Here is a 72,089-nt window from a genome sequence, read left to right as displayed (position 1 = left end):
GATGAATTTACTAAGCTTAGTTTGTATTTTGTAGGCCCTTCATTAGAAATGTGCTACTGTTTTAGAATTCAAAGAAATATTTTATGGAAATACTTTATTTGGCATGGTGTTGACTATTTTAGACTGTTGTGGCAGTGGGTCATTTATCTTAGTTTTATTACTTTAACTAGTACAGTGTGTAAAGTAATGCCAAAAACTCTTAAAAATGACAGTTTTGTAATTGGGTAAAAGCTTTAAAGGGACACTGCAACCATAATGTTTAATTTAAAAACAAATTAATTTTTAATTTTCCTATATTACTGCAACATCACTGTAATAATAAAATAGGAAAATGCGCTTCTGATCTGTTTTGCTTGATGATCTAATGAGCTTTGTCTCTGCAGGAGCAATTCTAAAATATGTTGGCGCTCCAGACATTGAGCCAGAGGGATCTCCCAAACATCCTGACCAGGAAGCTCCAGGACCAACACGTTCCTCAGAACCTCCTTCTGTCCAGGTGAATAATGTGTGTTATTCTTAGTAGCTAAGCTGATAAGTGTGGGACGAAACTAAGGCAATTAAGCATTATTTTAATTGTTGGTTTGCTTTTTAGTGTTGCACTTGTTGGTTTGTTGGATTTTCTTATTTAAAGTAAGCATTTTTTTTTTATGAATACTCAATCTGTTGTATTTATTGACATATAGAGGATTCTTTTCCTAGTATTATAGTGTTTGTTTGTTTTTAAATCAGTTTAACTTGCCTGAGTTGCTCAACTGAAGATGTTTAATTTTACCTGTAGCCTGTTTTGCTTACGAGGTGTAATAGATTGTGGAATCTTAGTAGACCTTAGGAGACGCACGCTGCTGAGAGTGGCAGCGATCAGCTCCGATGACCGTGGTGCTTGTAAATAAGGCAAATGCGCCATCTAGTGGGATGCAGCATGTTTATTCGTGTTGGAGCAATGACAAGTACGACTAACAAAACAAAAGATGCACAGGGTAAAAAAAAAATAATCATAAAGTCAAGCCCAACAAAGATAACAGATGGGCATAACTGTAACATTACATAGTAATGATTACTAGTACTACCAAAATTTCTATATTTTACTTTTCAACTCGAACTTGAACTATTCATCCCCTTTTTTCAGCAGCCATTAAGACAAAAGGATGACACTTATGCATTGCATCAAACTGTGATGCACAAAATAAATTAAATTAAATCAAAACAATAAATAAAGTGTGCATTAAACAGGGGGCAGTGCAATACAGTACAGGACTCAACTGATATAGTGCAGTTAGGCAGTATAGCCTATAACAGCTGTTCAGCATCCATAGTAATCCACAGTCAGTGCCATAATCATCCAGTCAGTGTCATATTCATCCATAGTCAGTATAATATATATGATATCGCGCAGACCCTCGTCCTCCACCACATTAATTGGCCTGCAAGCCGTAGCCACACCCATTTAGCCCCCGCTGTTGAAAGTTGGCGTGTGGTGGACGCGGCCAGTGGTCTCCGTGCCACACCATCCAACGTGGTTTGCTTTACCTCAGAAGGGGGCGGAGGGCTCTCTGCGTCAGCTGTATGCTTCGCAGACAAGTGAAACGTAAGACTGCTCGTACTCCGGTGGAAACTAAATACAGCTTTACAGTAAATGCATATCACTTTTGTCCTGTCAAGACTGCCATCTGGCAGGGTTTTGAAGTGGAACTTTCCATTTACAATCGACGCCTTATCCATGTTAGTCCTTTCTAGTGCTCATTTACGCTCAGTGTCTTTTTCTTTTTTTTTGTTGTGCTTACAAGCCGGCTGCAAGCGTGTGACTGTGTGCTGTGAGTCAATTCATTTCCCGTTTCCACAATCTACGGAGCGGCCAAAGGTTCAAAAAGCACTTTAATGAATTAATTGAATTAATTAACTATATGGCAGGTGGGTTTGCCCCCACCTTCGCGTCATCAATCACACCTGCGCCGGAGTGCAATCTTTGCATCCCTCAGTGCGTTTACATGGTACTAGAGAAATTTGAATTATTGCCTTCGGCGCGAAACAACCTGGCAAACACGAATAAGAATGTTGACATTTGGAGAGAGGATGAGACCGGGGCGATGCTTTCTCTTCTAAAAGAGATGGACATATTAAAATAACGCGCAACGGAGACCTTTTTAAAAAGGGTTAGCGCAGCAAATGCAGGGCTCCGGCTTTGCGCAGCCCTGAACAAATACGTATTCCTTCGTATTTATATTTCTACCTTTTCGTTCACATTTTTTGTAAGTTAGAAGATTTTCAACTTTGTAAATAAAAGCACAGCAAAGAGATGTTTTTCTGATTTGTTTTCATTTCGATAATTTCGCTGTTATTCTGCTGGAAACAGCGTGCAGCGGCACAAGCTTCCTCCACGGTCGGCACTTTAATGAGCGTGTGTATAACTGAAGACACCGTTCCTTTGCAAAACCTGTACACAAACTCTCCCACCAGTCTGCGCAGAACCCGCATCCAACAAGAACGAGAGTTTGGGGTCCGTGGCGACGGCACAAAGCGTAGCATCGAAGACATTGTGTTGTTGTAGCCCTCCAACAGCAAACAACGTTCTTGTCTCATGGTTATCTTTTAAGATAACCATGAGCACAAGAAATAGGGTACAGCTTATCTGCAAAGTAAGTAACACGTACATTATGAACTATCATTCTATATCATAATGATGTAATATGTCAACCGAAAGCAGCTGACCAACTGAAAAGGCTCACTCCACCCCCTACTGTTGGGAGGAGGACACGTTCCCGTCAGTAATTCAAATTTCTCAGCTGCATGTATAGGGGGACAAGGTGAGAACTCCGATTGGACGAGAAAACCAAATTATTGCTTAGTCCGATTAAGCTCTGCATGTAAACGCACTGATTACACCTGCGCCAGAGTGCAGAGTGAAAGCAGCTCTTTTAAAAAGAAGCGCAGGCTGGAGTCGGCACTCTGTCCTCTGGCGTGTCCACGCTGAGAACTCTGTCCTTCGCAGTTCTTAGCATTTCGGCTAGCAATCCCAGAGCGGGCTGGGCCATAAGCGCAGCCGGAGGAGGAACCCTGGCGGGTGCCCGTTCATCGGGAGGTGGCGCTGTGTGTGCGTGATCGTTGTGCATTCACCGCAGGCCCCCCCGGCACCCCCTCCTCCTCTGGCGCTCGGCGGGGAGGCTGCCTTGCAGTTGAACACCGGTGCGCCGAGACGGGTACTGGAAGGACGCTGGTCTCAACCCCCTGCCTGGGTGCAGTCGCTCCGTCTTCCTCTGTTTTCTCCATTCCCCTCTGTTACTGTTGCGGCGGCGATGTCATCGCAATCAATTGCCGCACCAGTCTAGCCGGGTAACAGCGGAGTCACCACCACAACGCGGACACTTTTCCTTTGATTTTGGTTTATTTGGTTTAGACAATTCAGTTTGTCTGTTTCTTTTGTTAGCGTAACCACTTTCTTTGGTTGGTTTTCTTTTCTTTGTTTTGTTGTGAAATTTTGGTGAAACTTTGGGTTTTCTATTGAGTAGCGATTTTGTTATAGTTTGATTTCCTTTTTTAGTTCATTAATATCTTGTTCCCCAGTGATCGTTACCTTTTTGTTTTGGGTTTTGGTCCTGTGTGTGTGTGTGTGTGTGTGTGTGTGTGTGTGTGTGTGTGTGTGTGTGTGTGTGTGTGTGTGTGTGTGTGTGTGCGCGCGCGCGCGCGCGCGAAGAATAAATAAAAGTTTTCCTTTCGTTCTAACTGTTTAACGCTTGCCTGGGTGTCTCAAGGTATTAGTATGTTAATTTTGTTCTCTTTTCTTTAGGACAGGAGTTGGCGTAGCGTGAATTTTGGTTTGTAGTGATTCCCTTAGCTTTGTTTATTCTCTTTTTTGAGTTTTCTTTGGTTTCTTTGGCCCTGTTCCCCTTATTTTCTTATGTTGAACAGTCTTTTTGGTATGGTACTTATTTCCTTGACACTCAGGCAGCTCAACCTGGTCTATTTTAAATTGTTGTCAAATAAAGCTGTTTCATTGGAAGTCCGTCTCGTCCTCTTAAATTTCAAAGCGTAACAAACCTGTGTAGCCCGAGGAATTTTATTATAGTTTATTTCCTGGGGTGCAACTCCCCAGGTGGCATTGTCAGGCACCCCCCCCCCAATTTTCCTTTATACCCACCATCTGAATTGTCTCCACCTCCGCCAGACCCTCCCCCTCGCCACATCTAGTCTTTTTTTGATAGGCTGCCCTCGCTATTAACCTCCCTCTCATCACAGCTTTAATTGTGTCCCACAGTATGGTAGTGTCTACTGGACTATCTATGTTCTCCTCCATAGCGCATTTAATCTCTTTCTTAACCTCCTCCAGTGTTTTTGGATTATTTAGCATACCCACATTTAATCTCCAAAGTGTGTTTTTCTTCCTCTTATTTAGACAAATAATAAGGTAATTAATACTGTGTCAGTACAAGTCAGTCATTCCTATTTTACATTCCTCTATTCTGTATCTGTCTGTAATGTTAATAAAAAAAATAGTCCTCTGTAACGGGTGGAGGTCCCTCCAAACATCAAACATCCCGAGTTCGGCTAGAGAGACGTTGACAAGTTTCGACAGGCGGGTCTGACTTCTGTTGCCATTAGTTGTGTCGAGTTTAGCTTTTAAATCATGTTGAAATCCCCTGCACATATTAGGATTCCTTCACTTTCCACAGCTATGATCTCAAACAGTGATTTCAAAAAGCACTTGTCCAACCCTGGACCAAAGTAACTGAGTTATCATCCAATTTCCCTTTGACTATTACATATCTCCCTTCTTTGTCATTTATTTTTTTAACAACTTCAAAACTGATAGAATTAGAGATTAATATTGTGACACCTCTCTTTGGGCCTTTCCTGAACAAGCTAAAAAAAACATTTCTATATCCAAATCTTTTCAGTGTGTCGTGCTCTTGTTGAGAGAGATGTGTTTCCTGTAGATCAGGCATGGCCAAACTACGGCGTGTCTCTGTCCGGCCCGCGTGAAGGCAGTCAAAAATCTAACCTAACTTAGAAATGACACTTGAACCTGCAATGAGTATTTTAGTCGTTCTAAATGAGTCCAACGTTAGAAAAAAAGGAGCGACCCGGACTTCCCACAGTCTCTTTTCTATTAACATGGGAATTCAATTTGAATAATTTGTCAACTAAAAACACCGGTCATACTAGAACATCCCTACCAGCTTTCTTCCCTGTATTCTCTGAATTTAATCAAAGAATCTTTGAAACTCTTGTAGCTTTTCTCTGGCTCGTGTCGCTGCTGATGCGTAGCCCCTCCAGGATCCCTCCTTGCACTGCCACTCCGTCGTAGTGCGGGGCACCGAGTGCCGCAGGCCCCTCCGCACCCGTCGCCACCGCCGTCTTCTCCGCCAGGCCGCGTCTCGCCAATTCCTCCTTTACCTCCTCTGCGCTGTTGTACGTTCGAGTTCCCGTATCCCAGTGGGTCCTCATCTTGGTGAATGGCGTCTGGAACCGGATGCCCTTCTCCTTCAGGATTCTTTTAGCAGTGTTGTACTCCTTTCTGTTTTGGACCATCTCTGTCGCGTAATCGTGATGGAATGACGGTACTTTATTCCCCAGTTCTATTTTCTTTGTCCATAGCTCTCTCAGGACCCTCTCTTTGGTAGTAAATTCCAGAAAGTTAACAATGATGGGTCTCGGTTGGGCACCATCCGCTGGCTTCTTTGCAAATGAGCGATGTGCTCTCTGAATTGGAAATTAAAACCTGCTGGCAGGTGCAGTTTGCTTTTCAGCAGGTCTTCCACAAACTTGGCCACAGATTCTCCCTCCTCTCCTTCAGTGACTCCATAGATACGTAGGCTGTTTCTCTTCGGCCTGGACTCCAGGTCAGTTAACTTGTCCTGAAGAGCTTTTTGTTCTCTCAGTGATATGACCAGAGCATCATTAGCTTCCTGTGCCCAACGTTCTAGCTTTTCAATCCGCGACTCAGCCTCGTTGATCTTGCCGGTCTGGAGCTCCTGTTCGGTGATGACTTTCGCAAGTTGTTGATTTATTTCGTGTTTGAAGTCGTCCAAGTCTTTTTCCACGTCGTTCCTCAGTGTTTCTCCAAACATGCGAAGGACTTCTTTTGATTCCATTTTTAAATCCCGTATCTCCTTGCTAATAATTTTTATGTCCGAGCCCTTTTCCGCGTCGTTAGTCACGAGGAGTTCGTTTCGCCATCTCCCTCTGTTTCAGAGCAAGCTGGTAGTTCGGCCATATTGTCTGTTACTGTGTTTCTCTTTTGGTTGAATCAAGTTTTCCTTCCCATTCCAACGTTCCCCTGATCACTTTGTAGTTAATATGATATCTGCCAATAGTTATTCAAGTTTTCGGGGACTTTTTACCCTAGACGGTCGAGAGCCCTGGTGTCGCGCAGTCTACCGCTTTATGGCCAAACCAGAAGTCCCTTCCCTCTAGCCTTTTCAAGGGGGAGGTGGCTAGACTCGGCTCTTGTGGGACGAGAAGCAGAAGGCCTGTCCGATCGGGGGGGAAGATGAGATGACATTTTTGTGGGTCAACACAAACTCATCTGCGAGGACAGCCGCCTTGGACAATGACAACACTTTCTGTTCATTCAAGAACATTACCACCTTCTCTGGCAAAGAGTCTTTAAAATCTTCTAAAAGAACGAGCTCACGGAGTGACTCAAAGTCATTTTTGACATCATTAGCTGCACACCATTTATCAAAGAGGTTGCTTTTCTCCCATGCAAACTCGACAAAGGTTTGACCACTAGATTTTCTATGGTTCCTTAATTTTTTGCTGGTAGGGCACAGGAACAAGCTCATAAGCAGGAAAAATTGCTTCCTTTCCAACATCATATTGCAGGCTGTCTTCTAAGAAAAGAGCAGACACCAACTCCTGTGCTTTTCCCACCCGCTTGCATTGGAGAAGGACAGGCCACATGTCTCTTGGCCAGTTGAGTGGCGAAGCTATTCGCTCCAAGGCACTGAAGTATGAATCAACTTCTGCCTCACGAAATGCTGGCACCAGAAAAATGTTTTTACTGGGGCTGGGCAACGATTAAAAATTTTAATCGCAATTAATCGCATGATTTACCTGATCAATCACGATTAATCACGTCGTATACGCAAAAGCCAATAATGAATTTAAAAGAAGTCTTTCATACACTTTAATTTAAATGTTCTGCCATATAAACAAAAGCACCATAACATTTATCCTGCAAACACTTAACATCAGCACTTTACACAGAAACATTTTTAATGTAAATCTAAAGTTAAAAAAAATGCAAATACAAAATTAAAGCCTATTGCCAATGCCAGGGCATTACTGTTATCCTGTTCCTTATGAAAAATAAAATCCTGAGCCACAATAATAACAGGCAATTTCTGAGGTAACAGCAGAAACATTTTTCTTTTATCAGGGAGCAGCATAACCAGTCTGCGTTCCCTTGCAAATGTCCCAGTTAGAAAGGGTGAGGCACAAAAACGTTCACTTTTGGGTTTTTCTTCACAGGGGACTAGAATGTAAAGTCCACATTTATACTGGAGTTCCTTTGGAGAATCTCACTCAACTCAGTGCAGTTTGTCAGTTCCTGGAACTTGACGGCCAGTTATTTTAAATGTACTGCCATTTGAATTAAAGTGCCATAACATTTACTGTGCAAACACACTTTTAACATCAGCATTTTTGAACAATTAGCAGCTAAGAAAAAAAAATAGTGTAAATTTAAACTCAACTTAAACAATGTTATCAAAGCAATACAAAATTAAAGCTGTAAGCAGCGTTTGCGGGACTGAGCCCACCTGGCCACTGCCTGCCGTGATGTCCGCCACCTGGCCACGAGCCCCCGACACCCGCCGACGCTTCCCAACGCCTGGCGATTCCGCCCGAAACCCGCCGATGCCCCATTACTGACGCCGACGCCTGCTGATGACACATCAAGCACTGACTTGACATTACTGACTTGACATTTAGAAACCTTTGATTTCTAAATGTGATTTATTACTGTATCATTTTGGAGATAATAAGCCTTAAAGTTGGCTTTTTGTTTTGTTTTGCGACAGCTCCAATATTCCATTTTTACTGTACAATAACATCAAATTGCTCCATAAGCTCTGTCAATGGTTGGTACAGTTGACCTCAGGACAACCTTGAATATATCTTCTCTTAATATTCTTGAATATTCTCACTTAATGTACCAGCTCCTTCCTGTAGATATGATATGTACAGTTAGTTATGCTTTGTTCGACGCAAGTGTTATATTATATATTTACCGGTACTTCTTGTTAATTTGAAATAAATACTAACAAACATAATGTCAAAACAAAAACTGAACAAGTCAAACAGGAGCAGATCATAAAACAAGGAGGCTTTGTACTAAAATATGAATAAAATATAAACAGGGAGTTGTCTAATGTCGTCAAGGAAGCCAACATTACGTTACCTGTTGATCAGCATGTTGACTCAGAAAATCCTCAGGCTCCTGCTGCGACATTTCATTTGGGGCGGCGGTTGTGACTTCACTGCTGGTCCCGTGAGAAACTCAAATCGGTTCTTCACATTTGTGTTGCGTGGCATGGGTTAGGACATTGAGAGGCATTATAGTGTGGTTGTGTGCACCAAATCGGACTCGGCTTCTAGCTCGATAGCCGTGCATAATTTATGCAAACGCAATGCTCTGTTTATGTGAACTCACGGAGTCCGACTCCGTACACGTGCTCATCTCGACTCGATGGATTTATGAGCTTGATGACAAGTGTCACAAGTGTGTATTTTGTATTGGCTTGATGTACTGCAATTCTAGTCATGTGAACAAGCAATTATCATTCCTAGTTATATGTGGCATGACGAAATACTGTACTACCAAGTTTGTATTGCAGTATCTTCAGTTTATGGGGTAGAGGGTGCTCAAATTGGATTGATTGAAGATGTAGTTTAGGTACAATTTGCTTGTTTTTATCAAAAGTTAAGTTGATTGCAGTTCAAGGTGGCACAATCCTATCAGATGTTGTCATTTTGTCACAAAGAACACTGGTATTTGATGATTATTACCATAAGTACCACCATGTTGCAGGCATTGTGGTTACAAGTTTCACTCCAATTTTGATTGTTGTCTGTATGACTAGCAATCCGTTGAGCTGTCTAGGGTTATCATTCAGATAAGGTGTCACAACTTTTAATTGCATGGGAACTTTGGGATCCATGGCAGATGGGCATTGTAAAAAAACGGATCTTGAGTCGGAAGGCCAGCTTGTCCTAATTGTGACCTTAATATGATGATTTTTTTTCCCTGCAAGATTGAGGAGAAATTAAATGGACATCCAAACCGGGGCCAATAATGGATGAGCTGGATGATGTCACAGTATCAATTTTAAATGGTATGTCATGTGTAGGTATGAAAAAATTTCCATTACTGTGATTTGTCCGCTAAGTAATTAAAATAACTATATGCTGACACTGATTTCAAAAAGAAGTATTTTACAAATTTGAGACAAAATGTCTAAACTGAATTGCATTTACAATTAATTCTGATAACAGAAATTGGCACAAAACAAACTTGGTTTGACTTGTCAAGTTGAATTAAATTCATTAGTTAAAAAAATGTATGAGTTGTTAAGTGTAAAAGGTTTGTTAATGATTGGACTGTCTTTATAGCTGCCAACATCGATGAAGTCTTGCTCCACACCCTCCGTCGTGATGATTTGAGAGACCTTTTTCCTGGACCAGAACACTTTCTCAGGAGGAAACGGATTTGGGCCCTTATTAGTGTAGATGTGATTGGTTACCTACTTTGCTCTGAAAACATCAAGCATAACACTTTTTTTTTTTTTTTTTCCTAATTGGGTCTATTGTTTCTCTCTTGTTCATAATGTTTTGGATCTGGTTTCCTCTCGGCTGAGAATTCCACCGTACCAAGACTGCACCGAATGAAGCCAGGAACTGTGTCTTCATTCTGCATCCATTTGACTGATTTACTGATTTGTCTCCTCCATTTCATCAGCCAAAGATGGTCTGACAGCACAGGCCAGACATTATCAGACCCTGCAGGAGCTGTACAAGAAACCAAAACCCAATCAAGATGCTGTCTCCCAAATTCTTGACCTGCAGTTTCAAGCAAGAAGATCCTTCATTGATAGTGATGTTCTGAAAGAACAGGACAAGGCCAACAAAGATCCTGGATGCATATCCATGTGTCAAGGATCTTTATCGTGTAAGTGATTAACTTGTTCTGGTTTATGATGAAAAGCAAGCATTGTTGCAGATTTTAACACTGACTTGCATTAATAGGCGATGAATGAGCTGCGGCGCATTCTGGATAAGGGCAACAGAAAATTCATTGATGAACTAAAAAAAGAGATGGGAAGACTTCTGCACCAATGTGTAATTTTATGGTGTTTGGAAAAAAAATGAAGTGATGAAGCCACGCATAACGCTGGATGTAGGTGAGTCATTTTGCTGTGTCTCTAATTGACTGTGTAGCTGTTTCCTTGGACATAGGATGGTTTATGTTGCGCTGAATGAATAGATGCAGAATGGTATTACTCTTCATGCTGAAAAAATAAGATTTTATATATATATAAGACTCATTTTTAGGAAGACTAACTTTGAACTCAAAGTTGATTTGTTCTATTCCAGTGGAATATTCCATTGCGCTGCTCAGGCCACTCCCCACACTCTTTCCTTCACCAAGTCCACCACCGAAGAAGCTGGGACATGCCAGTGAGGCACTGCTTCATGTCATTCAGGTGAAAGTTTGTTCGTATTTTCTCACATTCAACACTTCATAGTTCCATGCATGGATGTGGCGTTTCCTTCTTCTTTTTCTTTAGCCAACAGAAGATCCCACAATGTACTCGCAGAATAGGTCTTTCTGCAGGCCTGTGTTGCTGTTTGATGGGACCCGCTGTCTCATCTGTCTTGGAGCCACTCCCGCCACCACGCTTGCCAAGGAAGACTTGAGTGACGGTCTGCTTCATCTGATGGATTACTACTATGCCCTGCACCTCACATATCCAAAAGTGTGTGGCAACCCTTCTCTCTGTCATTCAGACAGAAGTGCTACAGGACACTATCCATGAGTGAGACACCACAGCCTCATCCAAAAAAGACCATGGCAGAATGGAAAGATTTTATTGGGGAGTAGAGCTGTGTACTAGACATAGGTAGTGATAAACTCTCCTGGTAGTTGTAACTTGAGGGTGGGTGGAGTCTGTTGGAACAAACATGTTATCAGTATATATCAACACTATATGCTGTCCCCATGCTGTTTTTTTGTTTTTTTTTGTGTAACTGAGTGTCAGGGAATCTGAATCAATATTCAATAATGATGACGGTGAATATTGTAACAACACAACATCACTTGCATTCTAGAAATGATTGCTTGAGATTGTTTTAAGATGCAATGCCTTAGTGACGTTTTTATTACAAGGCAGTGAAGGCACTGTCAGCAATTTAAGTGAATAAATAGTTGTTGACAATATTAATTCTGTTTGCTGAATTATATTTTTTTTGGGGGGAATGGGCGTAGGGGGGGTGGATGCTTTGTCTCATTTTGAGAAAAAAAAAGCTAATATTATTATTAACACTTAAATTAAGAAGAATTGCACTGTTAGTAGGTCTGGTTTTAAGATCTTTTCATTCAAATTAAGAAAGAAGCAAACGTGAAAAAAGAATTGAGAAGCTAGTATCAAGTTTATTTGACTTAGTACAGTCCTTGGAATGAGTGCTTTACTGTTTATTTCAAGAGTTTTTCCATTCTTCAAATGCCTAGATATATCGTCTTATTTTAAGAAATCTTACCAAGTCTAAATATCTTACTGCATTGGCAGATAATTTGACTTGTTTCTAGCCTGTTCTTTCTCAAATTAAGTGTCTATTTCTTAGATATATTTTGCAGTGTGTGGACACCGAGGGGAGCTCTAGAATTGGCTCATTCAACCGACCAACAAGCCAATCAGCAGCGGCGTCACAGGCCCTCCTCCTTCTTTGTTCTCTCTCTCACTTTGACTTCTGCACTGGACAGCCAGGTTTGTGGAGGGAAGGTTGGAACAAGGTAAGGACGGGGTACCCCATATATTCATGTACGTAGAGTCACTAAGTCTTAAACTCACCAGGTTTGTATCGCTTATCGATAACCCTAATTCAATGCAAGTCCATGGAGGTCAAAGGTCAAATTTGTCCCAGAGACATGGGGCCACTTTCAGGTTCATCAGGATCCTCCAGGACACACCCACGCCAAATTTGGGGCTTCTAGCCCATGAGGAACCCCAAAACCCTCACTCTAATTCCAGCCTTATCGCTAAACCCTAATGCAGTGCAAGTCTATGAAGGTCAAAGCTCAACTTTGTCCGAGAGACATCAAGTGTTTTTTCATGAATCATTCATAAATGTTAAGAGTTTGCTTTGTGGAGAATTCACAAGAAAAATACATTGACACTGTCAAGATGGACTCAAGCACTATTATTGAACTATACTGTATTTTTTGAGTGATGTGAAGCTTTTGACAAGCGCTGCGCAAAGGAGGCCCATTTGTTTTTGTTTTTTTGAAGGGGGCCCAAAATTCCTGGCGGCGCCCCTGAGCGGGCATCTCCAGCACCAAGGCAGTGGAGCTGCTGGCCACGAGAGAAGAATTAACCAGTCCATTGAAACCATTTGTTTGGTCTAGTGAGTGGCAACAGTCCTTTGAGGATCTTAAGTGCCTTCTCAGCTGTAACCCTTTCGTGTCTGCTCCAAATTTTTCCTCATTGGCTACAAGCCCCAAATCTAGCGTGGGCGCTTCTTGGGGGCTCCTGATGAAAAAGCAAGTGGCCCCATGTCTCTAGGACAAAGTTGAAAATTCACCCCATAGACTTGCATTGAATTAGGGTTAACAATAAGGCTGAAACTAGGGTTAGGGTTAGGGTTAGGGTTAGCTGAAATTAGGGTTAGGGTTTCGGGGTTCCTCAAGTACTAGAAGCCCCAAATTTGGCGTGGGCGCTTCTTGGGGGCTCCTGATGAAAAAGCAAGTGGCCCCATGTCTCTAGGACAAAGTTGAAAATTCACCCCATAGACTTGCATTGAATTAGGGTTAACAATAAGGCTGAAACTAGGGTTAGGGTTAGGGTTAGGGTTAGCTGAAATTAGGGTTAGGGTTTCGGGGTTCCTCAAGTACTAGAAGCCCCAAATTTGGCGTGGGTGCTTCTTGGGGGCTCTTGATGAAAAAGCAAGTGGCCCCATATCTGTAGGACAAAGTTGAAATTTCACCCCATAGACTTGTATGGCATTAGGGTTAGGGTCCAAGAGTACACATACACATTTTCTTTTGCTTTATTGATTTAAGCTCATCGTCTCCAGCTGCAAAGGTACAGAAACCTTTCTGTGTTTTGATGTCGTGTGTGAGAAAACATCACTTTTTTCTGTAAACTTGTGTTATCATTGTCCTTCATGGAAAATGACACAACCTTTCATTTCATTGTTCAGATGCCGAACACCAAGGCATTCCGTCGCTCTCTGGCCATGAAACGACGCCTGGAGCAAAAACGGGATTGGACACCTTTTCCACCTCGGAAGGACTTTGAACGTCGTGAGTACTTCCACGTTCATGATTTCATGTTCTGCCTGTGTTGTTATGTTGTATTCCAAATAAATCTTACAAAAACATATTTAGATTTTTCTTTTTTGTCAATTTACACAGGGCGCGGTACTGGTCAGCGACCTGGGTGCGAAGATGGCCCGTTTTGCTCCTGACTGACAAAACAGTGCAAGTTCGTTCTTAAGGCCCAGCAACCACACAAGAAGGTATGGGTCGTGATTTTGTCAAGCCACAAGTTTCTTTATGTTTTTGTTCTGGTGGTGGGAGACTCACATCTCTGTCCACTTGTGGATGGTTTTGTGTTCTCGCCCCGGGCAACAACCTTGAACACGGGCTTGTAACAGACTCCGCCCAGGATTTTGCTGCGCTACTGGCAACTGTGTTGGACCGCTGGCCCAAGGTTTGTTTATCTGCTGTGACAAACAAATTTGAACACATGAATGTCATCGCCACTTTGTTTTATCAATATCAAGTAATTCCATGATCCATAGTTCAATAACAAGAATATTCATGAATTTATTTTGCATTTTTATGTTTGTTTGGGTTTGTTTTTTTTTATACAACTATTTTGTAGGTGTTTGTGCTTGACTTTCCACCTCGCCAGACTGTCAAGCCAGAACTACAAACAGCGCTACGTCAAGTATATCATTGTGTTGCTGCACGCATGGGTGTGTAAAATACATATTTTTGTTGTATTTTTTTCTCTTCAGTGACACTGTGCTAACAGATATTTCTTAGAATTGTGTGATTACATAATTGATTATGTGACACTTCTTCCAGGTTTAACATTTGTGTATATGGCCGATCACCTCCCCCTTCGTCAGCTGTACATGGTGGTGTTATGATGGTGTAAGTTTTGCCTTCTTCAGCCTTACTTGCTCTTCATTTGATATGACAAATATGTGTTAACATGTTGTTTTCTGTTTAGGTGCACCTCAGGACTGATTTTGGTGGAGCGTCCGCATGCTGCATGCTCCATCAGCTCGCACCCCCTTCACCTCGGCCAGGGGTGTTGTGCCACAACCAATCATCGCCCAGGGTGTCTCCCAGAGTGGTTGTGACAGGTCCTGTCCACATGCCAGTGTATGGACCTGCTCCTGAATGGACTCTTGTTGGACAGGAGGTTGAGGTAACCTGTTCATCCCTCTTTTTTTTTTTTCCCCCCAATCGTGTATTTGTCAAACTGTGCAACTTTTTATTTTAAAAATGAACACTTATCCTAAGTTGACTCTGTTGACTTTATAGACAGTACCAACAGCTGTTGAGACTGCATTTCACACAGACATCCCGTCCAATCCCGTGTGGTTCAGTGAGGCTGTGCTGCTGGACCACATGGAGACCGTCGTGGAGTCATCTGGCAGGGTTTCCCCAGCTGCCACACAATTATTCATACACTTATCAACTAGGGGTGGGTGAAAAAAAAAAAATCAATATTGCAATATATTGTTGTCCTTTCTGTCACAATAAATAATCGATACACTGACTGCAAATATCAATATTTTTTTCCAAACACCACCTGTCCACCTGTCCCGGGAAAGATAAGATCTCTCCCGGGACACAATTTGTCCCGTTTTTTAGGGAAAATGACAAAACCTCATTTAATTTCCGTCTGTGGTCTAGATAGGGTTGCCAACCCTCCCGTAAAATACGCGATTGTCCCATATCTGGCAACTAAAAAGCCTGTCCCGTAATGAACTGATGGGGGACGCACTTCACTTTGTCCCGTATATTTCGGGGACGCGGTTATTTATTTATTTATTTTGTCTGCATCATTTTTTTTTTTATTGATTTTCAGAATCGGGGCAGTGAAAGGATTTTTTTCCCTCTCTCATCTTCCCGTCGGTTTGTATATCCCAAGTCCCCAAGTTGAGATAAGACAAGTTGCTACTGACTTTACATTACCAGAAAGCACTGTCCTTGTTTACATGAAAGTTATTAATGTTCATGCACTTTAATATGTTTGCTTGTGCAGTGCATGTTTTTTTTGTACATAATGCATGTTTGCATGCATGCAAAGTTTTGGAATAAATGCAAGATCACAGGCATTTTCCTTTTTATGGGTATTTTTTTCTTTTTCAGTCACATATCGTCTGCAAAATTTCGAAGATATCGAAGATATCGTGTGTCGTGATGTTGTCATTATCGTGGGCCAAATACCGTCACAGTATCGAATCGTGGGTTAGCCGTATCGCCCCACCCCTATTATCAACACAAGATCACATATGTACAGTACATGTACAGTTTAATTAGTGTGTTACTTTGTTTATGAATTAATTTCTTTATGTTCTTCCAGATGTCCAGCCTGAGACGTCGATCAGCACGCGTTGCCTCAAAAACCAAAACAAACAAGTGACATGTTGGTATTTGGGATATGTGTATTTCATTGTGTGCATCTTTGTGATAGGACAATAAATGCAGTTCTTTAAACGTTACTTTGTGTCCTTGTATTTGCAGGTGTGGGCAACACGTTCAACTGTCCACATGACTGAGTCTGCCTCCAGCAGTGTCACAGCAGTGCAGCAGGTTTGTACTTATTCATTTCCACTTCATCACCTGTGTGTGTTTTCTAGGCTTTACACCCATCTTATCGGCTGTATCGGATCGGCCGATATTTGGCATTTTTTGAAACGTTCATGATCGGGCGTCATGTCATGAATCACCGATCAATGACGTGATGGTCGTGTTGAAACTTTTTTAATCTGTCTCATTTCCTCCAAAGTAGTTTCACAGCATCGACATGTTTATTTGTTTGTATCCGAGAGCTAATGATTCATGATTCAAAAACCTTCATTTTCGTCTTTGTGCCTCTTCTTGTTTTGAGTACTGTCGCGATGTGAGGGACAATAAAGTTTCTTTGAATCTTCACGACAGCAACATCCATGGGCGACACAAACAAACGTGTCGGGGGTGTGGAAGTTTTTCAAAGTGAGAGAAACAGACATAGCACAAGCTATCTGCAATATATGCAACGCTACAGTACCTAGCGGGGCAACTTTGGCAAAAAATTTCAACACCACAAATTTAATCAGGCACTTGGAAAAGATACACACGGAGGAGCATGTCGAGTTCAAGAAACACGCGGAGAAAGAAAAAGAAAAGCAAACTCTGAAACGGATGCTAAAGCAAACAACTTTAGACGGTGCTCGTGAGAAGGCAAGGGGTGTACAGAAACAAGTATTTATTGCCTCTAACGTGATCGGATCGGTGATCAGTTTATTTAAACTCACTGATCGGTGATCGGCACAAAAATCGTGACCGTGTAAAGCCTAGTGTTTTCCTTTCTATGTTTATTGGCATAAAATCACATCTTTCTCATTTTAATCAGGTGGAGGCGACGCCACAGATGACCAGAGCTGTGCTCGTGGTTCCTGTGGCTCCCGTGGTTGCCAGCACCAAGCCAAAGGAGGCCAGCACCGTCCAGGAGGCAACACAGAAGATCAACTAAGCTAAGGAGGCTTTTCTTTCTTCTTCTGTTGCCTCTGACTGCTCCGCTCGTTCTACACCTCGCACATGTGATTTGTGATCCATCATCAGTTAGTACTAGTGAAGATGCAGTGGCAGATCATGGCACTGGTATTAGATTAGCCACAGGTGGAGAGCTGCTGACATCACTTTCCTGCGCCGCGCGCTTACTTTGAGATTGCGATTTCGTTTTGGAGTTGTGGTAACTCTTGTGCAGGGCAGGACCACGAAAATTAAAAAGCAATGCCCTCAGTTTTCTTTTTGATTGTGTCATAAAAGGTGCGACACGAATAAGAAAATGAAAATGCATATAGGAATATTTATTAATGATTTTAATTATGAGTCAAATAATGCAGCTTCGTTCTTAAAATGAAAAAGCATTCTGCTATTGCTTTTTCATTTTTGAATTTTACATTTCATATTGAATTTTGGTAACTCTTTGCTGGTGCATGTTTTGAAAATTAAATCTCAAATGTGTTTTCCTTCATTTGAATTAAGTACAAGAACGAGCAGTCATGAATAAGAAAATGAAAATGCAGTTTGGATTATTTATTAACGATTTTTTTTGTGAGTCAAATAATGCAGCTTCGTTCTTAAAATGAAAAAGCATTTCTTCGGTCATGTTTCACCTCCAGTCAACACGCAGTGGTTCACATGAAGGTCCAAGAGGCCTACAGACCTACACAGAGTCTGGATGTGGCAGCACAGTGGCATCATTGTCTTTGTTGTGTTGTTTGGTCATTGTGATCCAATGTAATGTGAGAGAAGGACGAGTGCAGTTCTATTGGAGTGAGTTGCTTACAAATACAGATTGCAATATTTCTATCCCAATTGTTAAGTGGGAAAGAGACCTGTCTCTCCAGCCTCACTCTAATTTCTGGAGAACAATCTGCCTGAACACCTTTTCACTGATAAAACAACCTATTCTACAATTAATACATTTTAAAGTACTCCACAGGATCCACGACACTGGACAGCGGATGTTTCAGATAGGCATGACCGCCTCTCAGACCTGCTCACACTGACACCCCTACACACAGTGGGGTCGGCCTGCTAGCAGGGGCGGGATCCGACATCTTTCCCACCCTGGATGGGCCCTGTGCAGTCCGGTGCCCCTGGGGTGCGAGACCGGCTGGGCCTATGGGGACCTCGCCACTTGCGGCGATGCGCCATACTGGGTCCGTAGGGGGGGGGCATCTGGGTGCCCGGGCCTGCCTTGGGTACCGATCCTCCTGGTGGGTGAAGGGGATGGGTCCTGTCATGGGGATGAGTCCGGTCTCGCTTGCCCTGGGGGGCCCCGTCCGGAGGACGGGCTCTGCTGTCTGTTCGCCCCGGGTGGTGTCCCTTCTCCTTGGGGTATCTGCCTCCCTGTCATCTTGCCCTGGCTCCTCGTGGGGCGGGTGCCCTCCGGTCCGGGGGCCTGCTGCTCCGGGCCTCTTCCTGGCCGGCATTGCAGCGGGTGTGCCGTGTCCGGGCCCCCCCGCCCTGGACTCGTCGCTGGCGTGGGGCGGTTGCGGCCTCGGAGGCCGCACTAATTGGCAGCCTACTTCCAGTGACGTACTTAAACACACCCACTCCCACATTCAGGTACACACACCACCACATCCACACACACACACACACACACACACACACACACACACGCACGCACACACACGCACACACACACACACACACACAGGAGCAGCAGCTCTAATTGGCTGAGAGCTAAATATCTTCTTATCTTACTGGGTGTAAATGAATCTGTCCATTTTTTAATTGTCAAAATTTAACATTTGGTTTGTATTTTTTCAGATATTATTTCTGTCAAATTCATTTGAATCAACAGAAGAAGAAAATCAGTGTGTAGTTCAAACTTTGTGCGTCTTTTTGTTCAGTTTTTCTGCTGTAGTTGTGCTTTTCTTTTCATTCCAGATGAATTCCACTCAATTTCCTTTTCAAACCTTGTAGGTGTTGAGTGAGCTGCAGCGCCCCCTGGCTACAAGTTTCATACTGTGACTCTGCCGACCGAGGTAAAAAACCAACAAACTCTGACACTTTGCTGAGGTCCTCCTGGAGGAGCTGAAGGTGCAGAACCTTCTCAGGCCTCTCTGAGGAGGAACTTGCGGCTGTCGGTCCTCTGCTGCCCCCTGCTGGTCACACAGGCCTCTTACACCTCCGTTTGTCTGTTCAGCACATATTACATTTTTGAATGGCTCTATAAACGTCACTGATGAGACGATTTTATGATTCCTGCAGTTAAAATGTTTTAATTCCAAATCTGCAAAAACCTTCTGATCAATGAAGACAGAGTTGATTAAAATGATTTCAAAATTGACCCGTTTGAGAAAAGCTGCACTGTGGCATTGTTTGCATGTTGTTTTAGCTCTCAGTGGCTTCATTTCGCATTTTTCTTAAAAGCTTTGTTTAGTGGTCCATTGTGGTCAATGGGACACTGAACATCCGCTTTGTGTGCCCGAGTTTTAAGAGGATCAGGTGCGGACATTTTAGCATTTAAATTATTATGGCTTATTAGCATAGGTACGTAGTACCTCACCTGTCCGTTCTTTTTACAGTGCTTCCTGAACACCTCACCGGCACACTACAGCCGCCTGCTAGCACAAAGCTGCGCAGAGCCTCCTCGTTGTTCTCCTCACCTGGAGGACGCTTGGTGATCAAGACCTGTGGCCCAAAACTCGGTCCTATAAGATAAGTGCAGGAACACTGCCGCTTCGCCCGCACTTGATTGTGCTAGCCGCCCCGTACAGACGGTGGACGGTGCATGTTGCTTCCGTCCTGCCTTGGTTTTACTTGTTGTTTTTCCGTTCTCGTTGTGTTTTTCTTCGTTTGCTTACGTCGCCACTGCTGACCCTCAGACAGCAGACGTTACACTATCAAGTCGCCGGTCCAGCTACAGTGGTGTGCGTGCGTGTATGCGTGTGCGTGGTTGGTGGGAACTTGGTTGGTGTGTGTGTGTGTGTGTGTGTGTGTGTGTGTGTGTGTGTGTGTGTGTGTGTGTGTGTGTGTGTGTGTGTGTGTGTGTGTGTAATTGTATTGTTTGTTTGTTTTTCTTGCTATTTCAGTACATGTGACAGATTTTAGGGAACTTTTAGTAACCAACTGTTTATCTTTTCTTTTGTAGTCGCTGAGAGCTGCTGGTGGTGGCGGTGTCCCGGGTGGTGGGCCCCTTCGCGTGCTGTGACCCGGGATTGTGGTTGTTTTCTTCTTTTTTTTTGCACTTCACTTTCTTTGCAGGTGTGTCACGTGTGAGTGGGGTGTTCCTTGTTTTCTTTGGTTCCTCCCCCGTTTGGCCCCCTCATCGGTAAGCCTCAGTTTCTACACCAAGAATAAGGAGCTCAGTAGCTCCGTTTTAAGTGTTGGTCTGTTTGTTCCTTTTATTTTTAAATGTTGAATAAAAGTTGGTTTGATATTTTAAACATTCTGAACCACGTCTCCTACTCCTTCCTCGTAGAACTTACCTGTGTGCCTAATTATTACTTTTGTGTTTAGTAGAACTCCCTGGGTGAAATTCCCAGGGTGGCGTTGTCGGTTCCTTTTCATTTTGTTAAATTCCCAAGATTAAATCTTGCTTTATCAGATAGCCATAACCACTCTCATCGCCACAGGATATTTGAGTCAACTGAGTCAAACTGTCGTGTCTACTTCCCAGTCTCAATAAACATGTTCACTACTGCTTTGTGCGAGCTTCTTAAATGGAGGTTTGTCGGGGTTTTTCCCTTTTTAGAAGCAAGCCACATATTTTGTGTCTTTCCACCACAAGACATTGGCTTTTGTCACTCTCTTCGTCGTATTGGGAAAAAGTGGCATACCGGACTTTCCCGCCGCGAGTCGCTCGTCAACATACTGCTGTGAAAGAGGGGTGACGTCACAGAACGCGACGTGCATTTAGGTGCTGCTGCGTAAAATGCAAACATTTTCCTGGGCAAATATTCATTTGACAGACGTAAACAAAGTGAAATATGACTTCAATTTAAGTTTGTTTTAGTTTGTTTTTATAAACACACAAAAAAGTTTGAGTTAGTTATCGTTTTTGAAAAAAGTTCTTGACTTCTACTTTGGAGATATTGATGACGAGTTGTTGTATATAAACAGTGTGACTATGTGGTTCGGCAAGCGGTGGTGCTGTCTGTACATAGCTTAGCAAACGGCTAGTGCTAGCACCCCCTTTCAATGCCAGAGTGAAAAGATCCACACGGAGTGTTATGACCCACGGGTGGGTCTAGGTTCCTCTATCTTTGTGTCTGTGTGTGTGTCTGGATGTCGGCTGCTGATTGGACGCGCCACGGCTGAGAAGGAGGAGCAGTCGAGCCAGCCTGACAGTCGTCCCTCCTCCGCTCCCAACTCTGCAGTTAGTCACTTCTGAAATGGTGTTAGAGCACGCAGCCGTAGGTAGTGATGGCCGATCGAGCCTTTGTTGAAGCTTCGACACTTGTTTCAAAAAATGGTTCATTACTCGAGGCTTCAATGACACAGTGCTCAAGGAGGTCATCTGGTGCTCAATAAAATGAAGTGCAATGGAAACGTGTTCATTGTTTCATAGGTTGTTTGGGATTTGATTCGCCATGCATTCTTGTTGGACAACACTAAATGCTTGTATGGTTCAATGCTGACACAATAAAATAAAAATGAAAAATAAAGACAATGTCTCTTTTTTGGCACGACTGATTGTAGTAGACTATAGCTCTTATACTTAGCCTGACAGTTTGTGCAATGAATTATATTATATCCTAAAACAAGACTAAATAGCCCATAGTTTAAAAATATGTTCAATAGTAAGTGTTCAGTGGGTCAGATGTCAAATGTGATCTATTTAAAATGTAGAATAGATGAGCTAAATAACACATATAATACACATTGATGGGAATTGAACCGTCGCCTCAGTCTTGCAAGTCCAAGATTGTCATAATGTACCACAAACCCAAATCACACTCCCTTTTTTTCATCTAAGCTGTTTGAGTAGCGTTAGCACACCGTGATTCCTCATCAACTACAGGCCTACACTTCAAATAATTATGAGAAAAATCCAACGTAAAGAGAGCACTTCCATTAGGAAATAGTCAACATGAAATTTCGTCCTCTACTGACACCTGCTGGTCAAATTGAATAGTTGCAAATATTGTGAAGAAGTTGTCATCTAATTCTAATCCGAAACAATATGGCCATTCGAAGTGAAGTATTAAGACAATTAATCAGGTTTGTACTGCTTGATTGAACACATTCATCCCGTTCCAGTGCACTAAAACCCACTTCCCTTCAGGACCGTGTCAGCGAAGCCAAAACTTCCTTGAGTGACGCTCTTTCCCAGCATGCAATGCGAGCTAGCGATTCATAATACTATTTCATCACAAACATGGATTTTAAAAAATAAAAAGGGAAAAAGGGAAAAATGAAACTTCAGGAACAGCAACCATTGCAATACAAGCAGAACTGGGCCGAAGTTTTATATTATGTACACCATAATACAGCCTTCTGGTGGACAAGCCATACTATTTAATCCGTGTCCTCCTGTGGCACTTCCGTGGGTGGAAGCTCATGGTAGAGGTCACGTGCTGGTTGTGCGTCACTCCTCGGGGCCCTTATAAGGGGATCTGCAGGGCAGCTGATTCATGTGAGTATATGGAAAATATGGGTCAATGTCGTCAGTTGTAACATGAGAAGCTTGCTGGCGGAAATAATGCACTACAAGTGAATGTCACACTTTTTTTTTTGTTTTGTATGAGCATTTAAAAAAAACAACAACATACTAATAATATGGATTTTGACCATGTATGTTTTGGAGTTCAATGAAAGAGGTTAATATATATATATATATATATATATATATATATATATATATATATAGAGTCAGCTGCTTTCGGTTGACATATTAAATCTATTATGATATGGAACGATAGTTCATAATGTACGTGTTACTTGCTTTGCAGATAAGGTGTATCCTATTTCTTGTGCTCCTGGTTATTTTAAAAGGCAGACAAGAACGTTGTTTGCTGTTGGAGGGCTACAACAACACTTCGATGCTACGCTTTGTGCCGTCGCTACGGACCCCAAACTCTCGTTCTTGTTGGATTCGGGTTCTGCGCAGACTGGTGGGAGAGTTTGTGTACAGGTTTTGCAAAGGAACGGTGTCTTCAGTTATACACACGCTCATTAAAGTGCCGACCGTGGAGGAAGCTGGTGCCGCTGCACGCCATTTCCAGCAGAATAACAGCGAAATTACCAAAATAAAAACAAATCAGGAAAACATGTCTTTGCTGTGCTTTTATTTACAAAGTTAAAATTCTTCTAACTTATAAAAAATGTGAACGAAAAGGTAGAAATATAAATACGAAGGAATACGTATTTGTTCAGGGGTGCGCAAAGCTGGAGCCCTGCATTTGCTGCGCTACCCTTTTTAAAAAGGTCTCCGTTGCGCGTTATTTTAATATGTCCATCTCTTTTAGAAGAGAAAGCATGGCCCCGGTCTCATCCTCTCTCCAAATGTCAACATTCTTATTCGCGTTTGCCAGGTTGTTTCGCGCCGTCTGTTTTGTTAGACGACGTAGTTGTGCGGTCATGAGTTGCGAGAGCGAGGCGTGGCGCATGCGCACTCGCATTGTCCAGTTAATAGTCCGATTAAGGCGTATACATGGCAGAGAAATTCGAATTCCAATCGCATTATCTGGGTGTCTCAGTCGGGGTTCTCCGATTCCAATCGGAGTTCTCAAACTCCAATCATAATCGGAGTAAGGTGTTTACACGCACGTGAGTTCTCCGATCATAATCGGACTAAGGCAATAATTCGATTTTCTCTAGTGCCATGTAAACACACTGAATGTAGTGGTTCAGACCAGACGCGAACAGGCGCGCGGCTCGTGCCATTCATTTCAATGGAAGCGGAGCGCCGACGAATTTCGCGAGCGAGGCTCCAACTGGTTCACACCAGACGCGAACAGCTCCGCGACGGTCGACAAGCGCTTCTGCTCAGCTGCAGTCTTTTTTTCACTCCCACTTGAGCTTCTTTTTTTTTTCTTTAAAAAAAAATAATTAAAAAAATAATTTTCATCATCGCCCCCCCTCGCCCCGTAGCCAGCCTGCTCCGTAGCTTACTTTTGTGTGTGTGTGTGTGTGTGTGTGTGTGTGTGTGTAAATAAATAGAAACACACACTCAGGTGTCCATCTCAAGACAAGACCTCTTTCATAATGATCATTGACCGGCATCTCTAGGATCAAACAGACGTATTTTGATCAAGTCTTCCTCTCTGTGTGTGTGTGTGTGTGTGTGTGTGTGTGTGTGTGTGTGTGTGTGTGTGTGTGTGTGTTTAATCTCTCTCGCACTCTGATACAATGTACTGACAAATATAACATACAAATATGATATATGATCGAATTTAACATTCGGTTTTTATTTTTGAAATTAGTTTATTTTGAAAATTCACCGGATTTTCTCGTTTTTATTGAGCGACTTCCTGTACTATTGACGAGGATCGCTCGCGGCTCGCGCACGAAATGGAGCAGACGCCGAAACAACAAATGCATGCCGCGAGCCGCGCAACCACCACATTAATTAACGTGGGCGCCGAATGGAAGCGCTCGGCGGCGCTTCGCTTCCACGTCCAGTGTGAACCGGGCGTTACGTCGCTCGGAAAAATGTGTCGCCTGAGCCTCCGCCCCCTCCGTGCCCATTGGCGGAGGGAGGGCTCATTGAAAAAAAAAAAAAAAAATCGGTGTTCTTTCGGCGCGCCTGGGAAACTCTGAAATTATGAATAACTTAAGCTTGTTTTTGTCCCATTTGCCTGCATCAGCCCGTCATGATATTGTTAAATTAATTGAGAGCCACCCACTATTGTTTTCTGACCACCCCCGCTGTAGAATAGCATAGAAGTAGAGGGACATGCCACAAGTAAGCAGCACGCACACAGAGTCATTATTGGGAAGTTAAGAAAGAAGCTTTGGCTCTCCTTCTGACAGTGCTCATCTTGATGTTAATTTGGGGTCAGGTTTTTACAGACTATAATGCCCTCGTAGATGCGGTGGTCTCTGCCCCTTCAAGACTTCAATCTCCAGATTTGCCACAGGAAGGGGGGTTGATAATGTGTTGGCAGATGCATTACGATGTGGACTAGCTGCGGAATTCTTATTTTGGGGGAACTGAGCTGTTTTTCTTGTTTAGTTTTGTTTGTCGGTATGTTAATAGGGTTTAGTTCTTAAGGGAGGGGGTGATATGACCCACAGGTGGGTCTAGATGCCTCTATGTTTGTATGTTTGTGTGTGTGTGTGTGTGTGTGTGTGTGTGTGTGTGAGAGTGGATGACGCCTTGCAGGTGCGGTCCTGGATGTCGGCTGCTGATTGGACGCGCCACGGCTGAGAAGGAGGAGCAGTCGAGCCAGCCTGACGGTCATCCCTCCTCCGCTCCCAACTCTGCAGTTAGTCACTTCTGAAATGGTGTTAGAGCACACAGCCGTAGGGGTGGGCTGCCATTTTCTTTGTCCCCTCTTTTCTCCTGTTTAATAAGTATGTAGGGAGGTTAGCCTTTCTGTATTTGGGTTCTCTTTCTTTCTTTAGTTAGTTCTTAAGGCGAGCTAGTTGGAGTTTGGTTTATTATTTTGGCCTGGGCCCACCCTGAAGCCTTTGCTGCCCACCAGTTAAGTTGTTTTGTTTATTTCATTTACTGATTAATAAAATGTTTTTTGTTGAAACTGCCAACTGCAGTGAAAAATTAATGAGGCTTGGGAGTGGGGGAAGGTGTCCCACACGTTGCGTCTCGGTCCCCCTCGACGGGACGTAACACGGAGTTTTCGCCGTGACAGAAGGTTGAGCTCCTACCGTGTTAGAGGTGACGTCGTCACGTTAGCCTGTTCCATCCCTGCTAAATTCTTTAAAGAACTACCATTAGTAAACTTTTAAATTATAATACGCTCTACACTAATTGTAATTTCCTGCCCGTGGTTCTATATTGCAACAGTTGACGGCTCATATCAGCAGATAAGCAGCAACATTCTGGGCATTGCAGGTGATTCATAAATATGTCATTTCTTATTAATTAGCCCATAAGTGTTGTACACCAGTGTGACACCAAATGCTTGTTGCTGACAGCAGTGAAGAAATGACACTCTAGTGGTTCTGCACATTAGTATAAATAGAGTGATTCTCTATCATTACATCACAGGACGGCGGCACTCTGACAGATTCCATGAACCTGGACACTGATGATCCAGACTCCGGTCCAGATGACACAACAGGCCACAGTGGAAACGGGTCAGAGCATGGACTGGCTGCTGAAAGGATACAGGTAGGTGGCGCTGTCATCCCAAGTTGTGTGGTGTGGAGGATCAGGGCCAAAGTTCCAGATGCTCACAGATGTGAGTCTGGATTCAGGAGGAGTGTTTGAAGGCTGGACTCCCAACAGTGATTGGCTGCTGAGGACCTCTCAATCACAATCAGGTTTTTTAGTGGCTGTGAGACTGAAAGTGAGTGAACATCATTAAATAAAGAGATCTTGCGGGGTCCCAATTTGACAAGTACACTGCTAGGTGTGCTGCTTCGTTTTCGCCAAGGCCCTGTAGCATTCATGACTGACATTGAGGGAACGTTTCATCAAGTAAGAGTTTCCAACCAGGATGTAAACTTCTTACGCTTCCTCTGGTGGCCAGATGGGGACATTACAAAGGACCTACAAGAGCACAGGATGCTGGTCCACATCTTCGGGGCAGTGTCATCCCCAAGCTGTGCTTCATTCGCCCTGCTGAAAGCAGCTGACGACAATCAGCATGACTTCCCAGCCGAGGTTATAAACACTGTTGGTCAAAATTTCTACGTGGATGATTGTCTAAAGGCCGTCAGCACGGTGGAACAAGCAATACATCTGTACCAGCAGCTAACAGACCTGTGCGGTAGAGGTGGATTTAAGCTCAATAAGTGGGTGAGCAATCATCGCTCGGTGCTGGCCGCCATTCCTGAAGAGCAGAGAGATAAAGAGGTAAAAACACTTCACCTTGACAGAGACCAGCTCCCTATGGAGAGGGCCCTTGGAGCTCAGTGGGATGTACAGCAAGATACATTCACATTCAGCATCAGAACCAAGCTGGGATGGGATGAGGAAATCCCTCAGGTCACGCTACATCCCATATATAGTTTTTCAAGCGCCAAACTACAACAGAGGAACTCATCTATAACAAATCTACAACCTTGTAAGGGCAAAACCTACTTGTTTTAATTCTGATTAATAAACTAAAGCTTATTCGATTATCATTATGTTGTTTTTTTTAAACGCTCATACAAAACAAAAAAAGTGGAGGGAGAGTAGTCTGAATCGGGTTGTGGAGCATTGCTCTACCTCATCCATTGCACTCATGAGCGTCACATCCACTTGTAGTGCATCATTTCCGCCAGCAAGCTTCTCCTGTTAGACCTTCCCCGAGGTGGTTGGTGGGGTGACGAGCACCCAGCACGTGACCTCTATGACGAGTTTCTACCCACGAAAGTGCCATAGGAAGACACGCCTTAAATAGTATGGCTTGTCCACCAGAAGGCTGTATTATGGTGTACATAATATAAAACTTCGGCCCAGTTCTGCTTGTATTGCAATGGTTGGTGTTCCTGAAGTTTCATTTTTCGTCCCTTTTTATTTTTTACATCCATGTTTGTGATGGAATAGTATTGTGAATCACTAGCTCGCATTGCATGCTGGGAAACAGCGTCACTCAAGGAAGTTTTGGCTTCCTGAAGGGAAGTGGGTTTTATTGCACTGGAACGGGATGAATGTGTTCAATCAAGCAGTACAAACCTGATTAATTGTCTTAATACTTCACTTGGAATGGCCATATTGTTTAGGATTAGAATTAGACGACAACTTCTTCACAATATTTGCAACTATTCAATTTGACCAGCAGGTGTCAGTAGAAGACGAAATTTCATGTTGACTATTTCCTAATGGAAGTGCTCTCTTTACGTTGGATTTTTCTCATCATTATTTGAAGTGTAGGCCTGTATCTGCACACAATTTGGAATTCGTCCCATTGCCCTGAGCTGTAAATTTGGACGGTGTAAAATGAAAATGGCCATCTGCAGCAGAATGAAAGTGAGATTGCATTGTCCAGGTAGGAGGACAGCAGTCAGTCATGTTTCACCTCCAGTCAACACGCAGTGGTTCACATGAAGGTCCAAGAGGCCTACAGACCTACACTGAGTCTGGACGTGGCAGTACAGTTGGATCATTGTCTTTGTTGTGTTGTTTGGTCATTGTGATCCAATGTAATGTGAGAGAAGGACGAGTGCAGTTATATTGGAGTGAGTTATTTAGAGTGTAATAGAAGTTATAATGCAGAGTCTGTTTTTATGAAATGTTCTGTCACCTGGCATCCATCCATCCATCCATCCATCCATCCATCTTCTACTGCCGTATCCGGAGTCAGGTCTCGGGGCAGCAGCCTCAGCAGAGACCCCCAGACTTCCCTGGACCCAGTCACCTCCTCCAGCTCCTCCAGTGGGACCCCAAGGCTTCCCAGTCCAGCCCAGAGACCTGGTCAGCACCACTCTGACTCCCTGAGTCCCTGCTGCTCAGGTGAGGCTTCAAAGATCTGGCTGCACCTGATTGGACGGTCGTGGAGGATCTCCTTGGTCTTCTTGGTCTCCAGCTGTTTGACCTCATGCTCTCTGTTGACCTCCTCACTCAGTCCCTCAGTGATGTAGAGCTCAGTGTAGATGCTGTTGAGGAGAGTTTGACTTCCTGCTTCTTCACCTTCAGTCACACGTTCACATCTCCTCTCCAGACTGATCTTCTGCTGCTGTAGAAGCTCCTGCAGACCACCAACCTCTGGAGCTGAGAGAAGGTTGGAGAAGAAAACATCAGTGTGACAGTGTGAGCATCATTTTCTGTCCACGACTTGAAGCTGAAAGCATCCAAACTCCATTTTTCAGCTGATGTGGTGAAGCTGCTGTTGTCTGACTGTTTGCTCTAAATGTCCTCCAGTGGATCTTCTGACTGGAGGTCCTGACCACGGTTATAATAGTTAACGAAAACGAACAAAATAACGAAAACTTCAATTGAAAAAAACAATTGTCACGTTGCCAGGGGTTAGGAGTTTGGTACCTGCCTCGTTGGGGTTCGAAGCGAGCAGAGCTGAGACCATAAGGGTGACGTAGCAACGTTCAGGACACTGATTGGCCAAAGGCCGTCTTTCACGAAAGACCAAAACCGCCATTTTTAAATGCCTCGCGTGTGGATTTTTACATTAACACGTATTAAAAACTGAAAAGCTTATGAAACTGTACCATGGGTGAACAAAGAACTACAGACGTTTCTGTTCTCTGTGGCCGAAGAAAAAGCACAATGCAGACAGTTGTGCAGAAAGTTTAGTGTTAGCTAAAATATCGGGCACACAGACGTACTTATTATGTATACATTTCTTTCCATTGTAACAGGTCACTACAAGATCTGCAATCCATTACCTAGAATTGGTTTTCCTTAAACTGATGTACAGGATTACTAATCTGACTTTGATGGGCAAATTTGACAACAGAATACAATTGTGAAGCACTAAAACACAGGACCACAGAACAATTAAATGCATGATGAAATAATGATATGCTTTGTTAAATGAAATAAAATGGCATTTTCAACTAAGCAATAAAATAGTCGGTGGTGCAGTGGTTAGCGCTGCCGCCTCACAGCAAGAAGGTCGTGGGTTCGATTCCGGGGCCTGGACCTGGGACCTTTCTGTGTGGAGTTTGCATGTTCTCCCTGTGTCTGCGTGGGTTCTCTCCGGCTTGAGGTCGATTGAGGAAAATTGAACGTTCTAAATTGTCCGTAGGTGTGCATGTGAGTGTGAATGGTTGTTTGTCTCTATGTGGCCCTGCGATGAACTGGCGACTTGTCCAGGGTGTCACCCTGCCTTCGCCCTAAGACAGCTGGGATAGGCTCCAGCAGACCCCCGTGACCCTGAATAGGAATAAGCGGGTATAGAAGATGAATGAATGAAATCTTTATTGAATGAATGATACATTTTATTTCACTCGTCGTTTATGTAATTATTATTTTTTGCTCCATAGTTTTCATGATTCAGCATTACATGTTAAGCGTGATGAATTGCATGAAAAGAGAGAGCACTCGCTGATAAATTAACATGGTGTGCTGTTTAATTCCATGAGGACGACAAAATATTTGCAAATTTGTGTTAGCTACACACATCGACAGGTGCAAGAGGTGCAAGAGAGGAACTTTCAGGGAGGAACTTTCAAGATCGTTGAGTTTTTGTTTTTTATTTTTTTTTAGTTCTTATGAAATAAATAGACCAATCATTTCATTACTTTGTCTGCTTTCCAAAGAGGTTATTAATTAAAAAATATGTGTGGCAGTGCTGTTATGGTCCATAGAGAGTTGCTTCAAAGAATTATCATTTATTATTCAGTGGCACATTGCTCACTTGTTTAATACACAAATAATAGTATATTATTATAATAATACTATTTTATTAATATAATAATAATAATAATAATAATAATAATAATAATAATAATAACAATAATCATCATCATCATCATCATCATCATCATCATCATCATCATCATTATTATTTCTAAAATTTCCAAACAACAATCGTCAGTTGTTCCGTAAAAAATACATTGATTTCCATGTTGAATTTTGTACGGTCCGTGAGCGCGCACGTCTGTCAGTGACGGTCTCCACACTGACACAACTGCGCATGCTCTATTATCCCATCAATGCGGAAGTCAAAAAGTTTTTGGGAGCCATGCGCTGGGTGAGCAACTTCATTGAAAGGAATGGGACGCCATCTTGGACTCTGGGGGCTTGCCGCACTGTCACGCAGGTTGTGACGTAGTGGGTCGGTGACGCACAGGTAAGATGTGAATGATTGACAGCTACCATTCGTTCCCGTTAGCGAGAGGATTAAAAACAAACAGACACCATAATGGCATCAAAAAGGAGTTATCCCAGCGGTGCGGAAAAACGGAAGGAAAAGAAAACTGATCAAGAAAAACTTGCAAAGGGGAAAGGTAAGTTATTTGTTTGTGATGTGGGCTGGAGAGGTGGAGGTGAAACGCTGTTGTCCCACCCCCCAAATTTGTTTATTTGTCCTGCTAGCCAGATAGCTAGCGTCGGATAAATGTTAGCTGGCTGGCTAATATTTGTTCGTCATGAATCAGCGTTTTTGTTTGTTTTATGAAAGTTGACCATATCCTGCCATGTTGGCCTATCCTGCCATGGGAATGACTGATTGACTCCACACCCGTTTATTCACATTCTAACAGGGAGGGAGGGACGGAGGGCATGTTGTAGTTGTTGTTGTAGTCAGTCCCCTGTTATTTTTCAGTTCACATATTTGACTCTTAATGTTATTTTAGCCTTAACTTAGGATGAATTTACTAAGCTTAGTTTGTATTTTGTAGGCCCTTCATTAGAAATGTGCTACTGTTTTATAATTCAAAGAAATATTTTATGGAAATACTTTATTTGGCATGGTGTTGACTATTTTAGACTGTTGTGGCAGTGGGTCATTTATCTTAGTTTTATTACTTTAACTAGTACAGTGTGTAAAGTAATGCCAAAAACTCTTAAAAATGACAGTTTTGTAATTGGGTAAAAGCTTTAAAGGGACACTGCAACCATAATGTTTAATTTAAAAACAAATGAATTTTTAATTTTCCTATATTACTGCAACATCACTGTAATAATAAAATAGGAAAATGCGCTTCTGATCTGTTTTGCTTGATGATCTAATGAGCTTTGTCTCTGCAGGAGCAATTCTAAAATATGTTGGCGCTCCAGACATTGAGCCAGAGGGATCTCCCGAACATCCTGACCAGGAAGCTCCAGGACCAACACGTTCCTCAGAACCTCCTTCTGTCCAGGTGAATAATGTGTGTTATTCTTAGTAGCTAAGCTGATAAGTGTGGGACGAAACTAAGGCAATTAAGCATTATTTTGATTGTTGGTTTGCTTTTTAGTGTTGCACTTGTTGGTTTGTTGGATTTTCTTATTTAAAGTAAGCATTTTTTTTTTGTGAATACTCAATCTGTTGTATTTATTGACATATAGAGGATTCTTTTCCTAGTATTATAGTGTTTGTTTGTTTTTAAATCAGTTTAACTTGCCTGAGTTGCTCAACTGAAGATGTTTAATTTTACCTGTAGCCTGTTTTGCTCACGAGGTGTAATAGATTGTGGAATCTTAGTAGACCTTAGTAGACGCACACTGCTGAGAGTGTCAGCAATCAGCTCCGATGACCGTGGTGCTTGTAAATAAGGCAAATGCGCCATCTAGTGGGATGCAGCATGTTTATTCGTGTTGGAGCAATGGCAAGTACTACTAACAAAACAAAAGATGCACAGGGTAAGAAAAATAATCATAAAGTCAAGCCCAACAAAGATAACAGATGGGCATAACTGTAACATTACATAGTAATGATTACTAGTACTACCAAAATTTCTATATTTTACTTTTCAACTCCAACTTGAACTATTCATCCCCTTTTTTCAGCAGCCATTAAGACAAAAGGATGACACTTATGCATTGCATCAAACTGTGATGCACAAAATAAATTAAATTAAATCAAAACAATAAATAAAGTGTGCATTAAACAGGGGGCAGTGCAATACAGTACAGGACTCAACTGATATAGTGCAGTTAGGCAGTATAGCCTATAACAGCTGTTCAGCATCCATAGTAATCCACAGTCAGTGCCATAATTATCCAGTCAGTGTCATATTCATCCATAGTCAGTATAATATATATGATATCGCGCAGACCCTCGTCCTCCACCACATTAATTGGCCTGCAATCAGCCGTAGCCACACCCATTTAGCCCCCGCTGTTGAAAGTTGGCGTGTGGTGTTCAAATTTTTCCAACCAATTGTTCACCACTTCTTTGAACTTGTGGAGGAATGCTGTGCATCCCACATGGAACGCCAACCTTCCTCTGATATTTCCATGCTTAGTTCTTTCTGCCATTTGGCTTTGATGTATCCTGCGTTTGTTGCTGTTCTGTTTCTGAAGGCCCTGATAGATTTTAGAAATGATTTTTCTCTTCATCTTTTTACAGGCTTCAATCAGAATATCTATCACTATATTGCCCTCTCCAGATGATGTTGGTTTGATTCTTTTATCATAGTAATCTCTTAATTGCATGTATCGAAAGAAATCTTTGTTTCCTCGTCCAAATTCCTTTTTCAACTCTCCAAAACTTTTTAAAACCCCCTTGTGAACGAGTGTGCATACTGCAGTTATACCCCTATCTCTCTTTTTTTTTTTTTTTTTCCCCTTGTCCGGTCTGGCCATAATGACAAGCAGAAGTGTCTCTGAATGTCTATGATGGCTGACAGATTTTATTCTCAGAGGTAGATCTTGAGAGTGTGAGCCACGTGGGTGGTTTCAGGAGCGACCTCTTCAGTGGTTTTATTATAATGTTCTTGGTGACATTCTGGCCATGACCGGACTGAGGGGGACAGATAGGGGGGTGAGTAGAGAGGGGAAATGAGTGTGGGGGGGAGGGGATGATGAGATGATGAGAGGGATAGAGAGAGAGGAGTAGAGGAGGCAACTGGCAACAATATACAATTGTGTTAAAAGAGAACAAAACAGATCGTAAATATGCATAGCTAATTGTCAGATAGTGCATATATACCCATACAAACATACATGCAAGTTCATACAGTGATGATAATAATAATAGCGATGATAATAATAGCAACGTTAATAGTAATAATAATAATAATAATAATAATAATGATGATAGTAATAATAACGATGATAATAATCTACTCATGGATAAATAAGACAATAAGCTATGCAATAGTGTACAACAGTGTACCCGCGCTTGTGTATATTTGTGTGTGTGTGTGCGTTTGTGCGGGTGTGTGTGTATATTTGCATGTGTGTATACTTGTGTGTGTGTGCATGTTTGCATCTGTGTATACGTGTGTGTGTGCGTGTGTGTGTGTGTGTGTGTGTGTGTGTGTGTGTGTGTGTGTGTATGGATGTGGTGGTGTGTGTACCTGAATGTGGGGGTGGGTGTGTTTAAGTACGTCACTGGAAGTAGGCTGCCAATTAGTGCGGTCTCCGAGGCCGCAACCGCCCCACGCCAGCGACGAGCCGGGGGGGGGGCCCCGGACACGGCATACCCGCCGCAAAGCCGGCCAGGAAGAGGCCCGGAGCAGCAGGCCCCCGGGCCGGAGGGCACCCGCCCCACGAGGAGCCAGGGCAGGATGACAGGGAGGCAGATACCCCAAGGAGAAGGGACACCACCCAGGGCGGACAGGCAGCAGAGCCCGGCCCCCCAGGGCAAGCGAGACCAGACTCATCCCCATGACAGGACCCAGCCCCTTCACCCACCGGGAGGATCGGTACCCAAGGCAGGCCCGGGCACCCAGAGGCCCCTCCCCTACGGACCCAGTATGGCGCATCAACCGGCCCCCTCCACCCCCCACACACCCCAGCCACCCCCACCGCCCCGGGACCCCCCGGCCCCCGGGGCCACAGCCGCACCCCCGCCCCCAACGCCGGCAAAGCGGGCCCCCGAGTGAGAGTCCCCCCTGGTTCCCCCTGTGCCCTGTAAAAGAAGAAGATAAATAATTAAAAAGATAAAATTAAATAATCAATCCGTGGACCCCCGCCCACCACTGTCAGACCCCCGTGTCTCGGGTCGTCGCCGCCCAGCCGCCCCCGAGCGGCGCAGGGGGACCACCCGGGCAGCGGCCCAGTCCCGGGATTGGGGGAAGGGGGACCCCGCCACAAGTGGCAAGGTCCCCATAAGCTCAGCCGGTCTCGCACCTCGGGGGCACCGGAATGCACAGGGCCCATCCAGGGTGCGAAAGATGTTGGGTCCAGCCACCACTAGCAGGCCGACCCCACTGTGTGTAGGAATGTCAGTGTGTGTATATGTGCACTTGCTGGTGTGTTGGACTATGGTGCGTTTAAAATGGAAGGGTGGTAAGGCCCTGGGGCAACCACACTGCTGCTGAGCAGGGCGGCGGCCGCAGTGCACGAACCCCCCCCCCCAGGCCCTAAGTGTCTATAATGCTATTAAAATTGGAGAGGGTCTCGGATGGAGCGGTGGCCGGCCGATGGAGACCCTCATCCAAAGCCCTAGTGATAATGTCAGTGGGTCGTTGGCTGCGTGGGGGCCAGGTCCCCGCCAACGAGGGTGCAGTCGGTGCCCCATGCAAGGGCGAGGAGACCGCACCAGGGGGAGGCCCACCAGGGACCCGGTCGCCGCCCATATCGAGTCCCCCGCGGCGCCCGGCCAGAAGGCCGGGCAGCAACCACCCAAGACACAAGTCCCCAAAACAGAAGGAGAAAAAAAAAATTAAATTAAATTAAAAAAAAAAATTTAAAAAAAAATAAATAAAATAAAATAAAATAAAATAAATAAATACACCTATTATGTGACCAGGGGGGACTCCCGGTTAGGGCGCCCCCTCAGCGACATCGGGGCCGGGGACACCACAGGGATCCAGGAGCCAAAGGGGGCCCACCCCCCACCGCCCGAGGGCCCCGGGGCAGCGGCAGCGACCAGGGAGACGGAGGGCGAAGGTGGGGCAGAAGGCACCACCCGGGCACACAGGAGCGGTAGCCGCCGGCCGCGCAGCCCCACCCCAGGCATGCGAACCCACCGCGTACGATCCAGCGCCAGTTCCCAGACACAGGGACGGACTAGCCCACTAACCCACCAACAGGGGGGCCCCCAGCCCAGAGCCAGGGACCGGTTCCTCATAGAGCATCTGCCGTACAACTTCTTGGTCATGCTCAGAGAGATGGTCCAGATTGACGTTTGGGTGCCATTTTGTTGGTGAGCTGTAAGAAGCTGTTTGGCTTTCTTTTTTGTTACTGCATTTGCTATCGGTTGAGTATGCATTCGCGGGTTTTTTCGTTGTGTGGGTTTTTTGTCTCATAAGGAGTTGCTTCTTAGGTTTTGATTCCACCTTTTTTTTTAAAAAATCCTCAATTTGACCGCTAGATGGCTGTGCTTATCCCAAATATTTTCAACGTAAAATTCAGCAAATTATTATGTCTATGATGAGGTGGATTTTTGACTAAATTACACAGTAGAAATGATGTGAGGTATCATTGGGATAGCATGGGAGCTCTACTATCACAATCAGTTGACATATTTCACGGGAAATATTTTTTTCCTTTTGAGGGGGACTCCAAAATGGAAAACTTTGTTATTGACATCACAGTATTTTTCCAGTTTTTCAGTTGGGTTATTTCCAAAATTATACAGTAGAAATTGACATGTGAGGCGTCATTGTAAAGCATGAGAGCTCAACTTTTATAATCAGTTGACATATTTCACCGGGAAATGATTTTTGGCCTTTTGGGGGGGGACTCCAAATTTGACGACTTTACCATTGATATTTTGATAGTTTTCATTTTTCAGGTGGATTATTTCAAAAACTATACAGTACGCATGGACATGTGTACTGTATAGTTAGAGTGTATAGTACTGTAAGTTTGGAACCCCACCCCTGTCAGGGAAACACCAATGACCGTTCCTCTCCTACTTTCACCAGTACCTCCCTCCCATTTGCTCCTCATCTTTCTCTTCCTAGTCCTCCTCCTCCTCCATCTCCTCCAACTGCAAGGCCAACCAGATAGTGTAATTAATTGATAAAGTGAGTGATTTGTTCAGAATATGTTAACAACACAATAAGCTTTCAATCAAAATAAAGCATTTACTTGACTTTATTGACTTTGCCATTGCCAAGACAAGTGTGGGCTAAGACATAATGCAGCAATTTCAGCCTTTGAGTATTTTGGGCTTGTTTTGAGGGTGCTCGGAGAAATATTGCCTGAGCAATCATTAAAAAAAAACTGCATCATCCAAAAAAATATTTGATTTTAGGATTAAAATAAGACAACAATATTTATGATTAACAAATTCACTTCAGAAAGGGGACATTGATATGTTTTCCAATGAAATTTACAATGATATCTCACATTTCCATTTCTACTGTGGAATCTGGTAGGAGAAAAGCTCAGCACACCCGTCCACACAGGTACGTAGGAGGAGGTTGCCGTCCTTGGATCTCCAAATAATAAGAGAAACTCCAGCTCAACGTGTTGCACTTCACCAATTTAATGTCATGGGACCTTCATCAAGCATGAAAAAGTAACTGTGCTTTGGCAATATATCATGCGATCGGTGTGCAGGATGACCAATCATGGATCTGTCAGACTTATCACTGGATGAGCATCACCTGTCTGAGAAGAATAGAAAGGATACATTAGAATGAAAAATACAGTGATGTCAATGGCAAAGTTGTCAACATTGGAGTCCCCCCAAAAGGCCAAAAATGATTTCCCATAAAATATGTTGATGTGATAGTAGAGCTCCTATGCTTTACAATGACATCTCACATGTACATTTCTACTATATAGTTTTTGAAATAATCCACCTGAAAAAATTAAAACTATCATATTGTTAATGGCAAAGTTGTCTACTTTGGAGTCCCCCCCAAAAGGCCAACAATGACTTCCTGTGAAATATGTCAACTGACTGTGATAGTAGAGTTTCCATGCTTTACAATGATACCTCACATGTCCATTTCTACTGTATAATTTTGGAAAAAACATCCACCTCAACATAGACATAATGATTCGCTGAATTTTATAGTTTGAAAAGTGTTGGGATAAGCACAGCCATCTAGCGGTTAAATTGCGGATTTTTCTTTTTTTTTTTTAAGTTGGAAACCTAAGAAGCAACGCGGAAGCACCGTGGCGAATGTGGTGCCAACTTCAGCGTCGTCTTGTTTCTGTGGTGTGGATTCATTTGGGTGGTTGATTTGTGCTTTATGTGTTTGCTGCTGCAGTTACACCATTATGCCTCTAGATGGGGACACAGACCGTGTGATGAATATCAGTTGATGATTGATCACAATCCTCCTTTGGTCTGAGATGGAGGGGCACTGTGCGTATTCTGTTGCTTGATGTCCACTTGTAACTGGTGTATTGTCAGTCACATTTGAATCTTTGTTTTGTTTTGTTTGTTCCTCTAGACTCATGTGTTTGAATGAGTTTTCAAGTGTACAGCGATGTACAGTTGCGTGCAGCTGTTTTCTTGCATAGATATTTTAATTCAGCTCAGAAAAAGGGAGAATGAAGTTCTTTAAGAGTAAGGGAGCACAGAAATCACTCCTGCTGCTTCTTAGAAACCTCTCAATTCAGCAAGAAAAGCCTGTGACGGAAAAAAAAAAAAAAAAAGAACAAGAAATCTAAGTGTTTGAATGAGTTTTCATGTTAAAATCTGGATGCAGGGGTGTACTTACATAGATGCCTTAATTCAGCTGAGGAACATCATAGAAAAGGTTTTCCAGTTGTTTTCAAAGCAGAATGGCTTTCAAGTTGTTCAAAATCAATGCTACTCCTTTAATAACACTCAACGGCATTAGAAAAGACATGCGTAAGAAGGTGTTTTCTTGTACAAGAGCCAAAACTCTGCTTGTGAACACAAAAACAGATGTTTTCCAGCAGTTTTGCAACACAGAATGAATGGAATCTGAAAGAACAGCAGGAAGGACAAGAAGGGCACCAATCAGTGGGTGGCGAGGGTACTCCGGGATTTGCATAATTCAAGAAAGGGAGACGCTAAATGGCATAGAAGGAGGAGGAGAGACGGCCGGTGGCCGTAACACACTGCTGATGCCTGCAGAGTGCACAGTTCAGCGAGAGAAGCACTTTGCTTCAATAAGAAAAAATTACGTCCCACAGTGTTGAATGAGTTTTCATGTTAAAGTTTAATTGCATGTGTGTCCTTATGGGGGAGCCTAAAGTGTACTCAGGGGGAAGGGGAGAGATGTTTCCTAGCTGTATTTCAGCAGAGAATGAAACTTGCACCGTTTATGCTGGCAATGCGCTCAGCTCAGCGAGGGAAGCACAATGCAGCAATGAAAAAAAAATGACATCTCACTGTTCAATGAGTTTTCACTGAACACCCCCCCCCCCTCCACACACACACACACACACACACACAAACACACACACACACTGACTAAATTAGTGAACTTTTGAAGTTTTTGCAATCTTTTTTTTCTTTTTCTTTTTTAATAAAAGTATTCCAGTCATTGATGAAACAAAATCTCTGTTTTGTGCGTTTGCTGATGTGCAGTGACACCACTATGCCTATAGATGGGGACACAGACCGTGTGATGAATATCAGTTGACGATTGATCACAATCCTCTGTTGGTCTGACATGGAGGGGCACTGACTGTCTGTATGTGTATGACTGGCTTCACGCGGGCCGGACAGAGACACGCAGCAGGTTTGCCCATGTCTGTGTTAACTGCACGTTTTTCTCCTCAATGCCCCTACACAAAAATGGACGCCGCCTATTTTATGATAAAGTTTTGTTTTGTTGTTTATTAGCATGCTAAATTAATTGTTAGTAAAGCTTATGTCTAACTAGGTTGACGGTGACAAAGCCTTTTCCTCGAATCCAGCGGTTCACTTGAACCACATATTTTGAAAAACCCACTAAAAATATTTTAAACTATTTTACACAAAGCCGTATTTTTATGTATTCATTTATTTAAAATACCCTTTACACGAATATACGTTGGTTGACGCTACTTGCCGACTGAAATGTGAATGTTGAACCTATACCACTCTCTGGCGGCGGAAAAGAAGTATGTTAGGCTGTCTGACATAACAATGGATTCCTTCAAGAAAGAAGGTAAGTCAGTACATTAGAATAAAACAATATCACAAATTTTTACTTAGCTCTGATCCACCTGAGTTGATAACAGCCTAAATGCATGGGAATCACCCGTTGACTTAAATTTCAACACGGCAGCATTTCGTACAGACATGAGCCTTACAGTTATTGTTTTTGTGTGTTGATTCTCGTCAAATTCTTTAATGACAATTTGTGAAACATTATTTTCTCTTTCTTTCTTTTACTTCAGTGTGCCTAAAATTTAATATACCAGAAAGTAGGCAGCCAGATATGAAGGTATATGAAGGACACAGAAGTTGATGAAGAGGTCTTCGAAGAAATAGTGGAGTCACAAGGAACCTTCCAAGTCAAGTTGAGCAATGAAGAACTCGGTAATCACTGACTTTTCACAAATGTGTTTATATATTACACTGAAAGGTTTGAATGGGAATTGTAACAGTTCAGTTTAATATGCTTCTGTTTTCTTCATATTACGTTATGCACAGATGTTTCCCAGTCATCAGCATCATCATCATGCTCTGCAGCATCTGACGTCACCATTATTTTGAACTTCACATGTGACCCTCCTCCAGTGGAAGAGGAGGCTGCTGCTGGAGGAAGTCAACCTAAAAGGTTTAAAGGCATAAACTATGAGGCAAAAGAGGTGGGTTGTAAACATTGTAAAGTTTAATTTGGATTTTTGTTTCATTTGTTGGACAGTGTGTTAATGTTATTTCCTCATTAGCCGTGTGGTTTAAACAATTCTGATACTATATATTGCTTCCTTTTAAGTTGATTGAAAAAATCTTCACAACAAAACCTGGCGGTGAGAGCATCATGCGAGAATATGCAAAAACCAAATCCCTAAAAGATTCTACCAGAAGACAGATGATAAACATACGTTACCATGTCTGGAAGACCCCTTTTCACAACATGGATATGTAAGTAAAAATACCCTTAAACAAATTGAAATTGCCCTTAGAAATGCTAATAGCTTTGTTGGTCTGCATGTATTTATTGCAGGAACATTTCTACGATCCAGAGAGTGGTTCTGGATACCTTGCATGGCGGTTGAAGACCATTCAAAGAACAACTGCAGAGGAAAGAGGTGCCTCTACCAGCAAATCTCCTAAGACTAAGTTTACTTATCAGTTACAGCACATTTGATGTTGATGACTTGTGTATGCAAGAGTAAATTAAATGATGTTTTGTCTTAAGATTGTGGGCCAGGGCGTGGTCGACCCAGTGTCACTGACAAAGTGTTATCTGAAGAGGATGTGGAAGCGGCTATTTCTGTTTTGAAACACTCTGCTGATGAAGATACTGTCCGTGAAAAGATGAAGGCTACCTTCACTTATCGTCATTCAATGGTAAATGATGAAAAGAGAGCCTTCTCAGTCTTCCCACGATTTCTCGATACACCTGGACTGGTAAGACATCTTCATTAATTCAATCACTAAAATATCTTGTGTTATGAGCAATGGGTGCAAATTTCTGTAAACAGAAGTATCTGTCTTAACTGACAGAATACCGTGCCATTGACAGGACACAGCTACTTCAAGTCTAGTCAAGTTCTCAATACAAAATTTATCTATAGCATGATACAACATTAAACAGAGACATAATGTTTTTCCAGTACCGCACAGTAAATAGACGTCTTGCCACCATTTTGCATAACATCATCAATTTTATTTCCTTCGCCTATAAACAGAATGTTAACTGAACAGTAACACTAAAGTCCAACTCACACAGGTTTGAGATAAGACTCACCTGAGAAAATTAGTTCAGTCAAGTTTGCACACATATATCAGATTCAAGGATGAAGTCCCCGAAAATTTGTGCCTCTAGGGTTTAAGGCCTCAAATAAGTTCTCACAAAAAAAGAAAATAATTTATATCTACTAAATGTGGGCAACATCAATGAATATTATATGCAGTGTCTCATCACTCCTTTCTTTGCACTTTGTTTTTGTATTACAGATTGAACAAGATTTTAGGCTTCTGTTTGGTGAGCTGACGGCTAACAAATTTTTAGAAAAGTGGCCCACCAGTATCAAAGCAAAAGTGATCACAGAAAGCCATGGGCTTGTACCGAGCACAGAACTCAGAGATTTGCAAAAGAATGCTGAGTCAACTGTTGTGGATGAAAACGGTACTGGGACTGTTTTCAATTATTATTGTTTGTCACAAAGTGTATATATATGTTATATTCTCATCATTGGTCTTCAGGCTGGGACATGGGACATGATATACATGTCAGCCATTTTGCTGCTCCTCCATCTCTTGCCACCATCCGCCCAGGGCAGGAAGAGGCCAGGGAAGATGTCGGCATGTCAGGCAGTGGAACACCTCATCAGATTCATAAAAGTATGCCGCACAGTTGTTAAAATATTGTTCTCATCACCTTACTAAACTATTTCAAGAGATTTGTCACTAATTATTGCTGTTTACTGTGTGGTTGTAGACTGGAACCAGTGTACAGCAGCATCTCAATAACATCAGGCAAAGCAGCTAGCCTTACCTCCTCGTTTAGGGGCCTACAAGAAGCAGCATCCACAACTTCTTTATTGTCATCGACAAGTCTGCACTACCATGTAAGGCTACAGGTTCAGTTGGAGCCCTTGATGAACTTTTTAAGGCCCATTACGTCTTTGGCACCTTGTACAGTCCTTCCCTTGCCAACTTTTTCACTTTTCTGCAAACCACTATCTACTACATTGACATTGGGGAAACAAAGGAAACTCCCAGAGTTGTCTAACTGCGAGCCAGAATAATGCGTTAGTGTCTGCTTATATCAATCAATGCTGTGTTTCCTCTGTAGAAGTGAACATGGGATGCCAAACAACCTTATAAAGCATCTCAAGGTAATTCATGGTCTCTGTCCCGGCCGGACTCTTCATCTTAAATGTGGGCAAGCAGGATGCCCACGCTCGTTTTGAAGTTTTTCGGGCTTTAGAAAGCATCTGAACAAATGCCATGTTAGCAGTTCATTTGATTCTGTTGGGGAAGGTGATTGTTCACTTCATCAAAGTATTCTTGACACAAATGTGACTAATGTTGTTTTTTTTTTTTGTCTGACCAGGTAGAGGCAGAGTCTACAGTAGCAGCAGACATTGTAAATAATTGTGCAGCTGTGATATCAGATTTAAAGTCAGCAGGTGTAGGCCAGAGTGTAGTAAATTCCGTTGTGATTTCCATGGAGGAGATTGTTCGAGATATCCATCAGCATGCAAAGGAAACTGTGGTTAAGAATGTATTTAGGATTAAAGGAGAAACTGAAACATGCAGAAAGGTTAAAGCCTGTTTTGATGAGTTGGAGATCTCTTCATTGTTCCATATTGCTTTATCTGGTGAGCAATAAAGGCAAGTTTTGACTGTAACTTTGTTTGTTTTTTTTATTTCTATTTGATATGTCAGCAGTTCAGTAGTATAGCACATATCACCCATATATAATGAAGTAATAATAAAATAAAAATAATGACAAATAACACTGTTGAGAAATACAAATCAAATATAACAATTGGGAGTGTTCTTTTAATAATTAAAATTTGAGTAAACTTAACTACAAAGTGTAATCATATTACTCTGAGTAGTGTGTACCAACTACAGTGTTAAATATTTTTACACATTTCATTGTTAAATTTGACACTGAATTGTGTAAAATTAACTCTGAAAAGTTCACACTTGCCATAGAGTAGATTTTACTCTATTTTTGAGTGGGAACAAATATTATCTGAAACAGAGTTAAATTCAACTCTGAGTTAATTTGACACTTTGTTTTTTACTGTGTACGTTAGGGTTTTTGGTCTGAGATTTTGTGTTTCACCGTTGACTTTGCAGTTGCGTTGTTCTGGCTCTAGATGGGTGTGGTCGGATCTTCACTCCCTGACCGCATCCGCTAACTGGAAGTCGTTGCTGATTTCAAGGGGCGGAGTGACTTTGCTCCTCCGATAGTGGGGGTGGCAAAGACCCTCCTCTTCCGGTTTTGCTCCTCTCAATTGAAATTCCTCCCTCCTGCTTAGTTCCTCCTCTTCCAGCGAGGAGCATTCATTTTTTTCAACTTGATCCATTTCTTTACTTCAGAATGGGATGCTGTTGAGATTTGATGACACAGCTTATTAATTTTACTTTTATTCATAGTTTAACAATTGTGATGGTGAAAAGTGAATATATTCTGCATTCTTTTTGAGGACTTTTTGAAGTTTATCAATTACTGAATTCTTTTCTTTTTACACCCTCTAACGCGTCAGATCCTGGATCCCCTAGGGGCGGACGAGAGGACGAGTTGTTGTGCCGATGACGGCATAGAGGTCTTGTATTAAGACCAGTGTGATTTTATATATATATATATATATATATATATTTATATATATATATATATATATATATATATACATATATATATATATATATACATATATATATATATATATATATATATATATATATATATATATATACATATACATATACATATATACATATATATATATATATATATATATGTATATATATTTATATATATATATATATAGCCAGTGCCACCCCCAGCCACCCCGGTGGCCACGCCACTGTATATATGGCGTGGCCACCGGGGCCACGCCACTGTATATACATATATATATATATATATATATGTATGTATATACAGTGGTGTGGCCACCGGGGTGGCTGGGGGTGGCACTGGCTACCCCTGGAATATGATTGGCCACCCTGCCTGGCCACCCCCACCAGAGCTGCCAATCACTTTGTCAATCAGCTGCCAATCACTTTGTCCGAGTCGACATTCATTCACGATTGATTGAGGATTCACGTCTAGATGCATTTGAACTCCGTCTTGCGGAAAAGGAGAACACAAGGGTAAGTAAACAGTCGCTCTGTGCAGTGTTGAATGATGTACAAATGTTTAAATTAAGTTGATAAATAAGGTGTATCTACAGTTAGCACCGAACTCTAATTAGCATAATGAATTGAGATGTATGAGAAGCATTAGCCTGCGCCGGTAAATGTGGAAAAACAATCGTCACTGCAGCCCCAAGCAAGACTGACTAACTAACTTAACTGACACACTCACTATGTATCTGTGTCAGCACCTCTGTCGCCTATTAAACTAATTTCAGCTAACCCTAACCCTAACCCTAGTTTCAGCCTTATCGATAACCCTAATACCATACAAGTCCATGAGGGTCCAAGGTCAACTTTGTCCGAGAGACATGGGGCCACTTTCAGGTTCATCGGGATCCTCCAGGACACACCCACGCCAAATTTGGAGCTTCTAGCCCATGAGGAACCCCAAAACCCTCACTCTAGTTCCAGCCTTATCGCTAAACCGTAACCCCTGTTTTACACCAGAAGTGTTTGCAGAGCGTCAGCAGAGCGTCCGCGTCGACACAGTGAAATGCGGCCACTAAAGTCAATGAGCAGGTTTACACCAGGCGCAGAGCGTCCGCGTTTCAGAAGCGTCCCAGAAGCAGTAAAACGCGAGCCGCTGGAAAAGAACGCCAGAATTTATTCTTTGACGCTTGCCGCGTCCCTCCTGCGTCAATCGCAGCAGGTAGGATCGTTCAGACAGGAAGTCAATGGTGTAAAAACACGGTGGATCCGGTTGATTTTCATCATAACACACAATGTGCTGGATTTTGGACTTATATGTGCTGTACTTTACTGTGAAACATCAACGTGACGCATCGGCTTCAACGCTGTTCAGGTCGGCCGTCAAACAAAAACAGATTTCACTTTGAATCTCAAACTATGATGAACAAAATGCATCTATACTTTAAATACCTGCATTTTGTATGATGCCAGCAGTTCGCTTTATTATTATTTTTCTTTTTTACACACATCGATACTTCGAGACACTGTCCCAACAGTGTCTCGAAGTATCAATGTTTTGTTTCATTATTGTTTTCTTTAAAAACACGCAAAAACTACCTGGGTTGTCACGCGATCTTGCAATCCTCGCGTGAACTGATTGAGCCGCTGCGCGAGACGCTCTGCTTGTAAAACGCGTCCTGTGTGGGAGAGGCTGCTGGAGCGTGAGCCGAGTGTCAACGCGGTCGCTCTGCAGACGCTCTGCAGACGCTTGTGGTGTAAAACAGGGGTAATGCAGTGCAAGTCTATGAAGGTCAAAGCTCAACTTTGTCCGAGAGACATCAAGTGTTTTTTTCATGAATCATTCATAAATGTTAAGAGTTTGCTTTGTGGAGAATTCACAATAAAAATACATTGACACTGTCAAAGATGGACTCAAGAACTGTTATTGAACTATACTGTATTTTTAGAGTGATGTGAAGCTTTTGACAAGCGCTGCGCAAAGGAGGCCCATTTGTTTTTGTTTTTTTTCAGGGGGCCCAAAATTCCTGGCGGCGCCCCTGAGCGGGCATCTCCAGCACCAAGGCAGTGGAGCTGCCGGCCACGAGAGAAGAATTAACCAGTCCATTGAAACCATTTGTTTGGTCTAGTGAGTGGCAACAGTCCTTTGAGGATCTTAAGTGCCTTCTCAGCTGTAACCCTTTCGTGTCTGCTCCAAATTTTTCCTCATTGGCTAGAAGCCCCAAATCTAGCGTGGGCGCTTCTTGGGGGCTCCTGATGAAAAAGCAAGTGGCCCCATGTCTCTAGGACAAAGTTGAAAATTCACCCCATAGACTTGCATTGAATTAGGGTTAACAATAAGGCTGAAACTAGGGTTAGGGTTAGGGTTAGCTGAAATTAGGGTTAGGGTTTCGGGGTTCCTCAAGTACTAGAAGCCCCAAATTTGGCGTGGGCGCTTCTTGGGGGCTCCTGATGAAAAAGCAAGTGGCCCCATGTCTCTAGGACAAAGTTGAAAATTCACCCCATAGACTTGCATTGAATTAGGGTTAACAATAAGGCTGAAACTAGGGTTAGGGTTAGGGTTAGCTGAAATTAGGGTTAGGGTTTCAGGGTTCCTCAAGTACTAGAAGCCCCAAATTTGGCGTGGGTGCTTCTTGGGGGCTCCTGATGAAAAAGCAAGTGGCCCCATATCTGTAGGACAAAGTTGAAAATTCACCCCATAGACTTGTATGGCATTAGGGTTAGGGTCCAAGAGTACACATACACATTTTCTTTTGCTTTATTGATTTAAGCTCATCGTCTCCAGCTGCAAAGGTACAGAAACCTTTCTGTGTTTTGATGTCGTGTGTGAGAAAACATCACTTTTTTCTGTAAACTTGTGTTATCATTGTCCTTCATTGGAAATGACACAATCTTTCATTTCATTGTTCAGATGCCGAACACCAAGTATTCCGTCGCTCTCTGGCCATGAAACGACGCCTGGAGCAAAAACGGGATTGGACACCTTTTCCACCTCGGAAGGACTTTGAACGTCGTGAGTACTTCCACGTTCATGATTTCATGTTCTGCCTGTGTTGTTATGTTGTATTCCAAATAAATCTTACAAAAACATATTTAGATTTTTCTTTTTTGTCAATTTACACAGGGCGCGGTACTGGTCAGCGACCTGGGTGTGAAGATGGCCCGTTTTGCTCCTGACTGACAAAACAGTGCAAGTTCGTTCTTAAGGCCCAGCAACCAGACAAGAAGGTATGGGTCGTGATTTTGTCAAGCCACGAGTTTCTTTCTGTTTTTGTTCCGGTGGAGGGAGACTCACATCTCTGTCCACTTGTGGATGGTTTTGTGTTCTCGCCCCGGGCAACAACCTTGAACACGGGCTTGTAACAGACTCCGCCCAGGATTTTGCTGCGCTACTGGCAACTGTGTTGGACCGCTGGCCCAAGGTTTGTTTATCTGCTGTGACAAACAAATTTGAACACATGAACGTCATCGCCACTTTGTTTTATCAATATCAAGTAATTCCATGATCCATAGTTCAATAACAAGAATATTCATGAATTTATTTTGCATTTTTATGTTTGTTTGGGGTTTTTTATATACAACTATTTTGTAGGTGTTTGTGCTTGACTTTCCACATCGCCTGACTGTCAAGCCAGAACTACAAACAGCGCTACGTCAAGTATATCATCGTGTTGCTGCACGCATGGGTGTGTAAAATACATATTTTTGTTGTATTTTTTTCTCTTCAGTGACACTGTGCTAACAGATATTTCTTAGAATTGTGTGATTACACAATTGATTATGTGACACTTCTTCCAGGTTTAACATTTGTCTATATGGCCGATCACCTCCCCCTTCGTCAGCTGTACATGGTGGTGTTATGATGGTGTAAGTTTTGCCTTCTTCAGCCTTACTTGCTCTTCATTTGATATGACAAATATGTGTTAACATGTTGTTTTCTGTTTACGTGCACCTCAGGACTGATTTTGGTGGAGCGTCTGCATGCTGCAGTGCTCCATCAGCTCGCACCCCCTTCACCTAGGCCAGGGGTGTTGTGCCACAACCAATCATCGCCCAGGGTGTCTCCCAGAGTGGTTGTGACAGGTCCTGTCCACATGCCAGTGTATGGACCTGCTCCTGAATGGACTCTTGTTGGACAGGAGGTTGAGGTAACCTGTTCATCCCTCTTTTTTTTTTTTTTCCCCCAATCGTGTATTTGTCAAACTGTGCAACTTTTTATTTTAAAAATGAACACTTATCCTAAGTTGACTCTGATTTCCTCTCCTCTTTTTTTTATAGACAGTACCAACAGCTGTTGAGACTGCATTTCACACAGACATCCCGTCCAATCCCGTGTGGTTCAGTGAGGCTGTGCTGCTGGACCACATGGAGACCGTCATGGAGTCATCTGGCAGGGTTTCCCCAGCTGCCACGGTAACATTCACACAATTATTCATACACTTATCAACTAGGGGTGGGTGAAAAAAAAAATCAATATTGCAATATATTGTTGTGCTTTCTGTCGCAATAAATAATCGATACACTGACGGCAAATATCAATATTTTTTTCCAAACACCACCTGTCCACCTGTCCCGGGAAAGACAAAATCTCTCCCAGGACACAATTTGTCCCGTTTTTTTAGGGAAAATGACAAAACCTCATTTAATTTCCGTCTGTGGTCTAGATAGGGTTGCCAACCCTCCCGTAAAATACGCAATTGTCCCATATTTGGCAACTAAAAAGCCTGTCCCGTAATGAACTGATGGGGGACGCACTTCACTTTTTCCCGTATATTTTGGGGACACGGTTATTTATTTCTTTATTTTGTCTGCATCATTTTTTTTTATTGATTTTCAGAATCGGGGCAGTGAAAGGATTTTTTTCCCTCTCTCATCTTCCCGTCGGTTTGTATATCCCAAGTCCCCAAGTTGCGATAAGACAAGTTGCTACTGACTTTACATTACCAGAAAGCACTGTCCTTGTTTACATGAAAGTTATTAATGTTCATGCACTTTAATATGTTTGCTTGTGCAGTGCACGTTTGTTTGTACATTATACAAAGTTTTGGAATAAATGCAAGATCACAGGCATTTTCCTTTTTATGGCTATTTTTTTCTTTTTCAGTCACATATTGTGACGACCCTGTCTCTATATAACTTGTTGTGGCTCCCAGCTGTTTTCCCATTTCTAGGTAGCGGTGGATGTGGGAGTGGCATCTTCCGATTAGGACACCTGTGCCGATGCCCCCCGCAGGATAAAAGGCCGACTGCGTGTGCCGCTCGGTCTCTTCCCCATTCTCCATCCAGCAGCCATGGGCGTCTGGCCGACTCTCAGCTTCTTTTGTTCTGTTTTGCACCTGACAACACCCCACATCCTATTATTCACTCATCCACACTTACATTACTGATGAATACTGACAAACACACACCATATATTTCATTATTTTGCTTACAATTATCTATTTTGTTATAATAAACCTTTTGATTAATTGCAATCCGCAGTGTCCCTTCCGTTATTGTCATAACTCTTGAGCCGGGTTATGACAATATCGTCTGCAAAATTTCGAAGATATCGTGTGTCGTGATGTTGTCATTATCGTGGGCCAAATATCGTCACAGTATCGAATCGTGGGTTAGCCGTATCGCCCCACCCCTATTATCAACACAAGATCACATATGTACAGTACATGTACAGTTTAATTAGTGTGTTACTTTGTTTATGAATTAATTTCTTTATGTTCTTCCAGATGTCCAGCCTGAGACGTCGATCAGCACACGTTGCCTCAAAAACCAAAACAAACAAGTGAGATGTTGGTATTTGGGATATGTGTATTTCATTGTGTGCATCTTTGTGATAGGACAATAAATGCAGTTCTTTAAACGTTACTTTGTGTCCTTGTATTTGCAGGTGTGGGCAACACGTTCAACTGTCCACATGACTGAGTCTGCCTCCAGCAATGTCACAGCAGTGCAGCAGGTTTGTACTTATTCATTTCCACTTCATCACCTGTGTGTGTTTTCTAGGCTTTACACCGATCTTATCGGCTGTATCGGATCGGCCGATATTTGGCATTTTTTTGAAACGTTCGTGATCGGGCGTCATGTCATGAATCACCGATCAATGACGTCATGGTCGTGTTGAAACTTTTTTAATCTGTCTCATTTCCTCCAAAGTAGTTTCACAGCATTGACATGTTTATTTGTTTGTATCCGAGACATAATGATTCATGATTCAAAGGCCTTCATTTTCGTCTTCGTGCCTCTTCCTGTTTTGAGTGCTGTCGCTATGTGTCGGACAATAAAGTTTCTTTGAATCTTCACGACAGCAACATCCATGGGCGACACAAACAAACGTGTCGGGAGTGTGGAAGTTTTTCAAAGTGAGAGGAACAGACATAGCACAAGCTATCTGCAATATATGCAACGCTACAGTACTTAGCGGGGGAACTTTGGCAAAAAAATTTCAACACCACAAATTTAATCAGGCGCTTGGAAAAGATACACACAGAGGAGCATGCCGAGTTTAAGAAACGCAGCGCTGAGAAAGAAAAAGAAAAGCAAACTCTGAAACGGATGCTAAAGCAAACAACTTTAGACGGTGCTCGTGAGAAGGCAAGGGGTGTACAGAAACAAGTATTTATTGCCCCTAACGTGATCCGATCGGTGATCGGTTTATTTAAACTCACTGATCGGTGATCGGCACAAAAATCGTGATCATGTAAAGCCTAGTGTTTTTCTTTCTATGTTTATTGGCATAAAATCACATCTTTCTTAATTTAATCAGGTGGAGGCAACGCCACAGATGACCAGAGCTGTGCCCGTGGTTCCTGTGGCTCCCGTGGTTGCCAGCACCAAGCCAGAGGAGGCCAGCACCGTCCAGGAGGCAACACAGAAGATCAACTAAGCTAAGGAGGCTTTTCTTTCTTCTTCTGTTGCCTCTGACTGCTCCGCTCGTTCTACGCCTCGCACATGTGATTTGTGATCCATCATCAGTTAGTACTAGTGAAGATGCAGTGGCAGATCATGGCACTGGTATTAGATTAGCCAAGGTTCTGCATGGTTCTTTTCATCAAGGCAAAACCGGTCACGGTTTAAAATTCCAGCACCAGCTGGCAACAGTGAGTCACTTCAGAAGAGCAAAACTCCTCACTTTGACATGGATAATTCTGACGTAGAGTTTGTCAGTGCTGTGACCAATGAAGAGTGTAACTTCTCTCCCCTTGATGTTGATGTTTGTTTAGACCTTTGCAAAAACTTGAAGATTCATTTGGACCGTGCGAGTTTTCCAATTTCTGATTGCAAAGGCCCATTAGGTTCGCCGTGTACAAATGAGAATGTAGAGGCTGATGGAAACTGCTTCTTCAGAGCCATCAGTCAAGCTGTGACTGGTTTATAGACACAGAAGTGGAAATTCAGGTTGCAGCAGATTGTTTACGATTAGATGTGTACACTTTTATCGATGGTCATGGGTTGAAGTACAGCTCTTGCAAGAAACAATTCTCACATTGTATATATTTATGGATGTATTTGTTTTATATGGAAGCAGTTACCATAATCCAAATTAAAATAAGAATATAACATAACAGAAATGCTTTTTCATTTTAAGAACGAAGCTGCATTATTTGACTCATAATTAAAATGGTTAATAAGTCATTCAATCTGCATTTTCATTTTCTTCTTCAAGACTGCTCATTCTTGTACTTAATTCAAATGAAGGAAAACACATTTGAGATTTAATTTTCAAAACATGCACCAGCAAAGAGTTACCAAAATTCAATATGAAAAGTAAAATTCAAAAATGAAAAAGCAATAGCAGAATGCTTTTTCATTTTAAGAACGAAGCTGCATTATTTGACTCATAATTAAAATCATTAATAAATATTCCTATATGCATTTTCATTTTCTTATTCGTGTCGCACCTTTTATGACACAATCAAAAAGAAAACTGAGGGCATTGCTTTTTAATTTTCATGGTCCTGCCCTGCACAAGAGTTACCACAACTCGAAAACGAAATCGCAATCTCAAAGTAAGCGTGCGGCGCAGGAAAGTGACGTCAGCAGCTCTCCACCTCCGCTGTGGGTATGTAGGGGAGGAAATATCTAGACACAAATAGTAATATCTCCCCAATACGTATTCCGTCGTTCCGGTGTCAAGGTGAGGATTTCAAAGTAAAATACATAATAATTAATTTAATCTGACTCCATTTAATAATAATAACTTTACTTTTATACATTGATTGAGAGAAAGACTTGATTAACAATTAAGAATATAGACTCAATAATAATAAACTTCTCGTGATCTGACATTAGTCTTCAGTTCAGGGATGGCTTCTATAAATTAACAAAACTATTCAGTTTGTTCATTAAACATGGAAGAATAGCCTGATGTCTGGGTTGGAGTATTCAGAGGTTATTGAACATGATACCCAATCTTATCTGACCAACTCAGAGGTTAAGGGTTTGAATAATGTCCAGTGAAACTTACCATATAACTAAGGTCTTTGGGATTCTGATTAATCCCTATCTTAGTTCAGTGATGGCAGATATAGACAAAGCATTCAGTGACCTTCTTAACATAGAAGAACAGCCCAGACATCTAGGTTGAGATATTCAGAGGTTTATATCTTCCAACTCAATAGTTAGAAAAACATGACACTCAATCTTTTCTATTCAACTCAGAGGTAAAGAGTACAAGCATTACTCAAATGAATTTACCATATAACTGAAGACTAAATCAATATCTGATGTCAGATTGCTCTCCACATAGAAACAAAAGTCTCAACAAGTTAATATTGAAGGGGAATGGATAACATACCAGTTTATTGCGATGTCCAGAGTAAAAATGCAGCAAAAATGTAACAGACCGGTTGTGTAAAAATGATGGTAGAAAAAATCAAGAAGTCAAAGAAAAAGAGAGAGAGAGAGAGAGAGAGAGAGTGGGTCCCAGAAAGGAGAGAGAAGAAAGAAGAGACTTCAGATTCTTGTTCCTTCCCTTAAATATCCTCCCAGAACAGAGACACTGCTAAAATGCATATTTAAAAGATTCAAATCAAATCTACTCTTCCTACTCGGGAACCTTTTGGTCATCAGGGGTAATTTTCCACAGCAACAATAGATCACCAAGACCTTCATACCTCTCGCACTGACACTCACAACATTTCAAAGGAAAGTTCTAAACAAAAGGCAGAGACAGTCCCTGAATGCAAATCCAACAAACACAAGGAGATACCTTTTGGCCCTCGGGGGTTCCTTTCCCGCGACATGTAAATCATGTAAGTTAATTACAATAGGTGAGATTGACACAGTTGTAACCCCTGTCTTTGAAGAACTTCCATTGTTAGAGAAAACACTTCAGGATGTGGATTTGACTGTCTTACAGTTTCCCCCTTTTGGCCCCTGAGAGCCATCTGGAAAAAACAAACATCAAAAGTAAAAATGAACACAGAATGAAACGATAGGGGTCAAGTTGAGAATTGACAGTCCTTCCCCACATCCATAGTAGTATCATCTCAGTCTTTGTAAATCTGGTAGTTGCAGGGGGCTGAGTACCAGGGCAAAGTGTGTGACTCAAGTGTTTGCATATTGAGCCAAGCGTGGATGGACTGGACAAGGTTTTCACTGTCCTCTTAGCTAACTGGCCTGCACCTGGGCTTCAGTGAGATGATAACCTGTGTTAAGAATCATCTCTTTAGCACAGTCCATGGTGTCTGTTAGAGCTTGGGTGCTTTCCACGTAGAAGATGTCCTCCCACCAGGGAGAGATGTCCAGGTTCAATGGTATTCTGCCCAAGATGTAGATTTGACCCATAGAAAAGTTTTCAGTGACCTCCGGGCAAAAACAGGTCAATCGCTCAAAAGAAAAAGAATTCATTTCACGGGCGATGCACCACTGTGTGTGTGACACCTGGATGGTGTCTGCGTATCCATGTGAAAGGCTTTAAAGTGTTACAAGTACAGATGATACAACTGGGAATTTCATGACAACATGTGCGAGAAGTGAACCAGGTCTCAGTGTCTCTTACTGTCATATACCCCATGATGTGGTCCCATTTTATTACCTGATTTATATGGTGATGGAATTTGGAAAAACCTGTTCTGGGTGAATAAGTGGGAAAGTGACAAAGAACCCAATACAACCAATACATTAATTATTGGTAGACATTAATAAAGTACAATAAAAGTACAATGAAAATAAAAAGTAATTCTGAATAATTAACATCTTTCATTCTTTTTGGACATGAACCATCGATGTAAATTCAGAGCATTAATCAAATCATTTAAGGCATGTGTGAGAGTCTTATGTAAACAGAATCTTTTGTCTAGTAGTTGTAAGTAAATCTTTTGCGAATGTTCTGCAAGCTATGTCACGTTCAATAAATCCGGTCGAATTGAAAAGGAAAAGGCTAACAGTTAAATGAACATGTCTCAGATTTAATTCAAGTTTTGTGCTGGTCTTCTGCAGAGCAAGTTTGGTTAAATAGTAAATCTGTATGAACTATGTGTCTAAAAATTATGTGGAGCTGTATGCATGCAGCTATATGTAATTTTTGCTCTAGATCCTTCGTGTTATAACACTTTTTAGGATCTAGTCCATGGTTCGGCTTTTAAAACATTAATTAAATAGAGCCAAATTTTGGAGTGAGGTGTGTCTTGGTGTTGACACTAAGTTGTAAGGTCGTGGAAATTTGTATATTATCTGTTATATTGAGAGTGGGGAGATGGGTGGTTCCCTCACTACAGCAAATTTTGTTGTTACAAAATTTTGTTCCGGTTCTAATCCGGGGGACCATTTGACTGACTGTTTTGAAAGAAGTGTAATGTGAGGTGTGTATGGCCCCATAGAATATTTCCATACCCATCTCCCACAGTTAAAACTATGGGTAAGTAGGTCTCATTGACCCAGCTGGATACAGGTTGTTCTGGATGCTTTCTTGGCATCTGGAGTTCCTGGAATGGAAAAAGAAAACCTGCGAAATGGCTGCTCTTGACTGATTCGATTTGAAGCTGTGCTCCAAACAGAGAGATGATTTGGTTCGCTAAAGCCTGTGCCAATGTTCTTGCAGTGTTGTTGCAAGTGAATTTGTCAATTATGACGTGGCAAGAGCGGTACCCCCCCTTGGCACTGGGAAGTGGACCAATGAAATCTATCTGCAGTGCTCCCCACGGGTCTTTGGGTGGATTAGGCCTGCACAGTCTAGTGCAGCCAGGTTTTCCTGGGTTAAAGGTAGCACACACAAGGCAAGAAACACACCAACCGTCAACATCTCCAGCTATTGCTGGCCACCAGAATTGTTGTTTTAAGTCAATAGGTGTAGTCTGGATGGCTCTTGTAGCTGATGTATCAGACATTTCCAATGTCAAATCTGTGCGACGTATTGCTGCCTGCTTGGCTGACTGGTCAACAATGTTGTTTGGTTCATGTACATCTAGGTTTTTCTGCACATTTGCTCGGGTTTTGATCACAGACATGGAGTTTTGACACGCTTGGAATTCTTGATCAGAGGTGGTGATGGACATAATGCTTGCATGGTTTCTGAGCGATTGTTTCTTGTTCGTTTTCTCTGGAGCAATCTCAATTTGTTTTTCCAAACAGTGAATAATAAAGCCATGCTTTTCCATTATGTCCATGCCCAAAACAGTACCCTCGCTGTTTCCTGGTAAATACCAGAACGGCTCAGTTAGCACTATTGCACCCAAATCAAGTCGGACTGGTTTAGTAAGGGTCGCTGTCATTAGTGTGTCATCTATCCCTTTGATTTGAATGGTCTCGTCTGTCAGAGGTAACGGGATATTCGTGCAGGAGCAAGCAGCACCGGTGTCAATTAATATGTCGACTAATCGGCCTCCAAGATTAGATTTTACTATTATACGGTTGCTGCTGGAAACAATGCTCCCAATGGAGGCCACGCATCCCTATTTTTGGTCATTCATTCGTTCTAGATCATCGAGGATGTCTGTTTGAGAACTAATCGCCGTTGTCTGTCTGGTTTGAGAAGTTCTTGAATGGTTTCGCATAGATTTATGAGTTGTTTTCCTGAATTCACCATTCAGTTTGAAACAACGTTCAAGTTTATGGCCAGATCGATGACAATAGTCACAGATAATGACATTATTGTCTCTCTCGGCTACCCATTGAGTTGCCGCTACAGGGCATGGCTTTAGAAATTTTGATCGCTGCTCTATTTTTGTGGCCCATTCAACGAGTGCGTTTAATGTATTCTGAGGTGGGTCTCCACCCAGAGCCAACGCATTCTGAACAAGTGGTCCAGCATTATTGCGTAGCATCTGTAAGAGAATTTCGTGGTTACGATCGCATTCTTCTATCCCACTGTATTCTCTAAAAATCACCCACATACGCTCTGCAAAAGTCTCAAATGTTTCTCTACTTGATTGTTTAAGATCAAGGATTCTATGCCACTCGGCCTTTGGTGGTCCTCTCATCTGAAGCAAAACTTCTTTTATTCTATTATAAATGTCGTCGTTAGTTTCACCGGGCTGTCTTTCAAGGATTGTTCCAGTTCTCAATTCTTGAGGAATTTTAGAGTGTAACTCTTCTGGAACTGTAAGCAAAACTATCTGCCACACATCGCGGGGCTCTAGATTGTAAACTAATGCTTGGAGCATTAGTTTGTCCCAGTAACTCTGGAACGGGCCGCGGCGGGGCATGATGCCGATAACCTCACGATGTTTTGAAGTTTCTTCACAAGACAATGCTCTGGTAATGGTGGTTACACCATTGTTCGCATCTGTAACTGTTTTGACGACTGAAACATTGACGGATTTTCTTGGAATTGTGTCTGTTTTGAGACGAGTTTTCATTCGGTTTCGATTGTTTTGCTTCGAGTGAGAGGTGCGCCGGCTGAGGGACGGATAGAGCGGGCTTTCTGCTGTTGCGAAAACTGCAGAGGTTGTCAGAATTTCATTGTCGGTGTCGACCTGAGTCACAGGGCACCCGGTGATGAGGGTAATATCCTCATCTTCACTGTCGTCTTGATCATAATTCTCAACACATTTGGAGCTAATAACAGCCTGTTTTATAGCTGCAACTGGAAAGCCAGCATCGCCACAGTAGTCTTCCAGTTGGGAAGTGTAGCGTTTGTCTAAGTTCAGCTTTTGTTTAAGCTGTTTAGTTTCAGTCTCCATTGTTTCGATTTGTCTCGCCAAATTTATTTTTTCATAATCAAATGCATCAATTTGTGCGCGTAATTTTTTCGTTTCTTCGGAGCGTAATGTTTCAAAATCTCGGATGTTCTCTAAAGTGCGGCGACCTTCTGTTATGGTTTTTGAGTCGTTGCGCCGGAGTAAATAAACAATTGCGATAGGGAGATCGTGAAATTTGCCTTTAGTTTTTAGTGCAACTCCCTTTGTGGAATACCAGTGAAGAATTTCACTGTTATCCCATTCTAAATCAACGCCGAGATCGCGCAGACGAATTAACGTTTTGTATAAACGTAAACCAGCCATGCCCATGATCTGCTCATCTATGCCTACACACTCCTGTCCTAGTGAGTTGCGAAATGAAACTTTTCCCCCCATCGGATTTCTACGATCTCCGATCTCACAATGGATATGTCGATCCGTTCTATATTATGTGTCTATATATGATGTGTGTTCAAACTTTCCCTCAGTCTTTATAACTGCCGTAAATTTGTACTTACCACAGAAACTGTAGGTAGACACACAGGAATTCAAACCTCATTACTTAAACGTACCGGAATTGACTTCTCTCGCCTTCCTGCTTAATGCGATCGCGAGATCACGTCGGGGTCACCAAACTGTAGGGGAGGAAATATCTAGACACAAATAGTAATATCTCCCCAATACGTATTCCGTCGTTCCGGTGTCAAGGTGAGGATTTCAAAGTAAAATACATAATAATTAATTTAATCTGACTCCATTTAATAATAATAACTTTACTTTTATACATTGATTGAGAGAAAGACTTGATTAACAATTAAGAATATAGACTCAATAATAATAAACTTCTCGTGATCTGACATTAGTCTTCAGTTCAGGGATGGCTTCTATAAATTAACAAAACTATTCAGTTTGTTCATTAAACATGGAAGAATAGCCTGATGTCTGGGTTGGAGTATTCAGAGGTTATTGAACATGATACCCAATCTTATCTGACCAACTCAGAGGTTAAGGGTTTGAATAATGTCCAGTGAAACTTACCATATAACTAAGGTCTTTGGGATTCTGATTAATCCCTATCTTAGTTCAGTGATGGCAGATATAGACAAAGCATTCAGTGACCTTCTTAACATAGAAGAACAGCCCAGACATCTAGGTTGAGATATTCAGAGGTTTATATCTTCCAACTCAATAGTTAGAAAAACATGACACTCAATCTTTTCTATTCAACTCAGAGGTAAAGAGTACAAGCATTACTCAAATGAATTTACCATATAACTGAAGACTAAATCAATATCTGATGTCAGATTGCTCTCCACATAGAAACAAAAGTCTCAACAAGTTAATATTGAAGGGGAATGGATAACATACCAGTTTATTGCGATGTCCAGAGTAAAAATGCAGCAAAAATGTAACAGACCGGTTGTGTAAAAATGATGGTAGAAAAAATCAAGAAGTCAAAGAAAAAGAAGAAGAAGAGAGAGAGAGAGAGAGAGAGAGTGGGTCCCAGAAAAGGAGAGAGAAGAAAGAAGAGACTTCAGATTCTTGTTCCTTCCCTTAAATATCCTCCCAGAACAGAGACACTGCTAAAATGCATATTTAAAAGATTCAAATCAAATCTACTCTTCCTACTCGGGAACCTTTTGGTCATCAGGGGTAATTTTCCACAGCAACAATAGATCACCAAGACCTTCATACCTCTCGCACTGACACTCACAACATTTCAAAGGAAAGTTCTAAACAAAAGGCAGAGACAGTCCCTGAATGCAAATCCAACAAACACAAGGAGATACCTTTTGGCCCTCGGGGGTTCCTTTCCCGCGACATGTAAATCATGTAAGTTAATTACAATAGGTGAGATTGACACAGTTGTAACCCCTGTCTTTGAAGAACTTCCATTGTTAGAGAAAACACTTCAGGATGTGGATTTGACTGTCTTACAGGTATGGCGGTATTGACGCCAAGTGTCATTCGCCTCCTGTTATGTGTAAATTCTAATGTTTGTGAATTTAATAAATGTATATATATATATAGTGTATATTTAAAAAAAACAAAACAAAACAAAAAAAAGGTATAGCGGTATGACACCACTTTGCCATCGTTACTTTTCACGTCATTGAAGTTGCCGGTAAACAAGATTTAAATCGCCGAAAAACGTGGACCACTGACGGATCTCGTTGGTCGGACAGATTTGAGCATGGCGCACATTGACACAATTGTTCAAACCCTGCTGGATTTAGCTTCCCAGGTGGAGTTGAATAGTGTATCTGAATGTGATGCTCGGGACCGAGTTGAGCAGGTATTCTGCCGTCCCAGATACGGACGCAAACAAGGTTGCCCTAGCCAACCTGTTGTCAGTTATGGAACACCTTGATGCACCAGCACAACATCAAAGCTAAAGCTATTTGTTACATGGGTGGAGTAACAGCTGTTCGGCGTCGGCCACCAGTCCATCCGACGAAGGATGCGAAGCAACAGATCAATCCGTCGACTGGTGGCAGATGCTGGTGCGAGATCTGTCAGTGGTCCACGTTTTTCGGCGATTTAAATCTCGATTACCGGCAACTTCAATGACGTGAAAGAAGTAACGATGGCAAAGTGGTGTCATACCGCCATACCTTTTTTTTAAGATATATATATATATATATATATATATATATATATATATATATATATATATATATATATAAATGTATATATATATATATATATATATATATATATATATGTATATATGTATGTATATATATATATATGTATGTATATATATGTATGTATATATATATATATATATATATATATATATATATATATATATATATATATATCTTTATTAAATTCACAAACATTAGAATTTACACATAACAGGAGGCAAATGACACTTGGCGTCATACCGCAATACCCACAGCGGAGGTGGAGAGCTGCTGATGTCACTTTCCTGCGCTGCGCGCTTACTTTGAGATTGCGATTTTGTTTTCGAGTTGTGGTAACTCTTGTGCAGGGCAGGACCACGAAAATTAAAAAACAATGCCCTCAGTTTTCTTTTTGATTGTGTCATAAAAGATGCAACACGAATAAGAAAATGAAAATGCATATAGCAATATTTATGAATGATTTTAATTATGAGTCAAATAATGCAGCTTCGTTCTTAAAATGAAAAAGCATTCTGCTATTGCTTTTTCATTTTTGAATTTTACATTTCATATTGAATTTTGGTAACTCTTTGCTGGTGCATGTTTTGAAAATTAAATCTCAAATGTGTTTTCCTTCATTTGAATTAAGTACAAGAACGAGCAGTCATGAATAAGAAAATGAAAATGCAGTTTGGATTATTTATTAACGATTTTTTTTGTGAGTCAAATAATGCAGCTTCGTTCTTAAAATGAAAAAGCATTTCTTCGGTCATGTTTCACCTCCAGTCAACACGCAGTGGTTCACATGAAGGTCCAAGAGGCCTACAGACCTACACAGAGTCTGGATGTGGCAGCACAGTGGCATCATTGTCTTTGTTGTGTTGTTTGGTCATTGTGATCCAATGTAATGTGAGAGAAGGACGAGTGCAGTTCTATTGGAGTGAGTTGCTTACAAATACAGATCGCACGATTTCTATCCCAATTGTTAAGTGGGAAAGAGACCTGTCTCTCCAGCCTCACTCTAATTTCTGGAGAACAATCTGCCTGAACACCTTTTCACTGATAAAACAACCTATTCTACAATTAATACATTTTAAAGTACTCCACAGGATCCACTACACCGGGCAGCGGATGTTTCAGATGGGCATGACCGCCTCTCAGACCTGCTCACACTGCACAGTTAATGTCCCAGATAATTACCTACACGCTGTATGGCATTGCCCACCAGTAAATAAATTCTGGCACGTAGTATGCAATGATCTATCAGCACAGGTTGGTTACAACATCACAGCCACTCCTTCTTTTTGTCTCTTAGGGGACCTCAGTGATATCACATCAGATAAGGCAGAATCTCGCATGCTGATCACTTCCTTATCTATCGCTAAGAAAACAATCCTCACAAACTGGAAAACAAAACAACACCTGCACATTGCACAATATAGGAACTTACTGTTAGACCACACCTCCTTGGTAGGAATGTCTGCTTCATCCTATAACTAACTAGTAATCAATCAATAGCTGAGGCTGCTGGTTGATGTGGGCAGCCATGGTGGGGGGTCGGGGGTTGGGTGGGTGGTGCTCCAGGGGTGGTGCTCCGGGAGGGGGGGGGGGCGTCCCTGGCTCTGGTGGCCAGGGGGCCCCCTTGTTGGTGGGAGGGCTGGTCCGTCCCTGTGTTTGGGGACTGGCGCTGGATCGTACGCGGTGGGGTCGCATGCCTGGGGTGGGGCTGCGCGTTCGCCGGCTACCGCTCCTGTGTGCCCGGGTGGTGCGGTGCGGTGGGGGGCGGGCCCCCTTTGGCTCCTGGATCCCTGTGGTGTCCCCGGCCCCGATGTCGCTGAGGGGGCGCCCTGACCGGGAGTCCCCCCTGGTCACATAATAGGTGTTTTTCTTTTTTGTTTTTTTTTCCCTAAATTTTTAATTAATTAATTTATTTTCTTCTGTTTCGGGGGATTTGTGTCTTGGGTGGTCGCTGCCCGGCCTTCTGGCCTTAAGACCCTCTCCAATCTTAATAGCATTATAGACACTTAGGGCCTGGGGGGGTGGTTCGTGCACTGCGGCCGCCGCCTTGCTCAGCAGCAGTGTGGTTGCCCCAGGGCCTTACCACCCTTCCATTTTAAACGCACCATAGTTCAACACACCAGCAAGTGCACATATACACACACTGACACCCCTACACACAGTGGGGTCGGCCTGCTAGCGGGGGCGGGATCCGGCATCTTTCCCACTCTGGATGGGCCCTGTGCAGTCCGGTGCCCCTGGGGTGCGAGACCGGCTGGGCCTATGGGGACCTCGCCACTTGCGGCGATGCGCCATACTGGGTCCGTAGGGGGGGGGCATCTGGGTGCCCGGGCCTGCCTTGGGTACCGATCCTCCTGGTGGGTGAAGGGGCTGGGTCCTGTCATGGGGATGAGTCCGGTCTCGCTTGCCCTGGGGGGCCGCGTCCGGAGGACGGGCTCTGCTGTCTGTTCGCCCCGGGTGGTGTCCCTTCTCCTTGGGGTATCTGCCTCCCTGTCATCTTGCCCTGGCTCCTCGTGGGGCGGGTGCCCTCCGGTCCGGGGGCCTTCTGCTCCGGGCCTCTTCCTGGCCGGCATTGCAGCGGGTGTGCCGTGTCCGGGCCCCCCCGCCCTGGACTCGTCGCTGGCGTGGGGCGGTTGCGGCCTCGGAGGCCGCACTAATTGGCAGCCTACTTCCAGTGACGTACTTAAACACACCCACTCCCACATTCAGGTACACACACCACCACATCCACACACACACACACACACACACACGCACGCACACACGCACGCACGCACGCACGCACGCACGCACGCACGCACGCACACACACACACACACACACACACAGGAGCAGCAGCTCTAATTGGCTGAGAGCTAAATATCTTCTTATCTTACTGGGTGTAAATGAATCTGTCCATTTTTTAAATGTCAAAATTTAACATTTGGTTTCTATTTTTTCAGATATTATTTCTGTCAAATTCATTTGAATCAACAGAAGAAGAAAATCAGTGTGTAGTTCAAACTTTGTGCGTCTTTGTGTTCAGTTTTTCTGCTGTAGTTGTGCTTTTCTTTTCATTCCAGATGAATTCCACTCAATTTCCTTTTCAAACCTTGTAGGTGTTGAGTGAGCTGCAGCGCCCCCTGGCTACAAGTTTCATACTGTGACTCTGCCGACCGAGGTAAAAAACCAACAAACTCTGACACTTTGCTGAGGACCTCCTGGAGGAGCTGAAGGTGCAGAACCTTCTCAGGCCTCTCTGAGGAGGAACTTGCGGCTGTCGGTCCTCTGCTGCCCCCTGCTGGTCACACAGGCCTCTTACACCTCCGTTTGTCTGTTCAGCACATATTACATTTTTTAATGGCTCTATAAACGTCACTGATGAGACGATTTTATGATTCCTGCAGTTAAATGTTTTTAATTCCAAATCTGCAAACAGCTTCTGATCAATGAAGACGGAGTTGATTAAAATGATTTCAAAATTGACCCGTTTCAGAAAAGCTGCACTGTGGCATTGTTTGCATGTTGTTTTAGCTCTCAGTGGCTTCATTTCGCATTTTTCTTAAAAGCTTCGTTTAGTGGTCCATTGTGGTCAATGGGACACTGAACATCCGCTTTGTGTGCCCGAGTTTTAAGAGGATCAGGTGCGGACATTTTAGCATTTAAATTATTATGGCTTATTAGCATAGGTACGTAGTACCTCACCTGTCCGTTCTTTTTACAGTGCTTCCTGAACACCTCACCGGCACACTACAGCCGCCTGCTAGCACAAAGCTGCGCAGAGCCTCCTCGTTGTTCTCCTCACCTGGAGGACGCTTGGTGATCAAGACCTGTGGCCCAAAACTCGGTCCTATAAGATAAGTGCAGGAAGACTGCCGCTTCGCCCGCACTTGATTGTGCTAGCCGCCCCGTACAGACGGTGGACGGTGCATGTTGCTTCCGTCCCGCCTTGGTTTTACTTGTTGTTTTTCCGTTCTCGTTGTGTTTTTCTTCGTTTGCTTACGTCGCCACTGCTGACCCTCAGACAGCAGACGTTACACTATCAAGTCGCCGGTCCAGCTACAGTGGTGTGCGTGTGTGTATGCGTGTGCGTGGTTGGTGGGAACTTGGTTGGTGTGTGTGTGTGTGTGTGTGTGTGTGTGTGTGTGTGTGTGTGTGTGTGTGTGTGTGTGTGTGTAATTGTATTGTTTGTTTGTTTTTCTTGCTATTTCAGTACATGTGACAGTTTTTAGGGAACTTTTAGTAACCAACTATTTATCTTTTCTTTTGTAGTCGCTGAGAGCTGCTGGTGGTGGCGGTGTCCCGGGTGGTGGGCCCCTTCGCGTGCTGTGACCCGGGATTGTGGTTGTTTTCTTCTTTTTTTTTGCACTTCACTTTCTTTGCAGGTGTGTCACGTGTGAGTGGGGTGTTCCTTGTTTTCTTTGGTTCCTCCCCCGTTTGGCCCCCTCATCGGTAAGCCTCAGTTTCTACACCAAGAATAAGGAGCTCAGTAGCTCTGTTTTAAGTGTTGGTCTGTTTGTTCCTTTTATTTTTAAATGTTGAATAAAAATTGGTTTGATATTTTAAACATTCTGAACCACATCTCCTACTCCTTCCTCGTAGAACTTACCTGTGTGCCTAATTATTACTTTTGTGTTTAGTAGAACTCCCTGGGTGAAATTCCCAGGGTGGCGTTGTCGGTTCCTTTTCATTTTGTTAAATTCCCAAGATTAAATCTTGCTTTATCAGATAGCCATAACCACTCTCATCGCCACAGGATATTTGAGTCAACTGAGTCAAACTGTCGTGTCTACTTCCCAGTCTCAATAAACATGTTCACTACTGCTTTGTGCGAGCTTCTTAAATGGAGGTTTGTCTGGGTTTTTCCCTTTTTAGAAGCAAGCCACATATTTTGTGTCTTTCCACCACAAGACATTGGCTTTTGTCACTCTCTTCGTCGTATTGGGAAAAAGTGGCATACCGGACTTTCCCGCCGCGAGTCGCTCGTCAACATACTGCTGTGAAAGAGGGGTGACGTCACAGAACGCGAGGTGTATTTAGGTGCTGCTGCGTAAAATGCAAACATTTTCCTGGGCAAATATTCATTTGACAGACGTAAACAAAGTGAAATATGACTTCAATTTAAGTTTGTTTTAGTTTGTTTTTATAAACACACAAAAAAGTTTGAGTTAGTTATCGTTTTTGAAAAAAGTTCTTGACTTCTACTTTAGAGATATTGATGACGAGTTGTTGTATATAAACAGTGTGACTATGTGGTTCGGCAAGCGGTGGTGCTGTCTGTACATAGCTTAGCAAACGGCTAGCGCTGGCACCCCCTTTCAATGCCAGAGTGAAAAGATCCACACGGAGTGTTATGACCCACGGGTGGGTCTAGGTGCCTCTATGTTTGTGTCTGTGTGTGTGTCTGGATGTCGGCTGCTGATTGGACGCGCCACGGCTGAGAAGGAGGAGCAGTCGAGCCAGCCTGACAGTCGTCCCTCCTCCGCTCCCAACTCTGCAGTTAGTCACTTCTGAAATGGTGTTAGAGCACGCAGCCGTAGGTAGTGATGGCCGATCGAGGCTTTGTTGAAGCTTCGACACTTGTTTCAAAAAATGGTTCATTACTCGAGGCTTCAATGACACAGTGCTCGAGGAGGTCATCTAGTGCTCAATAAAATGAAGTGCAATGGAAACGTGTTCATTGTTTCATAGGTTGTTTGGGATTTGATTTGCCATGCATTTTTGTTGGACAACACTACATGCTTGTATGGTTCAATGCTGACACAATAAAATAAAAATGAAAAATAAAGACAATGTCTCTTTTTTGGCACGACTGATTGTAATAGACTATAGCTCTTATACTTAGCCTGACAGTTTGTGCAATGAATTATATTATATCCTAAAACAAGACTAAATAGCCCATAGTTTAAAAATATGTTCAATAGTAAGTGTTCAGTGGGTCAGATGTCAAATGTGATCTATTTAAAATGTAGAATAGATGAGCTAAATAACACATATATAATACACATTCATGGGAATTGAACCGTCGCCTCAGTCTTGCAAGTCCAAGATTGTCATAATGTACCACAAACCCAAATCACACTCCCTTTTTTTCATCGAAGCTGTTTGAGTAGCGTTACCACACCGTGATTCCTCATCAACTACAGGCCTACACTTCAAATAATTATGAGAAAAATCCAACGTAAAGAGAGCACTTCCATTAGGAAATAGTCAACATGAAATTTCGTCCTCTACTGACACCTGCTGGTCAAATTGAATCGTTGCAAATATTGTGAACAAGTTGTCATCTAATTCTAATCCTAAACAATATGGCCATTCCAAGTCAAGTATTAAGACAATTAATCAGGTTTGTACTGCTTGATTGAACACATGCATCCCGTTCCAGTGCACTAAAACCCACTTCCCTTCAGGACCGTGTCAGCGAAGCCAAAACTTCCTTGAGTGACGCTGTTTCCCAGCATGCAATGCGAGCTAGCGATTCACAATACTATTTCATCACAAACATGGATGTAAAAAAGAAAAAGGGAAAAAGGAAAAAAGGAAACTTCAGGAACAGCAACCATTGCAATACAAGCAGAACTTGGCCGAAGTTTTATATTATGTACACCATAATACAGCCTTCTGGTAGACAAGCTATACTATTTAAGCCGTGTCTTCCTATGGCACTTCCGTGGGTGGAAGCACATGGTAGAGGTCACGTGCTGGTTGTGCGTCACCCCTCGAGGCCCTTGCAGGGGATCTGCAGGGCGTCTGATTCAGGTGAGTATATGGAAAATGTGGGTCAATGTAGTCAGTAGTCAGTCATAACATGAGAAGCTTGCTGGCGAAAGTAATGCACTACATGTTGATTTCACACTGTTTTTTTTGTTTTGTATGAGCATTTAAAAAAAAACAACATAATAATAATATGGATATTGACCATGTATGTTTTGGAGTTCAATGACAGAGGTTAATATATATATATATATATATATATATATATATATATATAGTCAGCTGCTTTCGGTTGACATATTAAATCTATTGTGATATGGAACGATAGTTCATAATGTACGTGTTACTTGCTTTGCAGATAAGGTGTACCCTATTTCTTGTGCTCCTGGTTATTTTAAAAGGCAGACAAGAACGTTGTTTGCTGTTGGAGGGCTACAACAACACTTCGATGCTACGCTTTGTGCCGTCGCTACGGACCCCAAACTCTCGTTCTTGTTGGATTCGGGTTCTGCGCAGACTGGTGGGAGAGTTTGTGTACAGGTTTTTGCAAAGGAACGGTGTCTTCAGTTATACACACGCTCATTAAAGTGCCGACCGTGGAGGAAGCTGGTGCCGCTGCACGCCGATTCCAGCAGAATAACAGCGAAATTACCAAAATAAAAACAAATCAGAAAAACATGTCTTTGCTGTGCTTTTATTTACAAAGTTAACATTCTTCTAACTTACAAAAAATGTGAACGAAAAGGTAGAAATATAAATACGAAGGAATACGTATTTGTTCAGGGGTGCGTAAAGCCGGAGCCCTGCATTTGCTGCGCTACCCTTTTTAAAAAGGTCTCCGTTGCGCGTTATTTTAATATGTCCATCTCTTTTAAAAGCGAAAGCATCGCCCCGGTCTCATCCTCTCTCCAAATGTCAACATTTTTATTCGCGTTTGCCAGGTTGTTTCGCGCCGTCTGTTTTGTTAGACGACGTAGTTGTGCGGTCATGAGTTGCGAGAGCGAGGCGTGGCGCATGCGCACTCGCATTGTCCAGTTAATAGTCCGATTAAAGCGTATACATGGCAGAGAAATTTGAATTCCAATCACATTATCTGGGTGTCTCAATCGGAGTTCTCAAACTCCAATCATAATCGGAGTAAGGTGTTTACACGCACGTGAGTTCTCCGATCATAATCGGACTAAGGCAGTAATTCGATTTTCTCTAGTGCCATGTAAAGGCACTGAATGTAGTGGTTCAGACCAGACGCGAACAGGCGCGCGGCTCGTGCCATTCATTTCAATGGAAGCGGAAGCGCCGCGAAGCGGAGCGCCGACGAATTTCGCGAGCGAGGCTCCAACTGGTTCACACCAGACGCGAACAGCTCCGCGACGGTCGACAAGCGCTTCTGCTCAGCTGCAGTCTTCTTTTCACTCCCACTTGAGCTTCTTTTTTTTTTTCTTTAAAAAAAAAATAATAAAAAAAATCATTTTCATCATCGCCCCCCCTCGCCCTGTAGCCAGCCCGTAGCTTACTTTTGTGTGTGTGTGTGTGTGTGTGTGTGTGTGTGTGTGTGTGTGTGTGTGTGTAAATAAATAGAAACACGCACTCAGGTGTCCATCTCAAGACAAGACCTCTTTCATAATGATCATTGACTGGCATCTCTTGGCTCAAACAGACGTATTTTTGATCAAGTCTTCCTGTGTGTGTGTGTGTGTGTGTGTGTGTGTGTGTGTGTGTGTGTGTGTGTGTGTGTTTAATCTCTCTCGCACTCTGATACAATGTACTGACAAATATAACATACAAATATGATATATGATCGAATTTGTCATTCGGTTTTTATTTTGAAATGAGTTTATTTTGAAAATTCACCGGATTTTCTCGTTTTTATTGAGCGACTTCCTGTACTTTTGACGAGGATCGCTCGCGGCTCGCACACAAAATAGAGCAGACGCCGAAACAACAAATGCATGCCGCGAGCCGCGCAACCACCACATTGATTAACGTGGGCGCCGAATGGAAGCGCTCCGCGGCGCTTCGCGGCGCTTCGTGGCGCTTCCGCATCCAGTGTGAACCGGGCGTTACGTTGCTCGGAAAAATGTGTCGCCTGAGCCTCCGCCCCCTCCGTGCCCATTGGCGGAGGGAGGGCTCATTGAAAAAAAAAAAAAAAAAAAAAAAAAAAAATCGGTGTTCCTTCGGCGCGCCTGGGAAACTATGAAATTATGAATAACTTAAGCTCGTTTTTGTCCCATTTGCCTGCATCAGCCCGTCATGATATTGTTAAATTAATTGAGAGCCACCCACTATTGTTTTCTGACCACCCCCGCCGTACGTCAGTTTTGCACCATGACATAGAAGTAGAGGGACATGCCACAAGTCAGCAGCACACAGACAGAGTCAATTCTGGGAAGTTAAGAAAGAAGCTTTGGCTCTCCTTCTGACAGTGCCCATCTTGATGTTAATTTGGCGTCAGGTTTTTACAGACCATAATGCCCTCGTAGATGCGGTGGTCTCTGCTCCTGCAAGACTTCAATCTCCAGATTTGCCACAGGAAGGGGGGTCTATAATGTGTTGGCAGATGCATTATCACGTGTACATGTGGACTAGCTGCGGAATTCTTATTTCGGGGGAACTGAGGTTTTTCTTGTTTAGTTTTGTTTGTAGGTATGTTAATAGGGTTTAGTTCTTAAGGGAGGGGGTGGGTCTAGGTGCCTCTATCTTTGTGTCTGTGTGTGTGAGAGTGGATGACGCCTTGCAGGTGCGGTCCTGGATGTCGGCTGCTGATTGGACGCGCCACGGCTGAGAAGGAGGAGCAGTCGAGCCAGCCTGACGGTCGTCCCTCCTCCGCTCCCAACTCTGCAGTTAGTCACTTCTGAAATGGTGTTAGAGCACGCAGCCGTAGGGGTGGGCTGCCATTTTCTTTGTCCCCTCTTTTCTCCTGTTTATTAAGTATGTAGGGAGGTTAGCCTTTCTGAATTTGGGTTCTCTTTCTTTCTTTAGTTAGTTCTTAAGGCAAGCTAGTTGGAGTTTGGTTTATTATTTTGGCCTGGGCCCACCCTGAAGCCTTTGCTGCCCACCGGTTAAATTGTTTTGTTTATTTCATTTACGGATTAATAAAATGTTTTTTGTTGAAACTGCCAACTGCAGTGAAAAATTAATGAGGCTTGGGAGTGGGGGAAGGTGTCCCACATGTTGCGTCTCGGTCCCCCTCGACGGGACGTAACACAGAGTTTTCGGCGTGACAGCAGGTTGAGCTCCTACCGTGTTACAGGTGACGTCGTCACGTTAGCCTGTTCCATCCCTGCTAAATTCTTTAAAGAACTACCGTTAGTAAACTTTTAAATTATAATACACTCTACACTAATTGTAATTTCCTGCCCGTGGTTCTATATTGCAACAGTTGACGGCTCATATCAGCAGATAAGCAGCAACAATCTGGGCATTGCGGGTGATTCATAAATATGTCATTTCTTATTAATTAGCCCATAAGTGTTGTACACCAGTGTGACACCAAATGCTTGTTGCTGACAGCAGTGAAGAAATGACACTCTAGTGGTTCTGCACATTAGTATAAATGGAGTGATTCTCTATCATTACATCACAGGACGGCGGCACTCTGACAGATTCCATGAACCTGGACACTGATGATCCAGACTCCGGTCCAGATGACACAACAGGCCACAGTGGAAACGGGTCAGAACATGGACTGGCTGCTGAAAGGATACAGGTAGGTGGCGCTGTCATCCCAAGTTGTGTGGTGTGGAGGATCAGGGCCAAAGTTCCAGATGCTCACAGATGTGACTGTGGATTCAGGAGGAGTGTTTGAAGGCTGGACTCCCAACAGTGATGGGCTGCTGAGGACCTCTCAATCACAATCAGGTTTTTTAGTGGCTGTGAGATCGAAAGTGAGTGAACATCATTAAATAAAGAGCTCCTGCAGGGTCCCAATTTGACAAGTACACTGCTAGGTGTGCTGCTTCGTTTTCGCCAAGGCCCTGTAGCATTCATGACTGACATTGAGGGAACATTTCATCAAGTAAGAGTTTCCAACCAGGATGTAAACTTCTTACGCTTCCTCTGGTGGCCAGATGGGGACATTACAAAGGACCTACAAGAGCACAGGATGCTGGTCCACATCTTTGGGGCAGTGTCATCCCCAAGCTGTGCTTCATTCGACGACAATCAGCATGACTTCCCAGCCGAGGTTATAAACACTGTTTGTCAAAATTTCTACGTGGATGATTGTCTAAAGGCCGTCAGCACGGTGGAACAAGCAATACATCTGTACCAGCAGCTAACAGACCTGTGCGGTAGAGGTGGATTTAAGCTCAATAAGTGGGTGAGCAATCATCGCTCGGTGCTGGCCGCCATTCCTGAAGAGCAGAGAGCTAAAGAGGTAAAAACACTTAACCTTGACAGAGACCAGCTCCCTATGGAGAGGGCCCTTGGAGCTCAGTGGGATGTACAGCAAGATACATTCACATTCAGCATCAGAACCAAGCTGGGATGGGATGAGGAAATCCCTCAGGTCATGGTACATCCCATATATAGTTTTTCAAGCGCCAAACTACAACAAAGGAACTCATCTCTAACAAATCTACACCTTGTAAGGGCAAAACCTACTTGTTTTAATTCTGATTAATAAACTAAAGCTTATTCGATTATCATTATGTTGTTTTTTTTAAACGCTCATACAAAACAAAAAAAGTGGAGGGAGAGTAGTCTGAATCGGGTTCTGGAGCATTGCTCTACCTCATCCATCGCACTCATTAGCGTCACATCCACTTGTAGTGCATCATTTCCGCCAGGAAGCTTCTCCTGTTCCTACTGCACACGCTCACCCATATCAGGTGATATTCTGCAAGGGTAACGATTGGCTCTTATCTTAGACCTTCACCGAGGTGATTGGTGGAGTCACCCACTGAGCACGTGACCTCTACAATGAGCTTCCATTGACTGAAGTGCTATAGGAAGACACGGAATAAATAGCTTGTCCACCAGAAGGCTGTATTATGGTGTACATAATATAAAACTTCGGCCCAGTTCTGCTTGTATTGCAATGGTTGGTGTTCCTGATGTTTCATTTTTCGTCCCTTTTTATTTTTTACATTCATGTTTGTGATGAAATAGTATTGTGAATCGCTAGCTCGCATTGCATGCTGGGAAACAGCGTCACTCAAGGAAGTTTTGGCTTCGCTGACACGGTCCTGAAGGGAAGTGGGTTTTAGTGCACTGGAACGGGATGAATGTGTTCAATCAAGCAGTACAAACCTGATTAATTGTCTTAATACTTGACTTGGAATGGCCATATTGTTTAGGATTAGAATTAGATGACAACTTGTTCACAATATTTGCAACTATTCAATTTGACCAGCAGGTGTCAGTAGAAGACGAAATTTCATGTTGACTATTTCCTAATGGAAGTGCTCTCTTTACATTGGATTGTTCTCATAATTATTTGAAGTGTAGGCCTGTATCTGCACACAATTTGGAATTCGTCCCAGCGCCCTGAGCTGTAAATTTGGACGGTGTAAAATGAAAATGGCCATCTGCAGCAGAATGAAAGTTAGATTGCATTGTCCAGGTAGGAGGACAGCAGTCAGTCATGTTTCACCTCCAGTTAACAGGCAGTGGTTCACATGAAGGTCCAAGAGGCCTACAGACCTACACTGAGTCTGGACGTGGC

At 42.8% G+C, this 72,089-nt stretch overlaps 2 pseudogenes; one reads left to right on the top strand and one right to left on the bottom strand.

Annotated features, from left to right (window-relative positions):
* The first annotated feature begins 39,935 nt into the window (after positions 1-39,935).
* Positions 39,936-42,947, top strand: LOC142896021 (uncharacterized; annotated as a pseudogene).
* Positions 42,948-53,574: 10,627 nt separating this feature from the next.
* LOC142896020 (uncharacterized) lies at positions 53,575-57,086 on the bottom strand (annotated as a pseudogene).
* Positions 57,087-72,089: the final 15,003 nt, after the last annotated feature.

This window comes from Nelusetta ayraudi, unplaced genomic scaffold (assembly GCF_046127955.1).
Source record: "Nelusetta ayraudi isolate G7.1 ecotype Tasmania unplaced genomic scaffold, CSIRO-AGI_Nayr_v1 ptg000052l, whole genome shotgun sequence".
Lineage (NCBI taxonomy): Eukaryota > Metazoa > Chordata > Actinopteri > Tetraodontiformes > Monacanthidae > Nelusetta > Nelusetta ayraudi.
This window is presented reverse-complemented; position numbering and strand designations above follow the sequence as displayed.